The 70,024-nt window shown below is 42.4% G+C and overlaps 5 protein-coding genes across 7 annotated transcripts in view; 2 read left to right on the top strand and 3 right to left on the bottom strand.

Annotated features, from left to right (window-relative positions):
• pms2 (PMS1 homolog 2, mismatch repair system component) overlaps positions 1 to 5,931 on the bottom strand; it is a 7,779-nt gene extending 1,848 nt beyond the window's left edge. The window contains exons 1-11 of the mRNA XM_071546187.1: positions 5,678 to 5,931; positions 4,863 to 5,002; positions 4,570 to 4,656; positions 4,347 to 4,449; positions 3,666 to 3,849; positions 2,950 to 3,117; positions 2,702 to 2,799; positions 2,122 to 2,221; positions 1,949 to 2,033; positions 1,706 to 1,858; positions 263 to 1,148 (exon numbers count right to left, since the gene is read on the bottom strand). Coding sequence (XP_071402288.1) covers positions 263 to 1,148; positions 1,706 to 1,858; positions 1,949 to 2,033; positions 2,122 to 2,221; positions 2,702 to 2,799; positions 2,950 to 3,117; positions 3,666 to 3,849; positions 4,347 to 4,449; positions 4,570 to 4,656; positions 4,863 to 5,002; positions 5,678 to 5,691 — 2,018 coding nt within the window. The 5' untranslated portion in view covers positions 5,692 to 5,931. The remainder of the gene's footprint in view (positions 1 to 262; positions 1,149 to 1,705; positions 1,859 to 1,948; positions 2,034 to 2,121; positions 2,222 to 2,701; positions 2,800 to 2,949; positions 3,118 to 3,665; positions 3,850 to 4,346; positions 4,450 to 4,569; positions 4,657 to 4,862; positions 5,003 to 5,677) is intronic.
• A 671-nt stretch (positions 5,932 to 6,602) lies between these two features.
• eif2ak1 (eukaryotic translation initiation factor 2-alpha kinase 1) lies at positions 6,603 to 19,129 on the top strand. Of its 2 annotated transcripts, none has more exons than XM_071546188.1 (15): positions 6,603 to 6,954; positions 8,757 to 8,924; positions 10,020 to 10,156; positions 10,487 to 10,530; positions 10,634 to 10,733; positions 10,844 to 10,924; positions 11,020 to 11,113; positions 11,217 to 11,265; positions 11,740 to 12,124; positions 12,826 to 12,934; positions 13,025 to 13,131; positions 17,226 to 17,340; positions 17,450 to 17,529; positions 17,708 to 17,941; positions 18,824 to 19,129. In XM_071546188.1, exons 1-15 carry the CDS (start codon positions 6,786 to 6,788, stop codon positions 18,947 to 18,949), a joined length of 1,998 nt encoding a protein of 665 aa, XP_071402289.1. In that variant the 5' UTR covers positions 6,603 to 6,785; the 3' UTR covers positions 18,950 to 19,129. The 2 variants fall into 2 exon arrangements, with proteins under 2 accessions (XP_071402289.1, XP_071402290.1); XM_071546189.1 differs by lacking the exon at positions 6,603 to 6,954 and adding an exon at positions 8,412 to 8,512.
• On the bottom strand, positions 13,158 to 17,198 carry LOC139666853 (ankyrin repeat domain-containing protein 61-like). The gene is made up of 5 exons (XM_071546190.1): positions 16,238 to 17,198; positions 15,805 to 15,899; positions 15,183 to 15,354; positions 14,423 to 14,623; positions 13,158 to 13,951 (listed from the first exon to the last, which is right to left on the bottom strand). Exons 1-5 carry the CDS (start codon positions 16,418 to 16,420, stop codon positions 13,298 to 13,300), a joined length of 1,305 nt encoding a protein of 434 aa, XP_071402291.1. The 5' UTR covers positions 16,421 to 17,198; the 3' UTR covers positions 13,158 to 13,297.
• A 701-nt stretch (positions 19,130 to 19,830) lies between the features above and the next one.
• Positions 19,831 to 31,377, top strand: usp42 (ubiquitin specific peptidase 42). The gene is made up of 18 exons (XM_071546182.1): positions 19,831 to 19,909; positions 21,629 to 21,875; positions 23,115 to 23,324; positions 23,552 to 23,662; positions 23,941 to 24,040; positions 24,678 to 24,745; positions 24,861 to 24,931; positions 25,080 to 25,162; positions 25,293 to 25,404; positions 25,917 to 26,057; positions 26,604 to 26,704; positions 27,107 to 27,272; positions 27,393 to 28,088; positions 28,195 to 28,277; positions 28,528 to 29,658; positions 29,904 to 30,274; positions 30,985 to 31,083; positions 31,238 to 31,377. Exons 2-17 carry the CDS (start codon positions 21,638 to 21,640, stop codon positions 31,059 to 31,061), a joined length of 3,759 nt encoding a protein of 1,252 aa, XP_071402283.1. The 5' UTR covers positions 19,831 to 19,909; positions 21,629 to 21,637; the 3' UTR covers positions 31,062 to 31,083; positions 31,238 to 31,377.
• A 3,054-nt stretch (positions 31,378 to 34,431) lies between these two features.
• On the bottom strand, positions 34,432 to 67,922 carry cyth3a (cytohesin 3a). Of its 2 annotated transcripts, XM_071546184.1 has the most exons (14): positions 67,865 to 67,922; positions 53,010 to 53,092; positions 52,470 to 52,534; positions 50,989 to 51,055; positions 50,677 to 50,795; positions 48,426 to 48,506; positions 48,184 to 48,296; positions 45,456 to 45,604; positions 45,183 to 45,294; positions 43,808 to 43,810; positions 39,298 to 39,374; positions 37,477 to 37,548; positions 36,779 to 36,933; positions 34,432 to 34,548 (listed from the first exon to the last, which is right to left on the bottom strand). In XM_071546184.1, exons 1-14 carry the CDS (start codon positions 67,881 to 67,883, stop codon positions 34,476 to 34,478), a joined length of 1,188 nt encoding a protein of 395 aa, XP_071402285.1. In that variant the 5' UTR covers positions 67,884 to 67,922; the 3' UTR covers positions 34,432 to 34,475. The 2 variants fall into 2 exon arrangements, with proteins under 2 accessions (XP_071402285.1, XP_071402284.1); XM_071546183.1 differs by lacking the exons at positions 43,808 to 43,810; positions 67,865 to 67,922 and adding an exon at positions 58,052 to 58,070.
• Between the last annotated feature and the right edge of the window lie 2,102 nt (positions 67,923 to 70,024).

Raw genomic sequence — 70,024 nt, 5'->3', positions numbered from 1 at the left:
AATATATGGCAATGCAAAAAAGTGTTGATACGTATCGTGGGGCAGAAAAATGGATCGTGATATCAGCTCCATTTTATTCTGCTAATAAAAGTATAATAGTAATCACAAATGAGACGGCTTGTCCATTACAATTTCACAAGCTCTCCATAGAAATTATATTATTTTCACTTTGTAATGACATTTTTTCAATTGTTGTTTACATTCTAGCAAGTCAATGCCAGTGCTAGAAAGATTTGTGGCTCAGAAATAAGCTTAATCCTACCTGATCTCCTTCCTCAGCTCATCCTCTGCACTTTGGTTTTCTCCTGGGTTGATCTTGGCCCTGAAGCGTCTGTATTGAAGCTCATCGCTGGCCTTCTGCTTCCGCTGGTCCTGCAGCCTCCTCACCCTGCCTGCCAGCTCTCCTAATGAGAACTGGAGAGGAACCGTCCTCCTCCGTACGCGGCCTGGAGCGTCCACCTTAGAGATGGAGGATCCCTCAGAACAGGGTGCATGAGAGGTGGATTTGTGATCCTCTTTCCTGGCTCTCTTGGCCTCTGGACTCAGGTTTGAGTCCTCATTTGATGCACATGGTTCAGTCTGCGGCTCCAGGTGTTCAGGAACAGCTTGAGTCTCATCTGAAAGTTCTTCAACTGTCTCGTTTTTGATACTTGGTTTGTCAATCACCAGTTCAGGAGAGTTGAACTCTAACCCACAACACAAACTGTCAGGTGTTGCTGTAGTGGATTCACAGTCGGACAAGGCGCTGTCTTTTCCAGAGTCTACGTCACTGCCTGCCGTCTTTCCATACCTGAACCCATCCAGCACCGACCTTCCCACTGGGGAGCGTTTACTTGCATCTCTTGTGGGTTTCAAAGGAGATTGTGAACTTGGTCTGTGGGTGGAAGTGGTTTCCGAGCCCTTAAAGAAAGACTGCAGTGTTTTCTGCGCCGGGCCGCTGTTGGCAGCTTTTGAGGAACTCGACTTGGTCTCGTTACCGGAGCTGTGGTGGTTTGAGAAAGCAGCTTTTAGCCCAGCCAGGTTTAGAGACGACCTGGGGCTTCGAAACACTGGTTCGGCGTCCCCTCCCGCCTCTGAGACGTTCTCGTTAGACGGGACGACCTGACACCGTTCAGATTCAGGCCTTGGCTCCACGGGTTTGTGGGCAGCTGCAGAGAGACGAACACTCAAAATGAAATCTACAGAGTGAACTTTTATCAGTGCATTCACTTGAATTGAAGTCTACGTAGGGCAATAATTCAATAATAGTGTCTTTGAATAGGATCATATCATGATGAAATAATGATATTGTGTTATCCAATTCTGTTGTCTAAATTAATTATAAAGGCAAATACTAATTAAAATCTCTCACAAAGAAATCTAAAACAAATTTGGCAGTAATATTTGCAAATTAAAGAGTTATGCCATACTGTACTTTATATTACCATGCAGTTCAATGTGCTGAACATCAATTTGATAATTTAACATGTGATTTTATATGTAAGCACTTATTGTTATAAATTGATATCAAAATAATTTCTTATGATCTCTCTGATACTAATTTTGTCCATACCTATGTGTAGGTCTACACAAAATCATTCATAAACTAAAAAACTCCCTCTCAGTGCTTTTGCTATGCTATTGATATTACCATGCTATGATATTACTATACACATTAATACTATTAACCACTGATATGCAGGCTAATGTAATGCTGTGTTCTTACTGGTGCTGGGTAAGGCAGTGTGGTTGAGGCTGATCTTATTGACCCCCGCCTCATACATGGATATGAGCGACGTCTTTACGATAGCCAGCAGCAGCTTCTCCTCCTGGAGGAAAATCTGACGTTTGTCTGGCGTTACGTTCACGTCCACACACTCTGAAATAACACCACAAAAAAATTTAACACAGGAAGGTAATGGTGAGTTTCCAAATTAACCTCCGTTTTGATATGCGCCTATTTTCTTACCTGAGGCAACAGCTATGTTCAAGGCAACAAACGGATACTGATGTCTGTTGTACATGTGATATACTTCATTTACAAGTTTGGTCACCTACAAGATGAGAATAAGCAGAGGTTAGGCTCAAAATACGACTCCCTCACCTCTAATTTACCCTTTAAATCCCCTGAACAGTAATGACCTTAAGGGGATCACATGGCCGGTTGTTGATGAAAAAGAACTGTCTGTCTGTGGCGCTTCTCCCAACACCGTGGTCTCCCCGCGACACAAACCCAGTGATGCTGCAACACACAATTAATGGAAATACTCACTAGGCCTGAAAAGCAGGCCAATAGTCACTGGGCCTCTGCCGATATGAATATTTCACAGTATGATTATCTTGACCTAAATTATCTCTATATACAATATTATCCCCATAATTATTAAAAATACTAATATTTTATAAACAGTACTGTAATATGCTTCAATTACTTAATCAATAATACTTAAATCCAAATAACAGCATCTAATATAAAGTCAAGTGCGTCTCAAATAAGGGTGCTACTGGTCGGGATCCACTTTAACTCAGTCAGTAACATTTATTATAGTGATTTATTATAGCCCCTTTTATGGAATATAAAACATCAATGATGACAGATGAGAGCTGCAGTTATCGCGGTGGTCATGATAATAAAAATTAGTGGTGGTGTCATAACCGTTATTGGTTTTTACTGCAATATTTAGTAATACCGGTTTTTGTCCCATCCCTAGGTGTCACTCACGTAAAGAGATCTTTGGGTAGTTCTGCCTCCTTGAGTCCATAATCTTCCTTAACATTTTCTGTAGGAGACGTCTGCTGAAAAGGCAGCAGACTCTGTATCTGCAGAAAACAAAACAAAGCCTTAAAGTTATCACAAAGTTCTCTGTGCTACAAACCAAACGATACAACCACAACCTGCAGGTCATATAAACAGCATCTGTAGCAAATCAACAGTGTCTTCAAGAAAAAAAGTCATGCTGATGTTCCAACCTGTTTGGGTCCAAATATGGCTCCTATGTTGTCCCTCATACTCTGGCTGCCGCTGGTGTTGAGCACTGGGCTGCGTTTCCCCTGCCCAGTCTGGTTGGAGCAGGTGATGCGCACTCCAGTAGAGATGATACAGTAGGACTGCAGCACATGTATCATTTTGGTGTACTCCTGGAAGCACAACACAATGATGATGATTAAGAATGAATGAAACTGGCATTTTTATTGGCCACTGTAGTATAGCCTCAAGTAATAGTAAAGTAAAAGTTTATAGTAGTAATAGTAATAGTTTCAAGTAAAAGATAATTGAGTCATTGAGTGGGAAAACGGCAGATTAATGATAATGTCAACAGATTACTGTATAGACAACAATTTACCATAGCTAACTACAGATAACCATACATAACCAGAATTAATCATAGATAACTATATATAACCAAAGATAATCACAGATAACTATTGATTATGACTGTATAGATAACCATAACTAACCATAGATAACCATATATAGCCACATATAACCATAGATAACTTTATTTCAAGTCTCATGATGACTGGAAACCTCAGAGAAGAATTTTACTTGGGATGTTGTTAAACTGATGTATATTAGGTTAAAAACACTGACACCTGTCATTCTCACAATTTCAAATTCTATTACAGCAAATCCAATCCAAATCTAATCTACAGTAGATGCCCAAAACATCATGTTTATAACCGACCTTCTTTATATTGCGTTGGAACTCCTTGTGTCGGACAGGCAGGGTGTAGAAGAGCTGCTGCAGGCTGACTGTGGTTCCCTGCTGCCGGGGATGAGGCGAGCGCTGCACCAAGTGTCCGTTGTGGTCGAACACCAGCTTGGTCCCCACCTGGGCGGACTCATGGCACGTCACCACACTCAGGTCACTGGGGCAAGGAGGCAAGAGGGGGGAAGGGGTAGGGGCAATATGAGCTGATGATGTGGCAACAAAATTGAAGTCTGTGTTGAACTGTGTCCTAATTTGAAACCGTTCACTAACCCTAACCCTATAAAGTGCATTTCTCCAGACAGAATCATTTGTTTTAGTTTGTTTTTGTGACATCTATTGTCTGATAATGTAGGTAAAATCCATTATCAATGGTCGGTCAATTGTAATAAACAAGATCTTTCACTCTCATGGGAGGCTGGTATTCTCAATTCCAGAATATAATGTTTGGGAAGGTTTCAACAAGATGACATGTTAAGGAGCCCAATTTAAAGGAATATAAACGGTATATACCTGTACCAAAGAGTTTGCCTATTTAACGGGGTAGTTTTTAATAAAGCAATTGGAAGAAGTGTTCAAGCCTATGGTTCAAGCTCATTTGTATGTATGGCCAACTGTTCAATAATATCACTATATGTGAACGTAGAACTGTTTTACCTCAGAGCACATAAAGAGCTGAGGGCTTCACCTCTGAAGCCAAATGTCTCGACATGGATCAGATCAGAGAAATCCTTTAGCTTTGACGTGTGATGCTTCAGCGCTGTGGAAGAGAGGGAAGGGGATTCTTTTGAGCAAGATGAACAGGTGAATCTTGACCAGGATGTATTGACACAGTGCACAAAAACAGTGCTGACAGGAGAAAAAAAAAAGTGACACTTACTCAGTCCTTCAAAGTTGGCTTCATCCACTCCTTTCCCATTGTCCGACACTTCCACCAGTTCAGCTCCACTATCCTTCAGCTTGACATCTGGAACATGCAAAGATACAATACTGTTCGTAACACCACAATGACAAGCAAACTCATAATTTGCCACAGTAAAGTATATATCAGTTCTGTTAATTGACTAATGCAATCTCAAACTTGTTGATTGTATATCCTGTTATGCAGATGAATATTTTACACTATACACAGCACAGTAAGTGAGAACCCTGTTGAGACACATCTTTGCTTACCAACATTGGTGGCCCCTGCATCAATGCTGTTTTCCACCAGCTCTTTGACAGCAGTGGCCAGAGTCAGCACCACCTGTCCGGAGCAGATCTGATGCACCGAGTGCCTGTCAATGGCCTTGATGGCTCCAGCTGGTTCAGAGCTGCGGAGAGGAAAGAAAGAAAGCATTGGGTGCGACTGACAGCAGTGTGTAAAGGCTTCTACTTGCTGAATAAATGCTGTGCTGAATAAATGTTATAGGGATAGATTTACACATGTACAGCTCCCTAGCAAATAATGCAGATGGAATCGCCATTTAAAAAATCACACTTTTCTGTGACATTGCTTGTTGGCAAACACACATACCTTATGAAACTTGACTTAAGACCTTAAGCTAATCATTAGTGTCCACTGCTGTATTCGGCATACATATGCAGACCAAGCAGCACATTATTTTAATAGATTTTCAACTTTTAGAACTGGTTTACTACCGCCCTCCGCAGTGTATTTTGGTGTAAAGTGAGTATGGGAATAGCAGGTGACCCAACTGTAAAACTTGAAATTGTATTAAAATAAGTGCTGCTTGCTGTATTGGCTGCATGCCGAATTGAAGAGTGACTCCTTAGCATTGGTAAAAAGCCTTAAGATACGTTCCAGGAGGTATATATCTTTGGCGATAAGCAAGGCCACATGAAACTGCCAAGTTTTTGAGTGAAGTTTAGCATTGCATCTCTGTATACAAGACAACTATCGGGCCTAATAAGATGGAATAGAACTCTAACGTTATAGATGACCATGGTGTGAAAAAAAGTTATTCAAAAATAGTTTGTTAACTTACCAAGCATCACTCATCTTTAATCTGGAGTAGAAAAGCTTCAGGCAACTAGCACGGTGTTTTCAGCAGCGTGCAGCATGTAATGCGTCCTGCTTTTCATTTGTGACTTCCTCTAAACGGAAACCGAGCACGAGGGAAGAGATAATGCCTGCTAGTTGTCATTCATGGAACTTAATGTAGGCTACGTTGTTTTCATTAGTGCTCAAAACTCAACCGCTTTGCATATTCACTTTGTAAACACAACAGTAAAGCGTGAAGTGAAGCTGTTCCGCGCGCTGCAGGGATTTGCGCTTTGATTATTCGCGAGCGTCAACTGTGCACTGACCTGCGCAGTTCATCTTTATATATTGTAAATACAAAACAGAGCGCAAAACAACACGATTACAATTATGGCACGTTTTCTGAGATGAAAGCATGGCTACGGTGTAATTTGCTCTTAAGAAAATTAGTATTACAACTGTATTAATGCAAAATACGTATATTAATGTTTTCCCTAAAAATCAGCTGAGCATACCATGATATTAACCTCCTGCTGTTTGCACACAGGTTGTAATAACAAACCATACAAACAAGCAAACTCATCATTTTCTATGACGAGCGAGCCCAGTAGCTGTTTCTTGTTGTGTCCCCAAACTTTGTAACATTTCATCATCTCGCCAGGATTTGTGACCAAATACTGTGTTGAGATGTTTAGGGTGCATGTATAACTGCCACATACTGTATATAAACGAAGACATTTTGTTGCATTGCCGTTCGTGCTGGGGTTCAATATAGGACTTCTACTTCTTTGAGGACACACGTTACGAATAGGGCGTATGCTGTTATTTTGTGTAAAATGTTTTTTAATGAGTTTATTCCTTTTTGTATTGTCGCTCATATTGTCAGACGGTCCCTTCACATGTGTTAGTTGAATCATGGCCGCCAGTTGACCAACTGTGTGGGACTTTATGCTAGGATCATACGATGTAACGTTTAAACTGAACTTTAACAAGCCGTTTTAGACATGGGACTTATCCAAACGCAGATATGGGGTAGGTGTCGTTAATTGGTCAAGTTTTAAAAAAAAAATAATAATATTGATGGTCGTGAATGCTTCATTATTCACATAAAAATGTTCAACGGACCCCGGTCGGAGGAATGTTCCAGCAGCAGCGGCGGCGGCATGAGCAACGTCTTGATTCGCCGCAACATGTCAACTGTCAACTTTTCAACCAGGAGACACGAGAGAAGTCTGTTCAGTCTGACAAGCGAAGAGGACGACGAAGACGTGCAGTTTGATAGTAAGCAGCGTTACTACTGTACTTACTACTCAGGCATTCGGTGTACTGAACCTTTATGGCAGGTGAACTTTGGTGGGCGGAGCTGTTCAGCGGTGTCATGACACCTTGATAGAAAAACAAACCACCATCTTTTCGACTATGACAAGCATGTGCCTGTCCACCTAGGGCTCGGCGATATGGTTAAAATTAGTGTCACAATAATCACAAGGATTTCGTCGATATCGATAGCATATGTCAGGATATGGCTTACATATGCAAAATTATTATTCATTCTCATAATATCATCACAATTAGGGCTGGGCGATATGGTTGAAATCAATATCACGATAATCATAAGGATTTTTCTCGATATGAATATATATCACGATATGGTTCATGTATGCAAAATCCCGTCAAATTAATGTTCATCTCATTGAAACGAATGGTAATGTTAGGTGTGATGTCAAACAAAACAGAAATATTCAAATAATATTCCTACCATACCTTTTTTTATGAGAGTTTTTAAGTAAAATTTGCTTGTCATGATCAATTTAGACAGCAGAAATGTGTGTCACGATATTAAAATATCTTCATATCATCACGATATGATTCCACTGAAAGACGGCCCTAATCACAATATATTTCCACTGAAAACCTGGGTTTTGCACTCTGATGGCGCTAATCAGCTGTCTGTAACCAGCAGTCCCTGTTTAAAATCTTTCTGCACAAGAAAAAAATAGCCAAATTTCATTCCTGCTTGTCCCAGTCTGTCAGATAATACAGATAAAGCAATTGGTACATCACATTTTTTATAAAGTGTAAGCCTAAGATTTCAATCAAACCCTGTTTCAAAACCAGAGCAGTATGAAAATGTCTAAAATATTTATAATATACACTTGAGAACCACCTCATCACCCCAGTGTACACAGGCCACATTTGACTGTTTTTCAATAAATATGCAAATCTTTTAAGATTAAGTTAAGTCCTTACATGGGAATACCATGGTTTAGTAGTTTGTGAATAGTATTTGAAGTCATCAGGGTGTAAAATGTGGACCAGAGAATAAAAAGAGAATGAATTACAAAAGATAAATTAAGATGACTTTGAGTTGAATCCCTATTTAAAACTGCAGATTAAGTCAAATCCTAGTGAGGTATAGTGTCAGTTGGGCTGATCAGTTAGGCTCTACTTAATTTCTACTTTCAAACGGAGTCAGTAGACTTCCGCCCCACACATCTTGCGGTATGATGAAATGAGAGTAAAGGAGTGTTGGGGAACTTTGCCAGACAACATGGCCACTCCTTTTCTTTCTGGCACACACTCTGCACCCCCTCTCTGCTGGGTCATATGTTTTTTACATATACAGTAGGTGGAGGGGAGGGGGCCGCTGTGTGCTGGTCCAGGCAGATAAGCATTACCACTGAGCACACACCCCCTTATGTATAAACAAGATGGGCTCATTTGTTCCTTGGAGGTGAAGCTCTGGGTTCTTGATATTACACTGCAAGTATTTTATACAGAAAAATGGAACCAGGGGAAAAAGACATTGTTGAAATGATAGCGAGAGTTATTGCTGAAGGTAAGACAGCTGTGGTTCTTGTGTAGAGAAAAAAAAACTATCGTGGAAATATGAGTGTGAACTGTTTGTTGTGTGTTACAATCCCTGCATTAATGAAGCATTCAAGGGCAAGTTTCATTGTAAGAATTTTGCAAGAAAAGGAAGCATGAAAAAACGAAACTGGTTCTTTTATTGTCATCTTTCAATAACGTTCAACGCCACTGCTTCCTCTTCCTCATTTTTGCTTTTTTTTTTGCATTCTCAGCTACTGACTCAGACAATAACCGTGAAGTGCTGATGGCTGGGAAGCATTACCCGTCCATCCAAGAGTTTGCCTCAGCGATCCCCAACCACCTCCTCCTGGGCTCCTTGCTGGAGCACCTGTGCTTCGTCTACGAGAGTAATCCTGCACGCTCACGCATGCTGTTCAAAGGTAGCTGTTGACGTTTTCTCATGGAATTGACAGAGATTACTGAGTTTATTACCATTAAAAGCAGGGTTCCTCCTACACACGTCCGGAAAGTCTGGAGATGTCTGGAAAAAGAATTGGGTATTTTCCAGGTGTTTAAAAGTTTTGAAATCGCACAAAAAAGTTTAGAAAATTATGCAAAAATGTTGTTATAATGTCCCAATGTACATGCAACTACACATTGTCAGTTGTTTAGACCCCTGTCATTTCAAATATTCTGGTATTTGTCACTATGAAGAATAATCTTCATCATCGACTATCAGACGACTACATAAATTGTATCGAAGTCTCAAAATGTTCGACTCAAATCAAGAAAATAAGGTCTGGAAAAAATATAGAATTTTGAAATTGAAACTGTGTAAAAGGTGTTTTCCATTTTGCAGTCGTCCACCACTTAGGTACTTATTTGTAAAATGTTGTTAGGTTCCATACCTATCACATCCTAAAAGGTTTAAAGTTGTGCTTTTTGTGGGTATCTTCCTGCATAAGAACAATAACCACACTCATCTTCTTCTTGTGGCAGTTTCGTCATCAGAATTACTTTTTTCTCCAGGTACTATAAATATAAAAGACTCTGTCGCGGGTGGCATACCACCAACTCGCATAGGAGCAGAAGTGCATAATATCACAGGACAACCAGACTTTGTGTGTAGTACAAGTTGACAGTGTGGGACAATAGCAGAAATTGAATAAGGGTGAAAGATCACTCATTAGACGATATTAGTTTTTTCCCATTGCACAGGGATTCAGGTTTTTTGCTCCTTACACTAGGTTATGCTCCTTTCTACATTGGCCTTGGATACAAGCAGCTTCTGAAAGGCAGCCCTCCCATAAATATCTTAAATCTTAAATAAATAAATACATGAATGAATGAATGAATAAATGCCCATAAAAACCTGTAAAGTCCTGTTCTATGTGATGTTTCTGTAATTTTGTCCACCTCCTTTAGATTATACTCTAGATGCTACATATAGGCCGTGTGAGGCACAGTGAGACTATCATTTAACCGAGTCACAAATTCACTCTTTGCGCCCTCATCCTTTTCTTTCTCCGCCACAGTGATTGGCCAACGTTTAGCTGCCCTGAACCTCCTCTCCCCGCTGGCCATCAGTGACGAGTTCAGCACCGTCAGACTGCAGCACAACCGGGCCTTCACTGAGCTGCTGCACGCTGCCAGCTCCTCTCTGTTTCCACAGGTGACTGCACACATGGCCAGTGTGTGTCCCCTAGATTGTGATTGTCCTATATTTGTTTGTTTTGTGGATAAACTATAAGGTCATGTAAGTGAGGGAATTTTTCCAAATGTGTGTGTGTGTGTGTTTAGGTGGGATGCTACTGCCATGAATGCTGCATTTTGGTGTGTACAAATTAAAAGAAAATGCATGTATTGAGGGAAATGTGGACAGATGGATTTCTGCACATTCTGCCTATGTCATTCAAAATTATCTTTATTTCCCCTGGTTGTAATTACTGTCAGTGTTTATTGTTGTGGTAACTGTGCTTATCTTCATCATGTCATTTCACAGGGCCAACCCCTTCTTAACACAGACGCACAGAGCCTTGCTGTAAGGTAGGAGCACTCATTCTTTTATGTGGAGTGAGCTTGAATGCTGAGTTGCTTTCGAGGAATAATTGTGTATTATGTAAGAGACATTGCTTTCACCTTCCCACAGACCTAAAGAGGGACTGTTTCAAGCACAGACGTCACGATATCTCAGTGAGTTTGAAGAGATCTGCAGACTTGGAAAAGGATCCTATGGCAAGGTTTTTAAGGTACTTCACTCACACTGCTCCATTCTTTAACACATGCTTTTATCAAGGGCAAGGAGCTGTGTGGACCAATACCACCACCAAATCACCTTTTACTTCTTTTCATTTTGTAGGTTACAAACAAGCTGGATGGCCAGGATTATGCTGTGAAGAAAATTCTCATCAAAAACGTCTCAAGGGATGACTGCATGAAGGTGGGCTAATCCGGATGTCATGTTAATAGACCTGAGATTGCACACACACCTGCAGTAACTAATACATGTTTTTTTGGTCTTTGGCTTCTCTCCAGGTCCTCCGGGAGGCCAAGGTGTTGTCCAGCCTGCAGCATGTAAATATCGTGGGCTATCACACTGCTTGGATGGAGCATGTCCAACCTACAGTGTGTGAGTGTTCGCCTGCTGCCCTGGGACAATTTCTTGTGCTGAAATGAATTAAGTTTTCTCACATCATTGGACAAGCTTTAATTTTGAGCCTCCTCTATTGCAGACCCCCAATCTCCCCTGCCAGCACTGGATTCACCTGCACAGCAAGATAGGTAAGATCAGCGTCCAACATTAACACTCGCCAAGTGCTACTGCTGGTAAAATTTGTCTTTGGCACATAAAACAATAAGGGTAATTTGAATGTAAGATAACATTTGAATGCTGTTAGAAGTTATTTGCAGTCTTTGATCTTTGTTTGTTCTGAAACTTTGTCCCTGCTGACCACCGTACACTCTCTGTGACCGTCAACAAATCAAATTAGAGCATAACGGCTCTGCATCAAACAGCCTGTTGATTGGATGCTTGTTTCACTGCTCTACACAAAGCAGTAGTGTCTGAACCTCTGCAAACTTTTCCTCTGAACTAGCATGACCTTAGTTGAAACTTAGTTGAAAAAATATTCTTGGCAAGTAAATCTTTTTAGTTTACCAGCCTGTGGCAGGTGAACCAAAAAGTTAATTTCAGACACTGGGTAAGATATTTGTCCCAAATCATTTGCTACATCTATCTCGGTCCTTTCTTCTTAGTACTGATGAAAGCCTTGACTACAGCAGCACCGGCTCCTCAATCATCTTTCAAAGCAGCAGTCACACACAGCCAGATACCGCTTCAAGTGCCAAAGTACTTCCAAGGGAAACCCAGCCTATCCAGGCCTTAGTCCCTAACCAGGAGAAGGGCCAGGTGCTTTGTCCGAAGACGATGCGCCGCATCCCGGAGAACTACGTCCCCTGTGTGTTCCTGGGTCAGCGAAACCCCGTGAAGAACTCCAAATGTCCCGCCGTGAGTTGGGACGGCTCAGTGCTGCTGGAGGATGACTCCAGCAGGAGGAACGTGGAGCTGAACAACAACTCCTGCATCGACGTGGAGAGTCAGCAGTGGGCTGACAAACACACAGCCAAGTCTTCTAAAGAGGTAGGTGGTCTAAGGTGCTTCAGTGAGCGTGGAAAAGGGATCTCAAGGATGTAAACTACTAGAAAAGTAAAGAGAGGAGAACAAAGCTGCTAAGATGAAATGCCTGTTGCTCAGTGTAAAGCTGCCTGATTGAGAGTGGATCCACTTGAAACGTGTTACCTAAAGTGTGCATGTATTGTATCGCCATATTTACTGTTTCACAGCCTAAGTACGTGTTTTCATCTTTGGGACTGTTAGCTTGAATAAATACTGTTCTTTTTGCATTGTAAGTGGTTCCTCTTTTCTATTATTTTGGAGAACATAAAAGTTTCTGATATTGTTCAGCTCAAAAAGAGATGTGTCAGCTTCTGTTTTTGTTTTGTCTGTTTCTTTTCTTCAAAAAGCAATTGTACAGGCCTATTTGGAAAAATAGAATCAGTAAAACAGAGGTGGACATAGTACTGAATTTTGGGGTTCGACCACTGTGGGTTTTTAAAGGCCAATACATGTATTTATGGATTGAAGCTGTTGATAGCCAAAATTTTCAATGTCTTTCAATATCTTTAAATTTGAAACTGCGTTTAGTCCGTCATGTGACACAAAAACTCTGCAACCTTGTACAAGTACAGAAATGAGTGTTGCAGTGAAATGTACATTTTTCCTTCCATTCAAAAAGGATGCGTGGTTTTCTAGTAGTTATTGTTCTGTTTTTTTTTCTGTAGGTTCAGTTCCACCTGATGCTGTACATCCAGATGCAGCTGTGTGAACGCTCTCTGAAGGACTGGATCTCTGAGAGGAACGCCATGCCCAAAGAGGAACATGCCACCAGATGTAATTATTCTGTTATGACTTATTAACACATGCACTGACAGACCCACATAGACTTTGGATAATAAATACTTTGTACGTTTGTATTTTCAGGTCCTTATGGGAGCGTGGATGCAGAGTGCACACTCAACCTGCTGAGAAAAATACTTGAAGGCGTGGAATACATTCACTCCAGGGGAATCATGCACAGAGACTTGAAGGTAATGTGCTTTGCAAGTGCAGCAGATTTTACTTGATTGGATAAAGCAGATTTTGACAGGTTTTGTCTTTGGTGAGGTAGATCAGATTTGAGGCATTTGAGGGTTCATAGACTGAGCTCAGGTGTCTGTATTTAAATTATCCTCCCGCCTCCTCTCGCAGTCAGCGTCAGTTCGGCGTGACAGACAGATGCCAAGCAGCAGAAATGTCAGACAAGTTGCTAAAGGAATCCGTTTCACCATCTGCCACAAAGGAGATGCTGTGTGTATTCTGCCAGCAGTTGAAGACAAAGTCATATAACCTCTCAGGCAGGATCTTTCTCAACTCTTCTCTCTTGCCCCTGCCACGTTTTAGATAGATTTGAATCTTGCAAATGTCCTGAAGCCTCCTGGGCTGCTGAGTCAGGTTCAGCAGCTGGAGTCTCTGCTTGAAGAACCGTGTTAGCATCAAGGTGGAGGGCAGGAGGCCATCTTGGTTGTAGACAGTGAGTGGGGAAGTGAGGCTGAGGAGTTTCACCAGCAGAGAGCCGTGCCTCACATTGGGCATTTGGTTCAGGAACAGGAACAGACAGTTCTCTCCTGCTCTGGTCAGCTTGTTGATGTCGGCCCTGTACCGCAGCAGCAGGTCCACCAGCGCCTCGTTGCCCACGCTGCAGGCCTCCTGTAGAGGCGTCCTGCCGGCCTTGTTCAGCGCGTCGGGCTCTGCCCCCTGCTCCAGGAGCTCAGAGATGCAGTTCATGTCTTCCTCCAGGGTTTTAGTGTTCCTCATAGCTGTTGCCGAACCAGCCAGGTGCAGAGGATTGTTCCCAGACTGTTTCATCCCCTTTAAAACATACAACAGTGTACATTAATTTCATGAAATACAGACAGAGAGTTTCAAGCATATATTTTAACAAAACCTGAAGCTTAACATGGCACCAGGAATGGATGAACCACCTAATTCCACCACTGCTATTATTATCAATGCCAAAATCAATTAGATTTCCAAAACTTTATGCAACAAGCATGCTAAGACCAAAACTAATATTTGCTCTCAAGGCGTTCAACTGAGCATCAAACTGTTTACTGTAGAATTCCCTTAACAGTTGAAACATGGATATGGAGGGCTGAAATGTCTTTTATTTTTTTCCACTAGAGTATTCTCTTTGCTGTCCTGTTTTGGGATTTGAGTGTTCTCTGGTTTACTTAGGCCTTTACCTATGGTGTTTGTCTTTTGTGTTGTGAAAATTGAATAATTTATAAGGAAGTTCAACAACGGAAAAATAAATAATTAAATAGAGGGGGCAACACTAACCTTATTGACATCTGCTCCTTGCCTGATCAAGCTGGCTATAATGTCCTTGTGGAGGATCCCAGAGGCCATGTGCAGGGCCGTCATCCCGGTGCCGTCCACAGCGTTAACATCTGCGCCGTAGCCGGCCAGGATCTGGACTGCCGGCAGAGCCGCGTAGCGTACTGACAGGTGGAGAGACGTCTGGCGGCTCTCGCCCTCCACCTTGACAAGAACCGCAATAAACACAAGCCTTAGGCAAAATACTGCAAGAGGAATGATGAAGCGTTCGGCATTCTTGAGAATTACTACGAATCTTTAATAATGTTTTTTCATCGTTTACCTCTAATCTTTTCAGTACCGGACATTTTACATTTTAGACATTTAGCTGACGCCCTTAACCTGAGTCACTTATGAATGCAACAGTAAAGTAAGCTTCAATTACTACAACAACATCATTACAAGTAACAGCTTGTAAAAAGTGCACAGGTGTGAACTGCAGTGCCCTGACTACATTCTTGTGAGAGAAGTACTGGAGGAAGAAGTCAGAAATAGGAGCAAAAGGCAAACGGTTGAAGGCAACTTTTTGGATGAGCGCAGTTTAGAGCAGGTACAGAACAAGAGGGCATTCCTGTGTAGCATGGGGGCCCAGAGAGAACTGAGCCCCTAACCGTGGCATTGTTAGCCAGGCTCTACCTATTGAATCTCACAGATACAGGCTTAGAATAGAGCGAAAGGGGCTTTTTGAGAACCCTAAACAGAGACTACAAAACTGATTGGTCACCTCAGCGTTGACATCAGCCCCGTGGTCACAGAGGAGCCGCAGGCAGGCCTCGGCCCGCTGCTGCTTGCTGCTCATAGCAGTCTGGAGCTTGGAGCGTGGTTTGGGCCAGGTACTCAGGATGTACGGCCAAGAGCTAATCACCAGGTGCAGCGCGGTCCGGCCGTGCTGGTCCCTGTGAAAGGTGTGGAGAGGCATCAGTTAACGCTGAACAATTAATTGAGAAAAAAAAATCTAAATCGCAATATGAACTTCTGCAATTTCAAAATCGTAGAGGCTGCAATTAATTGCTTAAGAGAGAGAGTTGCGTCCAAAATGGATTTCTAAACAAGGTGTTTTAGAGCTGCAGGTAATCTTTGGTCCATGAATCAAGTACAGTATTGGTGAAAACCTTTCATCATACTCAAAATCAGTAAATCTTGCACACTGAAATTTAAAAAAATCGATTACAAGAAAAACTTGTGATGGTATGAATTGCAGTTAGGGCTGGAGTTACCATTTTTACTCCAAGAGGCTTACACCATGACACATCAACCCCATATTACATTAGTAGTGTCGGTGGTGGTGATATTTGTGTGTGTATCCGTGTTCTTGTCCGTGTGTGTGTGTGCGTATTTGTGCAAACCTCATTTCAGGGTCCGCCCCTGCTGACAGGAGGCTCTGCATGCTCTTCACTCTTCTGTAACAGGCAGCCAAATGAAGTGGGAAGATAGCAAGGCCCTGAGGCAAGACAAGACCAGACAGACTGGAAGGGTGGCCAAACATGCTACATATGTGCTGTTGTCTAACACTGCAAAAAGTTTTATTTTCATTAAAGGTCATTTCTTAACCTGAATGACCACATTAGAGCAGAAACACTTCACAAATATGAATAATCATTGAGCTTGCGATGGTTATCACTGTCTACCTGCATGGTCGTCTGTATATGATTTTGTGATATTACAGTATTTAAAACGCTGTAGGTATTTTTGTCCACATGACAATGTGGACAAAGATGTGTCTTTCAACTGTCATGAATAATTCCTAATTTACCCAAAACAAGGTTACGCTGCACTTACCTTGTGCATGACTTTTATGGGTCCTCCATCTTGTATCTTTATCAGAAAGTTGCTCCCATGCTTTCTTGACATGTCATCAATGCGTCCCAAATCTTCATCCATAATCGCAATGTAGAACTCATTGTCGTGAAACGTGGTAATGTTACGGTTTCTGTCCTCGCTCTCCTCGCTCTCCTCCATCATGGTTAGGCATCGCAGCTCCACTGCTTTCTGTTTCAACTTGCAGAAGTTGAGCTGGGGTTTTGAAAGCTGGTCATTCCTGTTTTTAAATGTGAGCGTAATTCTCTCACGAGAATGTCAGTTAGTTACACTCACTTTGCGGAAGGAAATAGGCAGAAACATGGTTGACAGCTGCTTCTCTTTTATAGGCTGGGTTCGTCTGATTTTGTCATTGAGGTTTGTGAGTCGTGTGTCAAAGTTTATGTGGCCTTTCTGTCACAACTGATAACTTCTGGCTGCGTTTGGGGCCAATTATGGGGACTGATAACACGCTCTGGAGTGGCGTATAGGCTGTTTGAAGTGGTTGAACTTACAGACAGTGGCAGTTAAATATTTAATTTTGAGAAAGGAAGAGGAAAAATTAGATTGTTCAAAAGAAAGATTTACTAACCTGTCTTTGGAAGTGCAAAAAATAAAGTACAGTACATACAAATTTGAATCAGATAGTTGATTGGATGCCTCAGCAGCTGGACACCCTCTCCTTCCACTGCGGCCTCATCCAGTTTGTATTGTCACATGATCAAACTCTAGGAATCTCATCACAGAAACCTCAACTTCTTGTTCACTTGTAGGTTTTTTTTGCATACAGTATGGCATTATAAGTTATTTCTGTTCCTGATTAGAGCTTTTATGGGGGAAAAGTATGTATGAGAAGGTCCTGTAACATGAGAAGGTCCTGAAACTGTTATTTTTTTCATTTGCATCTGAATCTACACTATTATACTTAATATTATATGGAACTAATTATATTTTCTCTCATTTTTCACAGCCTAGGAACATTTTCCTCCATGGGCAAGACTGCCATGTCAGGATTGGAGACTTCGGCCTGGCCTGCAGGAATATAATACTGGATGGCCATGAAAGCTCCACCTCCAACAGCAGCGGTAACACCTTTGTAGCTTTAAATATTTTCAGCACAATGGTACCTCTGAAAATCACCAGTAGATGGTGCTATGTGCATTCGAGTCACACACATCTGGTGCGTTTTTGCAGGTTCCACACACACTACAGGTGTTGGTACATTTGTGTATGCTGCACCAGAGCAACTGGAGGGCTCCCATTATGATTCAAAGGTAAACACAATAATAGTATAATAAAGACAGCTGAATTATCTTTAAAGGACCATACTGGTGTTTTAGTCCATTTACCATTTAGAATTATTTTTTATAACGGTGCCTAACTCAATCAGGATCTTCAAACTATGCTGAAATATGAGTCTAATCTTTATGTGTCTGGGTGTTTCTCTCCCAGTCGGACATGTACAGCGTAGGAGTGCTGGCTCTGGAGCTTTTCCAGCCGTTCGGGACAGAGATGGAGCGGGTGCGGACCCTTGGGGACCTGCGAGAAGGGAAGCTCCCAGACTCCTTCGGCCACAGGTGGCCCCTCCTGGCCAAGCACGTCATGAAGCTGACGAGTAAAGACCCCAGCGTCCGGCCCAACGCCACCCAGCTGCTGCAGAGCGAACTCTTCAGCAGTAAAGACATGGTATGGAGGGATGGATGGATGTACGGTGGCTAGAAAAACTATTCAACCCTCTATTACTTTTTGCATAGTTTATTGTGCTGCAATATGAGTTCAAAATACATTTATTTGGAGATTTGTGGTCTAAAATCTACATAGTAGATTACTTCCTGGCAACAAAGATAAAATTTAGAGCAATTTTAAAAAGAAAATTAATTATAAATATCCTAAAATATACCTCAAATGAGTGAGTGAATGAATGAATGAATATTTTATTTTTGTGTCATGGCAGTTTGTGGCTCATCCCATGTGGGATTATATAACACATCGATAATCAAACAAGAAACACAAACACGGGTAGTGCTCAGATGGATGAGAGGATGAAAGTGAATAATGGTGTAAAAGTATGAATAATAGATTGTGAAATGTTTTTGGCAAGCGAGTAAAGAGGAAATGCTTTTACAAACTAGATTTTTTTCTGTTTCTGATATTGGAATTTTATGCTTCGACATAAATTTCCTCTCCACTTTGATAGAAAAGAGTTCTTTGCATGGGCTTCAGACCAAAAATCCCAAACAGATGGACTTTGAACTCATATTGTAGCACATGGAAAAAGTGCCAGAAATTCAAGGGGGATTAATACTTCTTATAGCCACTGTGGGACCAATATGATTTAAAGTTCACAAGGGATTTTTAAATCAATGTGATCATCGTAAATTACGTTTATGATGACTTTAATGCATGCAGTTTTGGATTTATGTGTGCCTAGGACACAAATACGCAAACACATAACTGAAAACAATCAAAACAAAAAAACAGACTCTGTAATGTATTAGAAACCTTTTTAAAATTAGGATCCTAATAATAATTAACAATCAATTCTTTTTTTTTTTTTTTTCCCTTCAGGTTATCCATGGTTTGCAGAAGAAAGTTGAGGAACAGGCAGAGGAGATCGTTCAGCTCAGGAGACGGCTCAGTCAGTTCCAGAGCTCACACAACTCGACTCATTTCTCCGAGTCAGACAAGACCTAATCATCGCGACGACACTCAACAGACTGACAAAACTTGATTTAATCAACCAGTGCCACATGTGAATAACTTGGTGCAAATGGTAGAATGCGTGTTTGAGCATGTGAGTGTGTCCTCTACACCTGAATGTGACAGTGCAACTATTTAACTTCAATCAGCTGTACAATAAAACTTATTTATTCTATCTCCTCTGGAATTTCTAAGAGATGCAATATGCAATTGGTGGTAATTTCAGATGTCACTTTGAAAGGATTACATTTAGTACAACTTGAAAACTTATAAGGAAAGGGCTACTCAAAAAACTGAATTCACATTTTAGTATTCATATGATTTCTGACAGTTGGACAAATCACAGTGAGACTTCCCAGGAGGATTTTATTTTGATTAGGGCTTTTTTGTTTTTTTCAGCAGAGCTACAATGACGCTCATTTGGATTCTCAAACAAACTGTGTGGTTTCGTTTGATAACAGAATAGAGATAACAACCTATTTTTTCGGGTCAGTGTGTTTGATTGACAATGGTTTTACATTAATGTCTAATCATTGGCTATATATATTTTGTTTTGGGGTGACTTTTTGAGAGCAGAAATTGGGCTATGAGCCAAGTTGTTGAATGATTTCATAGTGAAAGGGCTTTTGAAGATCGATCTTGACATTATAGGTTAAAATCTTTATCTTTGTTATCCGTGCTGAAAAATCAGCCTGAATGTGTTTGGGTATAAAGAGCACATAACGGCGGTACATCATGTACACAAAGGTCAGAGGTGTGTACTTGCGACGGCTTTTCCCGAACACGTTCCACACAGAACAACGGCGAAATGAACCAATCAGGACTCTCCTTTCATCCCAGGTACCCGGATGTACCCGTGGGGCAATTAGCTACGTCATTGTTCACCGCCGGACACCCGCTGGAAATAAGGAATGGATTTACAACGTCTATTAACGTATTTATAATAGATCACAGGTGAGTGTACAAATGCTTTTATGAACCAATGAGACTTTAATTGTGCAACCGTAATATTTCGGTAGGTTTAGCCCGTTGAGATTTGTTGTAGTTGCCGTACACCGGTTATCAGTCAGTAAGTGTCATGTCGGAGAGACCAGCGCAGTGAGCACAGCCACCGGTGTCGAGCCCCTCCTTTCACAGCCTAGCCGGAGCTAGCTAGTTGTCCCGTTACTTAGGCACGTACATTTCACCAAACTTCGGTATTTGTTTTAAAGTGGGAATGGGAAGGTGGTCCTTGGTGTCCTAGTTGTTGTTTCACGATCTGTAATGGCAGCTAGCTTGCATCGTGGCTGGCTAGTAGCACCAATATTGTTGCACGATGCTTACCGCCGTAACGTTAGCCGTCTCCCATGTTTCGGTAGCTTTGTTACGTTCGCCGTTACCATGGTGTTTGTGGCTACGCGAGCCGCGCACCTCAGTTATTCTGTTCCTGTCCTCGACGAGAAAGGTAAGGTTAACCGACTCTCCGCCCTGAACAAGGACCAAAGAAGGTTTAATTTATTTTTTATGAAGCTTTAACTGCGCTGCGCGTTAGAGGCCTAGCCATCAGTTGCTAGCTTAAGCCCTAGCCAGTGTGAGCCAGTGTGCCAGAGCAGGTGGGAGGGAACAGTTGTCGTAAACGTGCTTCAGACCAAGAAATGTTCTCAGGCGGGTTGCTTACTACTAGCGTTAGCCTGTTAGCTCAGCTAAATACATTTCGTGTTCGCTTACATGATCATGTTGAACACCCAAGCTAACACGTTGTCAGTGTCTCCTAACGCTTGTCTTTGAGGAAATCTTGTAAAGTGCCGTTAAATGCTATATAACCAAGCACCAGCTTAACATCTAGCTCTAAACGTAGTCTGAATGACAAATGTGCCCACTTTAATGTAGTTGCAGTTTTTATGTGATTGGTTTTCAAACGTTAACCGTTAATTTCCAGGTTTAATGAAGACAGCTTGTCTCTAAATGTAAAATTAGCTTTCATGTTAAAGTGCCAGTTTAGCCCAGGCTTCTCCCGCAACACCAACTCTCCTTGGAAGAGTAAACTCTTTGTTACGTCGTAGTATGTAAATTCGATGCAAAGTTGCAGTTTCCCTTGAACCGCTGCATAGGTGGATAACTCAACTACAGATTCACTGCATTTACATCTAACTTGCATTATAGGAATGAAAACTCAGAGTGCTAGGCTTATATAAGCTAGTGATTTCTTGAGTCAAATGGTCGAACATTCAGTTGAACCACTTGCTGGCACGTTTGTGCATTTGTAAATGATGTCCATGAGACAGTAAGTACTTGTTGATTTTCCAAATATAGTCATAAGGTGTATTATGTTTCTTTTTCTGAAAAATATCTGATCTAATGTTGCTTTTTTTGACAAATGTATCACTTTTTGCCAAAAGTGATAAATGTTTTGGGTAGGAAACTATTGTTAACTTTTATCACCTGCCTTAGTGGTTAGTGCATTGCAAATTTCATCAGTCCCTTTCAACATTTTATCAGCCAACACGTTTCTTATAAGATGGATACCTCCAAATGTTAGTGAAACTTACCAGCATGTGGCAGGCTTTAATTTCCACAAAATTAATGCCACACACGGATGTAATTACATGCTATGTAAGTAACAAAACCCTTGTATTAACCTGTCTAACGCAGCTTGTTAAACTGTATAACCCTGTATTCTTGTCCCACCTACAGCAATGAACAATGACCATAGTTGACAGATCTTCGGAGAAGTCTGACCACGAGTCAGTCGGGTGCAAGCGCTCCCCCTTCACCAGTGGAGACGGGATGGATGGCAGCTGCTCCAGCAGCTGGGGAATGGGCCCCGCCATGCCCAGTGACTCCCCCAGGCTGAAGGCTCCAGGAGGCTGCCTGGGCCCGACGCCTGGCGCCACCGTCTACAACAGCACGCCCAGCTCTGTGGACCGACCCAAGGAGCAAGGTAGGAGCAGTGTGGTTTATCAGCTGTGCATTACCATGTGTGTGTTTTTGTTTTGAAACCTAGCAGGACTGGAGACTGTGTAGAAAGTAGGCTGTATTGAGGATACCCAATTTCCTCTGGAGCTGGGCTTGGCCAGCTGATGCTCCCTACCTTCTATTTATCCCTCAAGCCCTATTGCTGGACTGTTGGTCTGCAGTAGATGCATGTCGAGTTCCCTGGCCTCATCCCCTCCTCCACTAGTCTGTAGAGGCCATATTGGTGCTGAGAGTGGTCTGGCTGGAAGGATATTATCAAGGGATACTGTGACAATTTGAATTTTAGTCTGTTGCTTATCTTAACCAAGCACATTAGGGCATAAGTGTTTGTAGTGGCACTTCAATTAACTGAAAAACAACATGTTTGCATTTGTCATTCAAACCAAATGCTACCACAAGCTGGCTTGTTTGTTTGCAGCCAGAGCTACCAGTTGGTTTCAATACTAAAAATTGATGGTTGTTATTGCTAGCATTTCTTGTTCAAATATACTGCACCATTAGTCTCAAGCTAGCTTTTTAGTGTGGGTTATAAAAATGTGGCACTCTAAGGTGCATTTTATATAAGGATCCACCAAGTTGCACATATGTTTAATGTTAAGTAATTATAAGTGTTATTAACGATAAATGTACAGACCAGACCTGTCTGCCATAATGTAATGTATCAAAGAAAACTAAAAAACTAAAATTGAAAGTATTTCAGAGTGACAAAACCAGTTTTGTAGGTGTTGTATTGCTGCTTTCACTTTCAGACTCACCCTCTTATGTAAGCGAGCTGGTGTTGGAAGCGAGAGCATAATCAATCGCTTGAGCTTGTTTGGGCTTTTGATTTAAAGAGTAGCAGGCTGACTCTCTCTGTTTGTGCAGCAGAAATAAAAGAAGAGAGAGGAAACCCCTTTTCCCCACCCTCTCAAAAATTCACCTGGCCTATCTTGTGATCTCAGATTGTTTGAATTGTTTTACAGTCTGACACTCCATCAGAATCGCATTAAGTGTATATCTAGAGCGATATCTATCATCTGTATTTCCTGCACTGTTGCCTTACAATGACGTCCTATTGCCCCTTTATCATGTGCCAATATGTATTTATGTAAGCTGTCTAGGTTTCAGCACACAAAGACAAGTTCTTGTAGATATACTGAACATGGAAAATAAATTCAATGTAATTTTGATAATGATATTGGTTCTGTTTTGTCTGTGTATCCAGTGGTAATGACCAGTGGCGACGGCATCGCCCTGCCCCAGAAGGTCCTCTTCCCTCCAGAGCGGCTCAGCCTGAAGTGGACCCAGGTCCACCGCATCGGTGCAGGCCTGCAGAACATGGGGAACACGTGCTTCCTCAACTCGGCCCTGCAGTGTCTCTCCTACACCCCTCCGCTTACCAACTACATGCTGACGAGGGAGCATTCCAAAACATGTAAGTTATTGTTGTCTCCAGCCAAAGGATCAGCGTTTAAACTTTTAAATCGGCTGTCATTTTGTGAGTTTCATGTGGATGCTTTGCACCAAGGTGGTTCTTGTATAATTATACAGTCATTTGATAATTAATACATCAATCTTAGTAGTGTTGGTGTATCTAAGAATTGTTTTCCTCTCAGGCCTTTCCTTACTCATGAATGTCGTGCCTGTCTGTCCCTGTTGCAGGTCACGAGCCGGGCTTCTGTATGATGTGCACCATGCAAAACCACATCATTCAGGTTTTTGCCAACTCTGGGAATGTCATCAAACCCATTGGCGTCCTCAATGAGCTCAAAAGTGAGTGGTTTTATTCAGAATTAGAGGACTGATGTTGTGCAAGGCAAAAATGTTTTCCCTCAAACGCACAATAGGAGGCGCTGTAAGGCTGTTTACCTTTTATTTTTGGAGGGAAATTTTGTGAGAAAGTTTCAGGTAGATAATTGTTATTGATCAAGCACACCATGCAAAAATGACTCCTTTCCTTTTAAAAATAATGATAATAGAGACTTGTAAGCTAAGTGAAGCATCTGTCACTTGCATATCTTCCTAAGTTTTGTTGTGTTTCTCCTACATAGGGATTGCAAAGCACTTCCGCTATGGAAGCCAGGAGGATGCCCACGAGTTCCTGCGGTACACAGTGGATGCTATGCAAAAGTCCTGCCTACCTGGAACAAAGTAATTTTTTTTTTTTTGCAAAGTTGTCCTGTATTGTGTTTAGAAATAGACAAGACATGACCACATGTTTGCTTACAAGGGTTCACCATATTTGGGCTTTATTAGATCGTTTTATAGTGGAGAGTACAGGAAAGATAAGAGAGGATGGCCTGTAATGTAGGTCATGGGCGGAATTCAAACTCATGACACTGGGAGGAAATGATCCACACAATATTCTGCTCAGGCCTTCCAGTAGACAGTAGTTAAACCCTGCATAAAAGCTATATATTGATGCATTTGTGTCATTTCACTGAAATATTAGAAATCAGTATAGAGCCACTGCCAAGAATTAGGCTATGTACACATAGCTAACCCACATGAATTTTTAACTAAAGCTACAGCAAGGCATGTTTAATAGATATACTGTCCTGACCATATTGGTACTAAAGGGACTCTTAAAAAGTGACTTTAGGAACCTCAAGTATCAGCTCAAATCCTATTCTGTACTAACAGGTGGCCTCTCAACTAATTACTCTTGCTCTAATTCCTCTGCTGTCTCTTACCTCCCTTGTCTTCCTCCCTCCCTCTTTCAAGGCTGTGTAATATTTTGTAACTTGCTGCTTGTTCTTTGTTCTCATGAAATGTATCTTTGTAACAGACTGGACAGGCAAACGCAGGCAACGAGTTTCATCCATCAAGTCTTTGGCGGGTACCTAAGGTCCAGAGGTAACTTAGTTTTGATTTGTTTTTGTTATTTAATGTATCAGTTTGCTCTCACATTTGTATGGCTCACAGCTTTGCTAGACTAACACCTTGTCACTGATTGTTCTTTCCTCTACAGTGAAATGTTTAAACTGCAAAGCAGTCTCTGATACATTTGACCCTTTCTTGGATGTTACTCTGGAAATTAAGGTAATAAAGCAAAATTTGCCAGCCTTAGCAGATCTAATATTTCAGTGTTTTTTTTTACTACAAACCTGTAACAAACCAAGGAATTTATCATTTGTGAGTGATTTTTAGAATAAGGCCAAACTCAGGATTGTTTTGTCTCTCCATGCAGACGGCTCCCAGTGTCACCAAGGCTCTGGAGCAGTTTGTCAAGCCTGAACAACTGGATGGAGAAAACGCCTACAAATGCACCAAGTGAGTGGTTGTACTCACCTTTTGTCCAAACAAAAGCTAATCTCCTGCAAATAGAACAAGCAATAGCCTAGGTGTGATTTTTGCTTGGCGATCTGCCAGCTAAAACAATATGAACATGTGTTTCCCTCAGGTGCAAAAAAATGGTCACAGCCTCAAAGAGATTCACCATCCACCGCAGCTCCAACGTGCTCACCATCTCACTGAAGCGCTTCGCAAACTTCAGCGGAGGCAAAATCACTAAGGTAACAAAACAAACTAGAATATCCAGTAACATGAATGCCGTAGGACTGCACCCTTCCACCATGAAAGGAGTGCCAGTGTTAGTCACACTGAAATTAAAAATGACTCAATTATAATTTTGAATTTGACAATTTATGACTACATTTTTTGGGGGATTTTTATATCAAAATGTCATTATTTTTACATCTTGGGAAACCGAAAATCGTTAGTGGTCATTGTGTACCTGGAGGTGTACATAAGAAATTCCAGCCAATAAAAGCACCACAGATGTTTGAACAAACCCGCCCCTTCCGTTTAATAAAACTGTGTTTCTCTCACTAACTGATCTCCCATTGGTTTACACTTTTGAATGGTCCCTCCCTACGTTATGTTCCACCCCAATATCCTGTTTTATCAGGAAAAACATAAAATTAAGGAAGTAAGATGCTCTCAAAATGCGGTTTCATTGTAACTTTAAAGGGTGAATATTTGATTGTGGCCTGATATCAGTTGACCACTGCTCTCTGGTCCTCAGGATGTGAGATACCCAGAGTACCTGGACCTGCGGCCGTTCATGTCTCAGTCCCAGGGAGAGCCCCAGGTCTACGGGCTGTACGCTGTGCTGGTCCACTCTGGATTCAGCTGTCACGCTGGACACTACTTCTGCTACATTAAGGTATGAGCACTGCTACAGACCACTGGTCTAGTCTATCACGTACTCCCATCAGGGCGCTACTGCTGCAATACACATGCACACATTTTTCCCTTAAACACTCCGTCAACAGCTGTTCTCAATTTAAGGTAGCAGAAAGAGTAAATTCAGGGTTCCTACGTAGGTCTGGAAAGTCTGAAAAACTATGGAAAGATCTTAAAGTTTGATTGCGTACAGAAATTTGGAAAAGTATGGAAACATTATTGTTCCGTTGTAATATGCATATGACAACACAGTTTAACGACCTACTGTCATTTTACATGTTGTGATATTTGTTGTTGTTAATTATAGCATTCATGTATAGAGTAATGTGGCTTAGTTGACAGTCATTCCCCAGCCATTATCCTCATAAATCATATTGAACACCGGTCAAAGTCTTCAAATCCAATTTAGAAATTAACGTCTGGGAAAAGTGACTAATTTTGAAGTGGACAATGTGTGGGAAGCCTGAAATCTGTGTAGAAAATCTGCCAACCTGCCAACCTGCCAACTCTTCTGTTGTGTCTGCAGGCCAGTAACGGACAGTGGTATCAGATGAACGACTCCTCTGTGTCTGTCACTGACATCAGGTCCGTTCTCAACCAGCAGGCCTACGTCCTTTTCTACATCAAGTGAGTAAACCCCAATTCAACTAAAGCCATGACCGTTCTGTCACTACTGGTAAATTGGTAAATTAAATTAAAAACTCATGTCTTGAACTTACGAGAAAAAGAAAAGGAAAAAGTCTGTGTGAAAGTGTTTGAGACATTTAAATTCAAGGCATTAAATACAATTAAATATAGTGTTTAATGTTGTTTTCTCAGTGTTACTTTTCCAGTGAGATCTCAACCCTGGTCACACTGACATCATATTCCGAAAGATGTACTGTTTTTTGTTTGTTTTTTCCCCATTTCTTATTTTAAATGGCATTTAAAGGCTCTTAGACAGTCTTTAAACCCTGGTCTTTTAACCCTCTTAACTTCAGTTATTTAAATCTTCCTCCTTGCTAATGTCCCTTCCTCTCGGGTCACCAGGTCCAGTGACGTGAAGAACGGAGGGGACTACAGCCACATGAGCCATAACCCTGGCAACCCTGGTCAGTCGTCCCCCCGGCCGGTGGTCATACCTCGCATCAACACCACGCCCCGACACACCACTACAGGCTTCATCGGTCCCCAACTGCCCCCACACATGACCAAGGTACTGCACACTCTTTCGGTGCTTGAACCTAAACATATTCGGAATTTAAGATATGTGGCCTGTGTCTGACCAAGACCCTTATAAAATATTCTCCTGTTTCCTTTGTTGTTCCTCCTTCAGAGCGCCCTCCACGTCAATGGGAATGGATCGCTAAGGGATTATCCCTCCAGCTCCAAGCCTAGCACCAGCAGCAGTGGTCTGGGAAAGCCTAGCCACGGACTTGCCTCTTCCTCCTCCATTTCCCACACACTCAGCCGGCCCACAGTCATCCCAGATCATGACAAACGCCAGAAGCTTTCCTTCTTCATTGGCCAGGGCAAACAGAATCGCCCTTCCTCCTCCTCCTCCTCCTCCTCTTCGTCCTCTTACAGCCAGCCGTCCTCCTCCTCTTCCTCCAGCGCCGCCTCCTCCTCCTCCTCCTCCTCCTCACAGTCTACCTCAGACGTCCGCTCAGACCTTCACTTCGTCCCGCGCCAGCTCCATCACGTTAATGGCACGTCTTACGGTAACGGGGATCACCACAGTGGAGGGAACGGAGCGTCATTCCTGGTGCCGTACGGCCACGAGTCGTCCGAGGAATCAGACCAGGAGAACTGTGGCTCTCTGGATAACGGCCGCTTGGCCAAGAGTCACGTTAATGGAAAGAATGGAGCAGGAGAGGTGTATGGACCGGCTCCACGACCCACCAATGGGGAGGCAGGAGTGCATCATAACGGTAACGGACTAAACGGACCAACTAATGGCGTCTCTAAACCCAGTCAAAACGGGCACCACAACGGACACCACAAAGTCAACGGACTCAACACCCCAACTAAGGTAAATATTAGTTCATTGTTGCTTGCATTTTGCTCTGTGATGATAGGCTTATAAAACAGCAATTTTCATGCACAAACTAATTAATGTCTTGTTTTGTGCTCTTCAGATTTCTGGCAACAATCATGGCGGTTTGTCCAGTGTGGCTACTCCTGCTGCTAATGGACTAGAATGTGACCACAGCCAACCAAGGTGAGATTAGCATTCTGACATTGAGTTGATTTAAAAAAAAAAAAGATACTGCTGTATCATGTGAACTGAAAGGCGCATCCCTTCATGTCTGAGGTTAAAATGACAACTTTATTCAGTTACTTAAAAACATACTCAATTGCATTGATGTTTGGGCTGTGCATGTCTCCCATTCTGACATTGTGTCCAAAAGATGTCATAAAACACCTTTTTATGTGCTTGAATGTTTTTGTTTGGTTTTTTCTTTCTCCAGCAAAGAGGCATATAATGCCGCCCCTACCCAGGCCAGTTCCTCTCAGAACCTCCATCTTGCTGCCAGTGAAAGCCAGCATCTCTCCACTCATGACACAAGGGCTAAACCTCCTCCTGACCCCCTGCCCCAGCACACAGCATCCTCTGCTGCTAGCTCTCCATCTTCAGCCACTGCCACCAAGAGCTGCTCTCTCTCATCTGGAGAATCTGCTTCCTCTTCTGCACATCACGGCAAACCTGCGGCCTTATCCATCCTGCCAGACCATCCTGCCACCACTGCGGGGACCGCTGTAGCTCCTCAAAGGGCGAGCGCAGGTGCTGATGAGGCCGGGGAACTCTACAAACCGCAGACCAATGGTCCAGTAACAGGGCCTGAGGGACAGACTGACGTTCGGGAGACTCACCTGACCAAGCCGAGTTCCCGAGGCAACGAAAGACGATCCTCCCGCGACAGAGAGAGAGAGAGACTGCACTCCTCTGACCGGAGCAAAGATCGGGACAAGGAGAGATGCTACCGGGACAGGAGTCGTGAGCGAGACTCCGACACCGATCGGTCCCGCTACAGGCGAGACTACCGGGATCACCATCGCTCATACAGGGACCGTTCACCCGCTCACGACCGTCACTACAGGGACTGGGACTCTGAGCGCCGCCGGGAGCGGACCGCCTACCACCCCAGGGAGCGCGACCGCGACAGGTGCTCTAACCACTACCACCACTATCACCACTACCGCCACCGATCCAGAGAGGAGCGGGACCGCGAGCGGAGGGGGCACGGCTATCCCCAACGCGAGGAGCCTCAAGGCCGCTGGAGATCGCGGCAGGAGGGTCGAGAGTCCTGGGAGAAAAAGGACAAGAGCAACGGCAGGGACAGGGACTATCACCCTTCAAAAGAGGACACTTCCTCGCCTGTCCCGGTACCGGAGACCTCTACCAAGGCCAGGCGCTCTCCCGCTCGCGCTCCTCTGTCTGCCTTTGAATCTGCTCCTAGGAAGGAGGATCAGGACAGGAGGACGGCTGCTCCTCTGAGCAGGGAGAGGGAGGACAGCTCAGAGGCCCGTCGGGCTAAAAAACACAAAAAGAGCAAGAAAAAGAAGAAGTCAAAGGATAAAGACAGACACAGAGAGAGCGGGTGAGTAATGCTGTCTGCACCTCTATGCTACATTGGGCTTTTTTTATGTTTTCGGTGTAATATTTTCTCTTTTGCACGACTATTAACAAGAAGAAGACACTCTACACTATTCTCTGTATTGTAAACTGAAGTGCATGATTTTACATGTCATTTTCCTTGGCTGATTACCAGGTCTAATACCACAGTCGGTTGTTGATTTGAGTCCTGAGGCTGAGCCTAGTCTGTGTTGTTCTGTCTTCCTCTAGAAGCTCTGATGTGGATTCTTCAGACAGAGCCGTCGAGGGCAAGACCTCCAAACACAAGAAGAAGAAAAAGAAAAGGCGGAGGCACGACAGCGACAGCGAGGCCGGTCAAAGCTTCGAAGGCCGTCGCTCTGCGCAGCGCAGCCCGCTCGCCGCCCGCAGCCACAGAGCCGACAGCAGCGAGGAACGGGAGAGCCACAAGCGCTGTTACTATGACAACAAGGACGCTAAACACGACAGCGGCTGCTCTCCAGAGAAACGCCGGCGCACATGCAGTGCTGATGACAGCGGTGACCATCAACTCGCTTCCCGCCACACATCATCCATGGCAGCCACAAACGGCGCAACACACCGCCATCTCAACGGACACACAGGTATTACTGCTCAGAGAGGAAGAGTGTTGATGATGGCGGCAACTGCAGCTTCAAATTCTAGGCAAAATCATCCTCATTCTATTAAAAACTGGGTGACGGTTGATTTAAAATAGTCTCACTAGTGCTGAAACGATTAGTCGATACACAGAAAAATAATCGGTTACTCGTTTTAGTCATTTATCAAGTAAAAATACCAAACATTTGCTGGTTACAGCTTCACAAATGCTGAGATTTGCTGCTTTTCTCCATTTCATATCACTATAAAATGAATACTTGGGGTTTTTTTTGGCTGCTGGTCAGACTAAGTAAGCAATTTTAAGACATAACTTTGCACTCTGGTAACTTGTGATTGGCATTTGTCATTATTTTTTACATTAAACTACATGATTAATTGAAAAAATGATAGATTAATCGATAATGAAAATAATCATCGGTCACAGCCTTACCTACAACTAATTTAACATTAGCAGCAGCAACATTTTTTGATGTTTTTGTGATAATAGTGAACCAAACCATTACCAGTTTCATTTGGGGTTGAAGACGACCTACACCAAGGCCAAAGAATCATCTAAATATCACATCGAAAAAAACAGAAATAAGCCTTTGTGACCAGAGTAGGATAGTAAATGTCTGTGTGTCAATACTGTATATGCTGCTCTGTAATTGCTGCTGTCACGTCTGTCAGTTGAAAGTGTCGATCTACTTTGTAGGAAATGGCTACAGCCGAGCCAACGGAGACTCCCACGGATTCTCCTCCAACGGCCTGTGCAGCGCCATGAAACACTGACTTCACCCACAAAAAGAACAATGTGAGTGGGCTTCCTTTTTATGTTTTATCACCAAAATGCTCAACTGTAATCACAGCTGATGTGAAATGACTAGGAAAAGTTATTATGAGCACTAATATTGTAGCTTGTTTTCACAGATTATATAACCTAACAAGCCTCTTTGCTGTTGTTTCAGACCTGGAGATACTGTACAAATCAACACCTTTTTAACAACAGCAGAAGAATGACATCAAGAATTTTTTGACGCGGTGCTTCTTCGTTGGGATTATATTGTATTTTTACCACATTAAGAGTGTTTTAAATGTTCTAAAGAGTCTTTTTTTTTAAGGCATTGATTTCTTTGCCCTAATTCTCCCAACTATGGTTAAAAAAATAAAAAATACTGTCACTCAATGAACATTTATGATAAAAACAAAAAAAGATTAATATATACTTGTATAAACACAAATTTAATAAAAACCAACAAAAAAAAGGAAAGTAAAAAAAAAAAAAAGAAGCCTGGAGCTTAAACATCTCAACTGCTGCTCAGTGGAAGACTCAGGACTTTAAAAACTTGTGAACATCCACCTGGTTCAACCGAATACGAAGAATGAAACAAAGGGAAAACAAATTGTTGCCTAAGAGATGAACTGTAAGACATCATGACGGCTGCAAGTTTAAGATGTCACCGTATCTACAGACCTGTAATGGAGCCCTAAGCAAAATGTTTTTTGTTTTGTTTTTGTTTTTGTTGTTATTTTAAAAAAAAATAAATCCCTCTGCGGATTGGACAAACAAACAAAACGGAGGGAGGTGTTTGTGGACGAGACGGAGGAGTGCGGCAGTGGGAACAAGGCTTCTGTGACTGATACCTCCACGTTACCCTGGACAGACTTGAGGACATTTCCCAGCTCTCTTTATGTTTCCATTTTGCTCCGAAGCATAAGATTCAGTCTCTGTATTTTTACAACTTTTCACAGATGTGGAGGTTTTTCTCTGCATCCTCCCCTCTCCTCTCTCCTCTTCTCTCTCTCTCTCCTCTCTCACATCCTTCTATTTCTTTTTACACTTTATTCAAGCATTCAAAAAAAAAAAAAAGCATCAAAAGTTGTTTATCATGGCTGTGGACCTTTTTGTGTTTGCTTTTTAAAGAAAAATACAGTTTGTGTCTTCTAGCGTCATAAGGAATACTGTGAATTTAATTTTGAACTGTACTATCAGTTATTTTTTTTATACATAAAAATCCTGTATCAGGATTATCAGTAGATGTTTTTTTTTTTTGTTGTTACTTTGTTTTTAGAAAAAGTCCCACACCATAATTTAGACCATATTCTATGGACATAAGTCAGTAATAGGTATGGTTTTGCTTCTTTTTTTTTTAAACTACCTTTAAAAGACAAAAAAGTTGAAAAACGGCTATGTTATACCTTTAGTTCAACAATAGCATGTCAAGATTTATACATTGTATAAGGTATATAAAAAGCCTTAAAATACATTTGTTAATGTCAGAAATTGTAACTGGTTCTCTGTCTCTGACTTTGTTTACAAGCTGCATTTTAAATGATTAGAAAATGCTGATGGTTTGAGATGAAGACTGAAGACTTTCCAGGGTTTTGAAAAAGCTCCTGTCTGCCTTTGTACAATATATATAGAATCGATTGATCGTATTAGAGACTCCTTCCCACTGGAGTTAAATGATAATAAGGGAGTATTTAAGGAAGGAGGCTGATGGCACTCTTTTGTATTCAGGGTTTGTTAAATACACACACGTTTTCTAGCTATCCAGTAATAATACGGGTCGGCATGACGGCTCGCCTCGCCCTCATTTTGTATTCACAAACAGTATTGCCACATTTGAAATAATAACCAAAGACCTGGTTAGTTTGGTGAGTCAGGCTTCGTTGTCTTGTCAGTTAATTCACATGCAAACACACGTGTTTTCTGATCAGCATTGTATTTTTTATTCAAAGTCTTCATCAAAAGTGTTTAGGAGCGGTTTCCCCAAACCAGGATCAAGCTTAAAACCCTAAAAGCTCGATCTCTGTCTTGGGATTAACGGTCCTTAGATTCCAGTTAGCCTTCACACAACTTGAGTTTTGATAGAAAAAAAATCCAGTATCTTGTTTATTTCACCTTTTCAGGGTATTTTAAACCCCTCTCTGTTTATGTCCTGCACTCCCTTTGTCAAACTCAGCGCAGTGAGCTTTACTATCATAACCGTGTATCATCAGATTTTCAATAGTGACACAGTATGAGGAGCCTTCATCCACTCACCACTTCCACTATTGTAAACGTTTTATGCTGTCAAAACAAAACTAAAGAGGTGAACGGGTATAGGCTACGGCCGTGACGATTTACATGCTACATTTAAAAAAAAAGAAAAACACGACAAAGGAAAAAATAAACCGTATGTACATTATATACATGCATAATGTAAATGGGGAGGAAACTGTCTTTTTTTTTTTTTTTTGTTAGAGCAAATTAAGAGGAAAATAAATATGAAAGAAATGGACTTGATCGCAGACGTGGATCTTCAATACATAAAGCACTTTTTAAATGAGTGTTTGCAGAATTAAAATAGAATGTACTGTAGCTTTAAAGGGTCAGTTCACACAAATCTTATCAACATTATTCCCCAAACTCGCTTCAGTCGATAAGAAGAAGATGTGCTGTAAGTGAACTGTGTGAGCTCAGCTTTCTTGGCTGCCATTCCTTCAGTAACTGTCATTTATCTTTTAGAATAAATCTTCCATACAGTCATTTTGGGGGCTAACAATCAGACCAGCTGATTCATAAGCTTGAGGCTTTGCAGTAACATGATGCTACACTACTACAACAGCATATTGTTGGCATTTTGGGCAGGGAAACGGCACATGGGGCAGATTGAAAGCGTGGATGTGGTCTCCCATTTGATACCCCCGGATGGATATGGAGTTTCTCAAGTCCCAACATTTGCAGATGAAACACGTAGATTCAATTCTGTATGTGTCCAGCAGAGGGCGATGCAGTCACAGCTACAATAATGCAAAGATTTACCATGAATCCAGCCATGGATTTGCCTCCCAAGTTGGGTTGAAGTCCATTTAAAGGAAAATTGCAGTCCTCTTCCTTCAGTCTACTTGTTATAATCCAGCTTGGTGAAGATTTTGCAGCTGTTTTTTTCTCATTCTGACTTAACCCAGATGGCACAGCATTGGCACCCAAAGTCTGTGCCAAATCAAAAAATATCTTCAATACGTTCAAGCAGACAAACTCCTGGTAGGTATGATGAGGAACCCGCTGCAGTCTTATCTGAAACGCTCCCACCCGTGTCTCGGCGTCCTCCGGCCCTGGATGGACACACACACACACAACCACACACACACACAAGGCCGTTTGCTGGTGACGACAGCGGCGGCGATGGCGGATGGGGCTGGTGGAAGGAGGGGCGGTCATCATTTCTTATTGGCTATCCTCCGCTTCCTGGTGGCCAGCATGTCGTAGAAAGGATCCCTGCTGATGCTCGCTCTGAGGAAGGAAGGAAAGGAAAGGAGGAAGGATAAATGATCGACCACTGACTTTATCTTTACAGCTGTTGATGCAGTTTGCAAGACTGTTTTGTACATGATGTATTTTTCTACTGCCTTATTTTGCATATTTTATTCCACTATCTAATAAACATTGTTCGAAACTACTGCTATAGAGTTTTACTTATGAAAAATCCACAGTTAGATATCATCAATCTATAATGCTCAATGCATTCCTGGACTTATTTTGTGATAATACATTTTATTTTTTAGCATCTTTGTACCCAAGGACACTGTACAGTCATGCACAAAATTAAACACGTCAAAAGGTGATGAAGTGTTCGATTTACTTTTTTGTTTTTTTTTACCCAATTTCCCTCAACCTGCCTCATCTACTTCTGTCAGTGATTTCCTACATTTCCCACTGTGACTTTCACCCCTTAACTCAAACTGCACTCAAACATGTCTTGTAGCTGCATTGCATTCTGGTCTATTTTCTGCTCCTGAAGGGTGGAGATATTGGTCTCTCTTCCTCTTCTACGATGGATTTCTCCCTGTATGATTGTTGAACGTCTCTGGGTGCAAAATGGCGGCTCTAGAAAGAAGCCCTCGCTCTTTGATTCTCTCTTTGAGTTTTAGATCGCTGAAACATTTTCTGACATCAAACTCCATTGTAGCTGCCCTGGAAATATCTTGGCGTGACGTCACATCGTCTACGTCTGGCCAGTTATCCACAGGAATAAGAAAAATTCACCACCAAACAACAAAATGCGCCCAGAAATGCAACGTACATCACCAAAAGCTGTTTCTTTAACAGTGTTCAAGTGTTTTTGGGTGGATTTTTCAATGCTCTGTTTTGTTGGCTTCAGTGTGGTGCGTTGTCGCCGTCACACACTGGGATGGGAATAAGGCTGAGTAATCCACTGACTTCCCAGCAGCCCGGGCAGCGGACGTGCTGAGATGGCCAGTCCTGTGTGTGTGTGTGTGTGTGTGTGTGTGTGTGTGTGTGTATATGCGTGTGTGTGTGTGTGTATATGCCTGTGTGTGCATAGGAAAGTAGCCACAGGAGCGGTTGCCACCCCAGCCAGATGAGTCAGGTGGTACAGCGTGGATGTGTGTTTGTTTGCGTGTCTTTGTGTGTGTGTGTGTGTGTGTTTGTGTGTGTGTGTGAATCTGCTGACCACAGGACAGTCTGCCATCCCAGCAGCTGAGTCAAGACAGAGTGTGGGCGAGGCAGCACAGAGTCCGGTCTATTATCATTATTTTTCCAACAGCTACTGGAAGAGGCTTTACTCTGCGAACCAGATCCATAGCTTTGGTACTAATAGCACTGCAACAGGATATATGATACGATGTGGTGGGAGTGTGAAATATATAATAGAGCCAATAGACTCTTGAATCTTCCCATCCCGGACAAATGAGCAGCTCTCCCCACTTTCCAATCTCCTTAACTGTACATAAAGCAGCCGCGCTCTGACAAGACTCCCACTAACTCGCTGGAACTCGGCCGAAAATCCATCGCTCTCGTTTAATGGAAACACAAATGTCAATGCTAACGGGGTTTTTATATCGTTAAGAGCATGGAAGGATCATATAATATGATTTTCTGCCCTGGTATCGATCGGCGGATCGGCCCTGACGAAGCTTAGGCTGAGAGTAATGATGAGGAGGAAGAGGGTGATCAATTACCCGCTGGGTCCAATTTACTGAGGCTCTCTGCAGGTTAACAAGGCAGAGTTTGGATATGACAAACAAGGCTGCACAGGCTGCCAGAACAGGAATAGGAGCACAGCGAGGCGTAGTGCAACTGTGTGTGTGTGTGTGTGTGTGTGTGTGTGTGGTGTGTGTGTGTGTGGTGTGTGTGTGTGTGTGTTTTCCTTTAGCCCTAATCAAAGGGAAGCCTGGTTATCCAGTAGAGAGCAGATATCACCTCAGAGTCAAAGTCTTATCTGTGTCCCAGTGTGAGAAATTCAGTCACGAGTCTGTGTGTGTGTGTGTGTGTGTGTGTGTGTGTGTGTGTGTGTGTGTGTGTGCACGTGCCTCTGTGCATGTGTGCCAGTTTGCACATTTATGCTTGAGCTCACATCTGAGTATGTGTGTGTTTGTGTGTGTGTTTGTGTGTGTTTGTGTGTGTGTGTGTGTGTGTGTGTGTTAGTTTCTCACAGCCAAGGTCAGACATGAGAAGCTCCCACATGGGACCGGCCCCTCTCAGTGTAAATGGATTCTCTTACTTGATGGATTTGATCCACTCCTCCTTCTCCTCCGGCGTGGGCGCTGATATCCTGTACACCACGTGGTTGCCCTCGACGACCCGCCCGTCCGCCTCCGTCTTGCAGGCCTTGATCACCTGACCCTTGTGGCTGGGGTTGTAGAGCTCGAAGCAGTTCTGGGAGGAGGACAGGATGCAAGCGTGCCAAGGTCATTAGAGAAGTGGAAACTGGAAACATCGGAAACTGAAACTGACATCTTGGTTACTTGTAAAAATAAAATGAAAAAAAACTATATGTGAAATATTTTTAGTTTTAGTCTTTTTGCTTATGTGCAGGGTGAAAAAGGGTGAAAAACATTAAATTAGTTGAGGATGTATTGAAAAATGTATGGAAATAAATTTGAAAAAGAATTTAGGATTTGTTTGTCTTACACACAATACCTGAACACTAACAAAACTAAACTGAAATTGAAATAAAAATTGAAAACTATGTAAACATAAAAACTAATGAAAAATCCAAAACAACAACCCTAAACCACATCACAATTACAAATCATGATTCAGTCTGCAAATCTTCAAAAAAATTGATATCTCTGAGAGAATAGCAGTCAGCTGTCTGGTATTTTTTTAATCATTTTTTCCAAAGTGAAATGTGTTTGAAGTTATAAGGGAGACAGAGAGAGACAGACAGACAGAAGAGATGCTGGAAATGTTTCTTACTGGTTTCCTGGGCTCGTCCACCTCTCTGATACTGAGGTTCTCCAGAGGAATAATCCCACGAGGCTCCTTATCCTGGAGACACACACACACACACACACACACACACACACACACACACACACAGACAGCATCATCAACACATGACACATTCAATATGTGCTACAGCTGTCAGAGATGGGATTGGGACTGAGACTGGACACAATTAGGTTACGATCAATGAGGATGACAAGCTGCATTATGAAGAAAAGATCCATCTGAAATAATTTCACCCTTGAAGTTGTTGTGATTCATCATTTCCTTAAAGGTGCGACATGTAGAATTTCAATATCAACTAAATATCAATATATCATTGTCAAATTAATTATGATACTTTGGTTTATTAACCTTAAAAAATGAGACCATGTTTGAGACGACTGGTAGCCTCTATCTCACATCAGCGGTATTGTTAGTGTTTCTCAAAATTAAGACTACATTTCCCATAAAACCCTCCTGTCGCAAAGAGAGGACCTTTGCTTCTTCGGTCAAACGTTTTCTCTTTGTCTTTATTGAAGAGGATAAACATATTGGAAGTGATTTTTCCATCAGCCTTTCACTCCTTTCACTCCACTCCACAATCTGCCGTTGTGAGAAACTCTGAACGCTTTAGCTCAGTTTGCTCTGGAAAAACAGCGTTTTGTGCCATAAAGCAATCTCTCTTTGTGCTGTAAAGCACCTAGCCGATTTCTCGCCAAATTCAATGTCGCACAATGTAAAACGTAGAGTAGAGGCGATTGAGGATGCCAATCTTCTCAGCGATGGTCTCATTTGTTTACGGTAACTATACTAATGTCTCAAAATTAATGCGGTAATGATTTCTGATGCTACAGGTAGCACCTTTAATATCCACTGCGACAGCTTGTGATTATTTTAAATGATCTTATTGAAGGAGGAAATAGATAAGTCAAAGCCTGACAGGACCATGGGACATATCGAGGTTGCGATTACAGCAAACTACAGGTTATTGTTCATCCTGGTCATGCAGAGGGGGGCACCCGGGGGAGACGTAACCCCACACCCTGCATCCTCCATCCTCCAGCGACCGCTATTGTGTCTGCATTGGCCTGAGGTTGGTGTGTGCGTGTGTGTGTGTGTTTGTGTGTGTGTGTGTGTGTGTGTGTGTGTGGGGGGGGGGGGGGGGGGGGGGGGGATCTTGAGGAACAGCCCCTTGTCCCATCCTGTCATCTTTCCACTAATGAGGGAGCACAGCAGGGAGGACATGCCTGGGGACAGGGGCTCACAGCTGGATGGATGGGTGGGGGTGGGGTTAATGGAGAGGGTCTGAGTGTGTGTGTGTGTCTGTGTGTGTGTGTGTGTGTGTGTGTTGGCATTTATACATGCACGCGTGTCTTTGAGCATGCCTCTGTGGCCCCTGCCCACACATATGTCTGCGACGTGATTATGTACATTTGTGTGTGTTGGGGGATGGGATGTATGTGTGTGTGTGTGTGTGTGTGTGTGTGTGTGTTGAGCATGGGGTGACAGGGGTTGGGGGAAGCACTTGGCTTAGCTGGGCCAGATGTGCTGCACACTTCCCAGATGTTTCCCATGATGCCTCATGTTAATTGCTGGTGTGTGTGTGTGTGTGTGAAAGAGACAGAGACTGAGTGTTGACATGTGTGTCTCCTCTATTTCCTCTGTCTCACCATTTCCCTTCAAATCAGATCACACTTTATATAGTGTTTTTCATGGTCACAATGTGATGTTAAGGCGCCGTTCAAATGAGCATATGTAATACGTCAAAACATTTATTTCAATGAGACTTCACACACACTGACTACTTACTGTTGTGTATTCAAAGTAGTAGAGGCAGTTGTCGGTCAGAATAAACCACCTTCTCTTCCACGTCTTTACCCTGCCGCCTGTGGAGAGAAACAGAACAGAGTTTTGACTTAAAACTGGGTCCATTATAAACCAAGTCAACTTTGCTCGAGGCCCAAGTCTCAAGTCAAGTCTCAAGTCAAAATGTCAAAGTCAAAAACAGTCAAGTCAGAACAAATCAAGAGTCCAGTATCAATTTAATATCTTAAAGAAAACTAAATATCTAGGACTTTTCAATGCAATATGGTTTTAGTAGGATAAAAACTTGGAAAGAGCATCATGAGTTTGATTTCTATAATCAGTTTCAACTTCAGTAAATTCAATCATTCCATACAAATTCAGAAAACAGAATTTAAATTCAGTCATCTGCTGGAACAAATCTCATCACTTTCAATCTGAGTCATTTACACAAACACAAGATCTTTTGTCGAGAAGTTAGAAACCTTTTCAAATCAAAGTCTAATCACGTCCCAAGTATTCTCTTCATGCATCAAGTCTCAAGCGATTGAAATTGGGATTCGAGTCGTGTTAGTATTAGCGCTCGACATGCTAGCCTGCAGGAAACCTCAGCTCCACGTGCCACATCTGGTTCTGATCATCTGCTCTCTGCGTTATTAGACTCAATCAGAGGGTGAACACTCCCTCCAACACTCCTCAGTCCCCAGAGAGAGAGAGAGAGAGAGAGAGAGGCCCGAGGCTCGGCCAGTGGAGGAGAGAGGGAGGGAGGGGCGGCTTGTGAAAACAGGAGAGCCAGGGTTCATTCTGGGGAGAAATCCCAGACCTGCTGCCCTGTACATGTGACAACATGGGTTCGCTCGAGGGGGAAGGTACTCAACTGGTCTGCAGTGATTGTGATGCATGTTACGAGCTTGACCCGAGAAAAGCCTTTCATATTTCCGAGGAAGAAAAATGTCGAGACTCTGATTGTTGCACAGAGCGTTCCTCTTTGGGCCAAGAAAATCCAAGCAGTTCGAGTAATAAACAGTGAATCGAAGACGTGGTTGTTCCCCCAAGCATCTATCAACGTCTGAGCCGACGCCTTTTTACAAGGAAAGGTCTAATTCTAGCATCTGACTCATGCTCAGTAATACATTATCTTCACCGCAGAATATGAGGAAGCAAATGAGCAGCCAGCATTTCTTTTCTTTTCAGAGGAAATCCAAAATGAAATCTCCCAGTGAGAGACACAGCCATCTCTCCCTCTGCCTCCGTCAGCAGATAAATGTAGATTACGAACGGCCATAGTTGTCCAGATTATCGGGATTATTGGATTTTCTGTTAATTAAGCCTCCAATGACGCAATGAGCAATTAACCTATGTAATCAAAGCTATACTGTGGCTATTATTAATGTGCAGTCTGTCCAGTGCTGCGATGTGCATAACATATAATAACATGCTTGCTGACTTTCCAGAATGTGCGCATACAACGCCTCACCAATTACTGATGTAATCAATACGTAATACACACTAGGGCACAGATGTCACCCTATAATACTGGCTACAGTTCAACACAACATGTATTTAATTATTTCTCACACAATATTTACTTTCACAGGCAATATGCCAAGAGGAAACCACTTTATTTAATTTTGGTCACTTGCCAAATAGAAATACGTAGTGTATCATTACAGAATACAATCTTAAATCCGTCAATATGAGCGAATGTGAATGTTTTCTTCTGCTATACTCAACCATATGGCAGCCCAGAAATCTGTTTACCATAGCACCACATCCCCCTGGTGACATGATTAGCCATGTGTTTCATTTCATCCCAAAACCTGACGTTTATCTATGTGTTCATGCTCGCTGCACGGCTTTCTGTGTTTGCATGTTTCCAGTGTGTTTCATGTGTTCTGCTTAAGGACACTTAAAGAGTGCAAACAAATGTGTGTAGGTTTCAAAATGGTGTGTACATTAAAGATAATTTGTATTATTCAGTTTTCATGATACTATGGCTCAGGATGCAAAAAATGCTCTTTATGATGTTTTATAAATAAATGTAGTTTAGTTAAAATGAATTTGAAGACTACATCCTCACAGGCAGAACCGTCACAATACTGGACCCTGATTGGCCGACAACACCAGCTCCTTTAATTCAAATGAGGTAAATCTGCTGATTGGAGGCATAGATGATTTGTCAGTTTAACTGCTGGAACATTTCCTGATTGAAAGGATTTTACCAGTTATTTAGTAATGGGAGCCAATCAACACAATCAACAGTAGTCTGAAACTGCCTGTAAAAAAGAACAGATTTTTTAAAATGCAACTAAATAACTTAAAATGTAACCAATCAAACAAAATCACCTTTTAACATCTTCATTAAATACCTTCGAATATATAGGTAGTTAAATAGAAGAAAATTGTAATTCCGCTAAAAAGGCCCCTTTAATTTGGGGCTGAAATATTCTCTAAGAACGTTTTAAAAATATTTGAATACTATGACATGCTGTACAGACTGGATGATGATGGATTCAGGCACAGCGCAGGCTCAGTCCCGGGGAACAGCAGGCACCTCAGTGTAATGAGAGCTTATGGAGCTTCACAGCCTCACAGCAGAGCAGCAGGCTGTGATCTCAAACTACCTGACAGGCCAGAACAATGACTCATTCAACTGCACTGTAAACACACAAAAAAAATCCCCATTCTTCCCCTAGTAAAGCAGGGCTAAAATTAGCGTGGAATTCACTAATGGGGAAAACTGGAGCTAAAATGGTTTGGCAAGCGCAGCCGGTGGGACAGAGAGAGAGGGAGAGAGATGGATGGAGAGAGAGAGAGGGAGAGGGAGAGAGAGGGATCCCTAGAGGAGGAAGAGGAGAAGCAGCGGGAGGTTTTGAGGCCTGGAGGGCAGGAACAGAGGGAGGAAAATGGCGGGGGGGGGGTCTCCGTTAGTTCGCATCCATACAGCGGTTTACGCATTCTCACAGCGCAGACTCAAGCAGCCCATTCACTAAAGCTGGAGCACACGGCTAGCTAAACAGGAGCTGTATGAGGCGAAGGGCAAGTCTCTAATGGTCCGTAGGGAGGTGAACTGAACTTTCCTTACACACTGCTGAAGGAGACGTAGCCAGACTGACCTGTGGGAGCTTAGTGTCAAGGAATCTGGAAAGATGGGAAAGTCAGATACGTCAGAGCATTAAGTGGAGACAAACTGTAAAGCCTGAAGCACAATTTGTATTGCAGCAGATACCTTTCCAAGCCTTTGAAACACGGACCAACAGGAATTTGTTATTTGGTTCACTAGCTAATGTTTTAGAGTACATTTTGAATGCTAAATGTGTCAACTCTTAAACATATATACAGTACTGTGCAAAAGTCCCAGGCACATGAAAAGAAAAAAAGTAAAGTGAAGATGCTTTCAAAAATAATACAATGAAAAGTTTCTAAATATCAAAAAATGTACTATAAAGAGCAGTCTACTGACACACTAATGCAGAAAAAAAATGAATAAACGTCTAAGAAACAATTTATATAAAAACTCTTGGGTGCCTAAGACTTTTGCACAGTACTGTATATATATATATTTTTTTTGGTATTTTCTTCAACCACTGCTGTGAAGGAAAGCAAATAACTTTAACTTCGCAAGAGGTTATTCTGTCGGATATCAGCATGCCCACTCATCTTTATGCTACTAGCTACCGCTAGCTGCTGTTGGTGCAATTTCAGAGCATTGCAAACAGTAGGCAAACTATGTGATCAATGTTATAGGTTTTCTTTATTTTATTTATTTAACGTTACCCAACAGAAAAAGCTCAGGTGGTTATTTGCTTATACCTAATAGTCTGGTCACATCCCATTATTACCAGTCACTCTGAAAACACTCAAAACACTACTACATAGGCTACTAAACCAAATAACAAATTGCTGTTGGTGTCATTGCCAAGGCATTTGAAACTCAGGCTTCAAAAACTTAAGGTACTTTCCATCTGCTACAATACAAATTCTGCTGCAAGCTTTAGAGTTAGTCTCCAATTTAACGCTCTGACGTATCTGACTTTTCCTTCTCTAGAGATTCCTTGCTTGTATCAGCCCCTAACTGTTGTAGGAAGGGACAGGATAAAAAAGGGGAATGTCAGTGGTGAGTGGTGGGGTAAAAAGGTGTCGTCTGTGCTAAGGCCTCTCGGGATCAAAAGCAGCGTTCTGCGGGGCACCAACTGAGACGAGCCCTCGGTGTCATCCAGCTTCCTCCAGAGCCGCGAGAGGAATGCCAAAAGAGGAATGCAGCCAATCCCCATGCAGCATGAGAGAGAGATCAGAAACCTCCCTGTGGCCCTGCTTTTGAACGAGATAACCCGTCACCTCAGGGTGCTATAACTCACTAACCAGCCACTAACAGCTCTGCTGCAACCAGGCAATTAGATGAGGCGGCTAGCATGTTCAGGAGCCCGGGTTGGTAGGGAGAAAAAGGCAGCCGATGCCAGTATGAGGACGCTCCAGGATGAGCAGGGAGGGTGGAGGAGGAAGCAGGGGTACCTACCTCCTAATGCAGAGATTTAAGAAGCAACAGCAGTCACAGAAGGGTGAAAGGGTGAAAGGTCAGAGGGAGGGCGAGAGGGAAAAAACACACACAGAAGGGCAGAACTTTTGAAAGACACATCGAGCACACAAATCACCGTGACAGAGACAGAGAGAGAGAGAAGGTGAAAGCGTAATCACACAGACGAGAATGCTTTAAGTGGATGGAAAGGGGAGGAGAGGAGAGGAAAAGACGAGACGAGACAAGAAGACAGAACGAGATGACAGGCGAGGAGAGAATAGAGGCTTTAGAGGTGCGTCACAAATCTCCTAGCAACCACATCTGACGCCATCATGGAGGCAATTAGCTTTGTGCAAAGAAAAAATAGCTAAATATAGCTACAACATAACTAAAAACGTTTGTTGTGTTGTGGGTGTAGATCCATTCAGTAATGTTATGAGTAAACGTGGTTAGGATTAGGGTTAGAGTTAGAGTTAGGTCTGATAATGTAGATCTGTTTCCAAATGTAGCTTACTGTGACACAGTTAACTGTCTTGTCTTTAGTCTAGTCTCTACCAAAACACTCTTTTATCTTGAGAAGAGTCAGCTGAACAAATAGTTTGTTTGTTGGCTTTGTTAGGTAGCTAACTAGCCAGCAGGCTAATTTATCAAAGAAACCAATATCAATGTAGTAACACTTTACAATAAGGTACATTAATTAAGGGTTAGTTAATGCTTAATAAGCATTAACTAACCCTTAATTAACAGTTAACTAATGTGTTTGGTAATCATTTACTAATTTTGTTCATGTTAACTAAGGTATTAATTTATACATTATTTAATATAAACTATTAAATAATGTATAAATTAATACCTTAGTTAACATGAACACCATTAGTAAATTACACATTAGCTAACTGTTAATTAAGGGTTAGTTAATGCTTATTAAGCATTAACTAACCCTTATTAAGCATTAACTAACCCTTAACTTAGTGTACCCTTATTGTTAAGTGTTACCATTAATGTTAACATGAAACTACTAGCCACTACTACTAGCTTCTATGTTAGCTAGTGTGCAAATTAGATGTGTTTTATCAGTGGCGAAAACAGCACAGAAATTAACCATGACTATTGAATTCTGTTGAGACGGACAAATTGTACATTTAGAAATGCAATCAGTTGCTGCCCAAGAGCTGAGGACCTCCAATATGGCCGACAGAGAGTGCATTACATCAGCTGAAAGCCTTTTATAGACAAGTCACACACAGACAACACAAATAACAAACACTTTATGGGAGGAATAAAGACTACAGATGATACTCATATGTTGAGGCTCCAGTGACATGAATTAACACATCAAGGCATGAGCTGCTTTTGATTTGATGAACGCACGTACCTAGCTTTAACAGCCAGCCTTCTCTGTCCGGGTTGAAGAACGTGTGCGTCAGATCATTCCCATCATCCTCTGGGATTTTGAAGGGCTCGTTTTTGATGCTGTCGTACAGATTCTGCAGAAAACAGGAGGGAAACGATTTATCAAACTGGGGAAACCGCGGTGAAATTTGCTCATTCGTATAGAGGAGGCGTGGGAGAGCGGTCGGGGAGATCAAGGACACACACACACGCACACACACACACACACACACACTCATTACAGACAAATTCTCACCCGGAGAAGCTCCTCTGGCAGGTCTCCTCCCTCATTGATGCCTCTATTCATGGAGATGAAGCGCTCGACGGGGGGCTTGTCTCTGACGTTGGGGTTGTGCAGGCTGGTGTTCAGCATGATGATGGCAAACGACAGCACATAGCACGTATCTGTGGACAGCAGAGAGGCAATCGGGTTATGAAAGTGTATCCTGCCACAGAGGGGATGCAAAAATTTGAGAAATTTAGCATTTAGGAAGCACAGGTAATGAATCAGTGGGCGTACAATAGCATGGAAGCCGCATGTTAATGAGCATCGCTGGGTTCGATCAAATAATCAGCACAGATGATGCTGACAAGATCAGAAATATGATAATTACAGTCAGAATGAATAATCATATTGGACAGTGAACCTTAGTTCTTTTTAATTTTTTGTTTTAAGATTAATTCAAAGGTATTTCTACCCAGAGACTGTGGTTTAGTCTCTCTCTTTGACTTGTATATCAGTTTATTCGTTTTTTAAGATAGCTTTGTTGACACTTCTGATTTATTTATCAATGAAAGGTGGGATATAGATGTAGATATAGATATAATAATTTGTTCTTAATTGGCCTGCCTGGTTAAATAAAGGTTAAATAAAATCTAAATAAAGTAAAAGATATAGAAACAAAGAGAGAGACAGAAAGAGTCTGCTTTAGCCTCTCTTCTGTGTGTTCAGACTAACACAAGACAGTTTTTTAAGATTGTTTTGATGGCTGGCTGGCTTTGACTATTTGAGAGGTGTGTGTGCGTGTGTGTGTGTGTGTGTGTGTGAGAGAGAGAGAGAGGGAGAGAGAGTGCTATAGTCTCTCTGCTGTGTGTTAATGTCAGACTGACACAGGCCAGTGACTGTCTGTAAATGAATCATTCATTCCCCTCTGTCTGTCTCCTCTCTCCCTGACACACTTTGCCCTCGCTGTGTAGCCTATTGTCTGCCTGCTACACAGATTCACTATGCTGCTCTGCACACTGACACACACACACACACACACACACACACACACACAGATGCATGCATACACACAGATTGTGCGTCAGACTCTGTGAATCTACTGACGAAAATGGGGAGAGATGGCAGAACACACACACACACGCACGCACGTACACACACACATTTTATTTTTTGTCAAACTTCCTGAATCTATTGTTCAGAGAGACAATCTTGTCTGAGAATAACTTCTGTGCAAACACGCAACACAAAAGCTGCACCATGTGGGTAAAGTATTTGGACGGGGACAAAGTCAAAGTCAACGCCTGAAACGTACAATGAGGCGACATCTGAAACATTCACAACATGTCATGTGCCATTTTGGAGGCTTTTATCTTGCATATTGATGCTGCTGGGTGAAAACCTTGCCTCTCCAAAACGTCAAAGAAAAACAGCCATGTTTGTTTGTAGCTTCACCACCATGCATTACTGATCATTGTCATTATTAAACAGGTTTTGAAAGACTTTCATAAGACCAAGTAGTTGGAGAATTTGCTGAATCCATAGAGGGTCAGGTAATCCTTCAACTGAAGTTAAAACATGAAAATCACCGAAATTGGAGTTACAAGTTTTTCCCATGAGCAGCGATATATTTTTTGTCATCGGTGACTCCACTCGACTCGAGTCAAACCTCTAACCCTAACAGTGTTTACGCTTCTCTATCCCTTGCATCCTCTTTTGCCAGGAGTAACAAAAGGTTGCTCCATGATCCATCAATTATGTATTGACTGTTGTGGTTGTAGGCTTTCTATATTACAGCACCATGTATCACTCTTGGCCCGGGTTGAGTCTCCTTGAATAATGGATGTCGCATGTTTGTTGCTGGCTGTTTACTCAGTGAGATAATTTGCTGCCGCGAACTGGACTCTGTAGTTACTGTAATCTGGTTAATCCTCACTGAGCCTCAGTCACAGTGCCTCTAATAGCATAATGATTACACTCGGAGGCATTAGAAAAAACAGGCCACCGCTCTGCACTCTGTAATAGACCCTCAGGCAGCACTTCTATTGGCAGATGTGGCATGAATGTTGGCACATCGGTTTTTCATGCTTCGCTCATATGGAGGACGGACAAGCACGCTATTTCGTTGTCCAAAAAAATAAAAACAAAATCCATTGGACTTAAAATTGAGGAGTTGAAGACGTTTCCGAGAGGCTTCATCAGTTCTAATTAGGGCTGCAACTAACGATTCTTTTCATTGTCGATCAATCTGTCGATTATTTTTTTGATTAATCAATTAGTTGTTTGGTCTATAAAATGTCAGAAAATGGTGAAAAATGTCGATCAGTGTTTCCCAAAGCCCAAGGTGACGTCCTCAAATGTCTTGTTTTGTCCACAACCCAAAGATATTCACTTTACTGTCATAGAGGAGTAAAGAAACCAGAAAATATTCACATTTAAGAAGCTGGAATCAGAGAATTTTGACTTATTTTTCTTAAAAAATTACTCAAACCGATTAATCGATTATCAAAATAGTTGGCGATTAATTTAATAGTTGACAACTAATCGATTAATCGTTGCAGCTCTAGTTCTAATCAGTTCTCATCAGTTTGTAAAAGTGATGAAGCCTCTTGGATGAGTGGTGAAAAACAGCTTCACCTCTTCATTTTTAAGTCCAGTGGATTTTGTTTTTATTCTATTGGGACATTTTACCACCTGGATGACTGAAATGAACCTGCACAGACACACTATTTCATTGCTCCCATTACAGCAGCCTACTGACCTGTGGACTGGAAGACCCCGGGGTTACACTGGCAGTACCGCGAGGCAAAAGCCTCCATCATACGGTCGATCTTCTGGGCTTCGCCTGGCAAGCGGAAACTCCACAGGAACTGCCTGCAACACAGAGGGAGAGGAGAGGGAATTCATTTATTGATACAAGACATAGGCTGTCGTGAATATTGAATTGAATTATGAGTTTAATCAAAAAGTTCTGCTCTCTGTGTGGTTTAACCATCTGCTGACCGTAGAGCTTGGACGAGGTTGAGGTCTGCAAACTCGTGCAGCTCCACAAAAGCCTGCAGCACCTTGATGTTGAAGTCGTCCCTGTTGAGAAAAAACAAAGAAGAACCAGAAAATAGAGATTTCATATTAGAAAACGTTTTTTCTTCCTCCGAGCCATTTTGTTTCAAAGAAACAGGAAGACCATGTGGGGGATATCCACACATCTGGGAGAAGATGTGAGATAGCCAGGAGCGCAGTGTGAACCCAGGAGGAGGGCGGGGGAAGAGCAGATTTCCTCCGCGAAGGCATTTCCCGAACCTGGATTCCTTCTTCTTCTCAGCATTCCTGTCATATTTCTTCCCTTATTCACGCGCGAGGCAGAGCAGTGGGAGCCTGGAAGCAATTTAAACAGCTGGCCCCGGCGCTTGAGTCCCCCCCCCCCCCCCCCCCCCCCCCCCTCGCCCAGAGGCACCTATAGGGCCGCTCGGCTCTGCGGACTTGGCGAGGGTGAACGGTGAGTTTGACTGATGGAAAAACAGCTAAACCGAATCCACACAGGGTCCCTTTTGTCAGAGGTTTGTTTGACCGTCGGAGGGGTTTTAGAGGAAAAGTCAACAGCTGCTCTCAGGCTGCGGCTACAGCTCCTCTGATCTTGTTTGCTTTACATCGAGGTCCATGTTCCTCCATCCTGGACGCTCTTTGTGTTTTGTATCGCTCAGATAACGAGGAAACGGAGGAATTTTCAGAGCGAGCGTTTTGCGTTTTTGTGTGGAAAGATGCTGCGGAGAGGTTTGTGCTTTTGAAGTTGCTGCTTTACAAGAAAGAAACAAGCAAAGTTGCATATTACAATAACATTCTTTGATTTTTTTTTGGGGGGAGGTTGGGGATTGTTCTGCTTGCTTGTTTGTATTTCTGAGCCCGCTGATTGTTTTTGCTCAGACTGTATTGCACCGCACATTGTAGTCTGCAATCAAACCAAATAAAATCCTGTCCTGAGAGGTTTGTGCATGTTGGTAGAAGGGGAACGGGGCCAGGGTTATTGCTATATAGTTGAATTTATTACAGAGGTACTCGGATATGGGCTGTTGCTTGTAACACAGAAATAAAACACACACACACATAGAAAAACTAACACACACGTCTCAGAGTTCTTGTGATAACAGTGAGTGGATTGTATGTGACAAACAAAGCTAAATTGTAAGTACAGGAACAATAAAAAAGGGCTGAGGAACAAAGACAGGAACCCCAACACTCTGTCTGGAGCCGTAATTTAAGACTCCGTCGCCCATAATGCCTCCATCCCTCCTTCTCTCTCTCTCTCTCTCTCTCTCTCTCTCCTCCTTCTAGCCATTTTTCTCTTCTATTAGCCCTCCTTTCCATCTGTTCCCCTCTCTCTCTGTTTCCCTCCTCCTCTTTCTAACTCTCTCTCTCTCTCTCTCCCTCTCTCTATGGGAGCTACTCAGCATGTAATGATGGGTTCCAGCTCCTAGCATAAACTCAATTAGTGATAATTACTGAGCGTAACCCTTCAACCTATATTTACCGGTATTTCCACTGAGTAGGTGGGCTCTTTGATGATCCTCCATGAATAAAGCCTGTTCCCTTCCTAACAAGGGAGTCCCCAGAGCCCCCCCCACCCCCCTCCATCAGTGGGCTGGGGGGGGGGGGTCTTTCACTGGTTCATCTTCTGTCTGAATACAATTGCTCATCTGTCTACTCATGCACAATCAGCAACTTTTAGACAGAGTAACACAATGCAGACACACATGTCCACAGCTGATGTTTCCCTGCATGGATAAAGAGCTTAACTTGTAAAAGAAATGTAAATTTTGTGCAGCCATCATTTTGTCAGAGAATGTGTCGCAGATATCTAAACCTGGAACGAAATGCTTCAATTTTAGATTGCTTTTTCAAATGTGTTTTTTTTTTTCAAATTAAACAGAAATCACACTGCACATTTAACCATCTCACCTCATCATCCTCCCCAGCTCAGCTATCTGAGACAGTCTGGCGTGAGATGTGAGGAATCAGACGGCCGTTTTATTACCAGTTACATGCGGGTGGAGTATGACAAGACACCCACGCTACCTTCAAGATTCATGTTTGGGGAGGGGGGGGGGACCAGTCATGTTCTCCCACTTTCAATCAATAAATCCAGCCCATAATTTCCTGCTCTAATCACAGCAGGGGCATAAATCTGCCACCAGAAGGGCCGAAAGGAACGGCAGGGAAAAACAATTTCTCCAGCGGCTTGATAGACGGTCCGGCTTACCGCTCCCCTAAGTAGTCTCCGATGACGGTCTTGTTGAGGCCCTCGCCTTTGTACAGGAACTGGGAAATGTCTTCGGGAGTGTGCTGCAGCAGGTCGTTCTCCAGCAGGAACTGGATCCCCTGGAGAGGAAGAGGAAGAGACAAGACGAGGCCGGCCGGTTCAGCTCAATCAAGGACGGATGATTTGAAAATGACAGGGATTCACTGCTGAGAATGGATCGCTCTGCACACCGGTTTCAAGGCTAGCGAGAGACTGGAGGCTGTGGTGGTTTACGGTGAAGATGGGAGGACAGTATAGGAAAAGAAACACTACCTTTTTGGGATCCATGTTGAATTTCTTCCTGCCCATGGCGATCTGTTTGTTTCGCTGTGATGTTTTGCTGGAACACAAAAACAGAAAAAGTGGATATTTAATTAGGAGATTCTTCTAATTTACCCTCAATAAATGTACACATTGAAAATAACATATTTTCCTAAAAGTGCCTAAGGTGCACTTTCTTCAGAGTTGAAAATGAGAGATTATTTCCTGCCAAACCCATTCAAATCATTAGTCTTCTATGTATGTCTGTTCATGCCAAAATCTAATCTAAAACACACACACACACACACACACAAACTAAAACAAAAACATCCAGACCTTTAATGTGGATATATACCAGTTGGCTGATAAGTGACAGATGAGAACATAAAGCAGCCGTGGCCTCAGCTACAAACAGCACACACACACACACACACACACACGCACACACAGTGATTTATCTATGGGAAGCACGTACGGTACGTTCACCCTGATTGATTTATACAGGGAAGCTCTGCTGCACTTTGACTTTGATTGATTTATAGACCATGAAACTGTCGGGTGGAGGACGTCTACCGTCTGGCCAAGTCACCACAGACTGCTATTTATATCATATAGATTATGGAATGATTCTGTTAGCATTGAGCCGAACAATAGGTATAGGATAAGTCAATATTTACATATATAAAAACATAAAACACACAGGTAGGCCTGGGCGACATGTGGAAGATTCACTGATACCGACATTATGACTCCCGCTGACCTAATTTTGCTCATGTTGGTATGAAAAAGCTTTCGCCACTGCTTGCTCTTGAGAAAAACTACAATATCAAGTCATATTTGGTCCATGCATATCCGCCTCATTCAGCCTGTAAGCTTCATTCAAAACAAAAACAGCCTCACTATTCTGACATGAGTGCAAATGCAAAACCCAGCTAAGGCAATCAACTGAAGTCAGCTGAAGATAGAGACGACACGGTGAAGAAAAAGGATTCTAGGTCGGACGTTTGGACAAACTTTGGCTTCAGCAAACATGATGCAGAGTAAAGCAAAGTATAACAGCAGCAACTACAACAGGGAACACAAGCAGTTTGTTTCATCGCTTCAAATATAACCACCTCATCGAATATGGTGAGTGTCTGGCAAAGCAAAAAGCTGATAAAGACTTATTTACCTTATTTAAGAGATGTCAGACACATTCATTGTTAGTTTCTACTAGAGCCATGATGCTAGTGGTAAATGCGGGTATTTTATGAACCAGGGTCAAAAAAAACAAACCAAAACAATCAATTGCTGTTTCATTCATCGTTATCGAGGTAAATGTGACAATATAATTGGATCTTATCGGATTGGAGATCTTATCGCCCAGGCCATCATACCACACAGGGTTAATTCATTGATAAAAGGTATTGCAGATATATTAGAGAGCCGAGCATCACATGCACACCCAGACAAACTGTATGGACGCAGCAGACAGTACGACAGAGCTGACTTACCTCTCTCCAACACACGTTAGCTGCTCGATCTCCGTCATGACCTCAGCTATCTCAAACTTCAACCTCTGACAGAGACAAAGAGACAGAGAGAAAAGACACAGTTGTTTTTTTTTCCAGGAGCTGGCTTTCTTTCATTAAGTTAAACGGAAAGCTCTCCGGCACGAAACGGGACCAAGAACGCACAGCAAGTGGTGGAAAATTCATCGAGTTTTATGAGCGAACTGAGTGTGATAACGGGAATGTTTCTTAATTTGTGTTACTTACAGCATGCAAATAGACCTACAAACATAAACAGCAGTAACTACTTATGTGTCTTAAAGGTCAAAGGTAATAACTAGAGTTTAGATTTTATACCAGCAAGAAATTATACTCTATATATAAATGCTTTTAAATGATATACAGTCCACTGCTGCACCTACAAGGCTAACAAAAATTCTTAACATAAAACAAGCATATCAGCACAGAGGCTTTCCCAGCTACTGAGAAACACACACACACACACACACACACACACACACACAAACACACACAGACACACACCTCAATATCGTCGAGCAGCTCTCTCTTCCTGCGTCGGATGTTGGACAGTTCATCCCTCTCCTCCAGGGACAGATCCTCAGGAACTGAAACACACAGAAACAGAGAAATACATCAAAACTTAACAATCATCTGCAGACACACACACACACACACACACACACACACACACAGCTCACTTCACCCTGCACAGAAGAGAAGAAGATCACAGGCAAATGAGAGGATTTCTGTTGATGAGGGAAGAGGGAAGGGATCTTTAAACCCGATCTAACACCTATACGCACTTAAAGATTTCGCATCAGAGAGGAAAAAGCAGCTTGAAGATTCATCCTCCTCTTGCTCTGTAAAGTGATGAGTCCTGCTGCTGCTGCTGCTGCTGTGAAGACTGTTTCACCTAGTTCAGCTGGAGCAACACATATCAAGAGCCTTAATTAAGCAGAGAAAGAGAGAAGGCGAAGGGTCTTAATTATTCCACTTGAAAGTGTTTCACCCCTCTCTCTCTCTCTCTCTCTCCCTCTCCTCGCTCTCCGCTTGGCCCGGGGGGAATATTCTATTAATAAAACCAATCCAGATTAAGTTTCCTTTCATTAAAAGTGAATTTGGTAATTTAACACAGCCTACGACCCCGATTCCCCCGCCGTGAGGGTTTCTTTTTTTTTACAGCTGCAGGGTGAAATGAACGAGGAGGGCTTTTCAGTGTTTCTTCCCCCCTCTCTCTCACGCTCTCTCTTTCTCTTTCAATCCTGCTTCTCCATCTTTTCCCTCTCTTCCTCTCTCTCCTCATTTCACTTCTCTCCCTCCCACTTCATTCCTCAATTTCCTCCGTCTCTCTGAAGCCACCAGCGAGCAAAAAAAAAAAAAAAAAAAAAGAGCCTCTTGTGATCTTGCTTCATTAAGCCAGCTTAGAGGCAGAAACACACGCCAAATCTCTCCACAGGAAAATGACACATCTAATATCACAGCCACAGCTTCATGCCTACAAGTTGCTATAGGAAAAAAAAAAAAAACGACTTGTTATTTTCCTTGCAGGCGAGAAGCTGTGCCAATTAAAGTGAAACAAGGTCAGCGGGCTCAAGAGAAAGCATTCAGCCCACTTTTAATTTGACAGCTTGTGAAAGAGTTGCGTTCAAGTATTGTAATCGATGGCGTTCGCATTAAGAGTGAGACAACAGACTGTTTCTAACCCGGTTATGCAACGCTGTGCGGTACAGTAGAGCAGTGATGGGGGTCAGGTAAACAGAGGGAGAGACGGCCGAGGGATTTCCTCTGAGTCGGCCGTGTTTTTGATCAACAATGGAGGCGGATATGAACGCAAAATGACTGTGAGACGAATCCAGCATGGAAATAAAGATGTTAATTAGCCCCGGATAACCTCAGGCTACCTCGCTGTACTTATGCAACATGAATCATGAGCGCTGCTACTGTCGCTTTAAAGCCAATTAGGCCTCTTAAAAAGTTTCTCGACAGAGCACTTTAATATTCTACTTGAGCTGTTTTCTGCTGGATTTTTGTCCCCCCACGCAATGAGATGTGATGTCTCAGGTGATATCTCAGACTCCACTGGTCTGATTTTGATGAAACGTGGAGAGGTGATGCATCTTCGCACTGTGTTTCAGTGTTTAAAAAATGACACTGATTGGCTGAATGATGCCACTATTATTAAAAGTCAATTTTTCAAACTTTGAAAGGCCCTAACTGCTAGACCACTTTTTGATTTTGATGAAACTTGGAGGGAGAATGCATCTTGATACCGATTGGACCAGTGTGTAGTCTTTGTATTCTGTATTATGAACACTTGCTCATAGTGTGCAAACAGAGAGCTCAATGTTCTTCAGGTGCCTCAGGCTGTGTATTAGCTAATGGAAACATCCACCGGCTGCAATAACGCACATGATTACAATCTTGATTCATTGCAAATCTAAGGAGAAGTAGAGGATGCTCACTTTAATAAAAGCCTGCCTGCCGTTAACAGCAAAGCCTTCCCATTATCCTCCAAAACCAGGCCTCTTTTACTGGATCTACTGTAATATATGGCTTGGAAACCGGCCATCTGATGATCCAGAGGACTGCAGAATTAGAGCTAATGTCTCTGGTCCGGTGATAATCTCGTTTAGTGGTGCCGGGCATTTCAACGGAGGCGGTCCACCAATTACATTACTCGCCAATTAAATTATTAACACACTTCCCCCAGTGGCCGTCCGTGACTCATCCAGGAAATGAGTTTAGTGTCTTCACTCAGCAGGGGGGGACAAGGCCGGTCACTGACACTATATTGGCTCAAACCAAACCAAACCACGCCTGGATGATAATCTATTAAAATCAATTACAGTGTGAGTCACTGCTTCTCAGTGAATCGCAGACTCTGGGTGGAGCACCAATGTCAGGTCTGATGTGGTTTGTGAGGCGCTGACTTAAATTTCTGCATAGTCTCCTTTTAATATAATTTAATGTATGGGACTTAGTAACAGTGAGAGGAATGTTTTATGACCGTAGCTAACTATGATCCATTTCAAGAAAGTCCTTTGATGATAAAACAACCATGGTATATGTGCAGAAAACTAGATTTGAAGCCCATTTCCGTCTCCTCTGTGACTTCTATAACAGAGAGACACTATATGAGAGCTTGAACATTCAGTGTATGAAGCGGCGGGTTGAGAGAGTGCAAAGCTGGTGCCAGAGGGTTTATTTAAACTCCAACATGTGCACCACAGAACAAGACGCTCCAGTAATTTCCGTCCCCCCCCCCCACCCCCAAAAAACAAATCCCTCAAAATCTACTCTTAGGAGTAAATCCCTGAACACTCGTCACACCCAAAACTAACAACTGTCCAGCCCACCCACTGAAACCAGAGGCTTTATGGGCATTTAAACCAATGCAGGAATGCGTGGGCACACACACACACACACACGCACACACACACACACACCGATCTACATCATACTTCAGTTTCACAAAGTTTTTGTTGTCCATTTTGGTCACATAATGCTCACATTCCAGGCACTTTTTGCAGTGGGCAGAGAGAAACAAATCCTATTTCCAGGCCTAAAAAATGACTAAATGACTTCAAAAACAGACTCAAAAATGATTTAAAATAGGGCTGAAAGATAGTGACAAAAAAATCCAATTGCGATTATTTGACAGAATATTGCAGTTGCGATTTAAACTGTGATTTTTCAGGTTTTTCTTGTCATAGATTTTTAGAACTTTAAAATTGTCTCAAGAAAAGTGAGTCTGTCAGTGTGCAGGATTTACTGAGTTTGAGTATGATGAAAGGTTTTCACCAATATTGTACTTGATTCATGGACCAAAGATTACCCGCAGCACTAAAACACCTTGTTTAGAAGTTTAGAAATCTATTTTGGATGCCCCTCTCTTTCTTAAGCAATTAACTGCAACCTCTGCGATTTGGAAATTGCAGAAGGTCATATTGCGATTTTGATTTTTTTTTTTCGATTCATTGTTCAGCTCTAGTTTAAAGCCACCACTCCACCACTCATACCAGTTGGGCAGATAAAGCAGCGAGGTACTTAGAGCGCTGGAGCTCAGAGACAAAATCCCACGCTCACTTAACACGGGCCGTGTTCCCAGTTTTCACCGAGGCGGATTGAGCCAGATCCTTTGGTCTAATACCGGCGACTCTAACTGTTGTAGTGTCTTTTAAACTGCTGGAGCTTGAAAAGAGATGACCCTGTTCCCCCGGTCGGCCCTGAAATACACAGGGAGGAGGGAAGGGAGGAAGGAAGGCAGCGAACTTCCTCTGGATCCAGACCCTAATCTGGAGCCCGCTGCCCCCAATCCCTCTAACCGTAGACGAGCACACGCTCTGCATTACAGCCTGGGTCATACAGCCGCACGTGAGCACACACACACACACACACACACACACACACACACTGCAAGGCCAGCTGGCACTAATCCCACACACTCCCCCTCCCCGCAGCTCTTTAAGCCCAATGTGACAACGGTTCTTTTACAGAGGAAGTGTGATGTGTAACAGTGAACGCACAGATGTTGCCGCCGTCCAGCCGCCGCCTGCCTTTAACCCACTTTGGTAACAGTGACTGTAACAGCAGATGGAGCGTGTTGCGGCTACCTGGAGAAGCATTTTGGTCTTTTGGCACTTTTCGGGGGAGACAGAGAAACAAAATCTATTTCCAGGCCTTGAGAAATGACTCAGTTTCTCACTCATTTTGGCTCTGAGCCACAAGGCGGGAATGTTGGGAGTTTAGCACAGGGGCCGAGCTGAGGACAAGGAGGTTAGAGGGAGACAGAGGGTGAAGGGTCAAGCACACATGCATGTCTAATGAGCATACTGCTAAATGCCCGTAAGCAGGCGGTTTGTTAATGAGGGAATGAGTTAAACCTTTTGTTTCCTCCCTGCCTCCCAGGTATTTTAAGTGGCAATCTGCGAGATTCATGTTTTTTTTGGATTGTGGAGACATCTTTGGTGCTAATCGCTTATCGCTCTGGTGTTTCTGCACTGCACTGCCCAGAGATCACCTGTCAATCAAACAGTGACTATGTTTACATGTGCACACAGCATCCCACGTACTAATGCATAAGTCGTTGAAAGTCTTATTCGGGATCCGCTGTTTACATGCACATTTACTATCCGGCTTTCTAATCTCTCTGTGTCCGTACACATCTGCAAATATTCTTAATTCTCCCAGGTGTTTCCCCCTACTTCTGTCTTTCAGCTTCTGACTTCCAACTTCAGACTTCACATCTTGCGAAAGCGCGCCTATGCAACTTGTGATAAATGTCAGGAGTAGTCAGGATACGGGGTTTATATGGCCCAGTATCCCGGCTAATATCTGCATATCCCACCAGTCATATTCGGGTTTCTTAAAACCGGAATCAGGGTTTATCCAGCTATTTGCAAACGGAATATCATATGTGCACACACCAATAACCCCGATATTAACAGGATATTGATGTGCATGTAAGTGCAGTCAATGTCTCCAGTAATGTGACGTCTTTTTCCTTGGATTTTCTGTTGATGAAGTTTGAGTTTCTCTTCAGTTTTCTTTGTCTGTTCAGTCACGGTGGCTATCACTGCTCATGCTAACTACAGTTCTTCTTCTGTTTATTCCAAACAAACCGCTGTTGCTGTTGCCAGAAACATAAAACATGAATGTAAAGCCTTACATGAACTGGATATAGGTTGAATCAATATTGCGTTATATCAATCAGCAATAGAGAGTAGCAAAAATTGTCTATTACTTTCACACTTTCCCTTCCCATTCCCTCTCAAATTATACAAATTCCTGGTAATGAGTGTATAGCTCATCTTGGTGTGCATGTGGTATCTCTGCCTATGAACCCGTGCATCATTAGGGAACATGATGCTGCCCCCTGCATCATTCAGTAATAGCAGCTTGCCCTTTGCGTGAGAAGAGAGATTTGGGGAGCTAATATGTGAGTGTTTAACTACCTCTGGGGTCTGGGGGGGGAAATCTGGGGCTCGGGGGCTGAACTGCCCATACACTGATTACACTGGTTAATCTGCAGTTTTGGGTAGAGCCCCCCTACTGTGTGTGCATGTGTGTGTGTGTGTGTGTGTGTGTGTTTGCATAGGAGGTGGTCTGCACACGATGTCCTCCTTATATCACACATCTGCTCAGAATCAGCACTATGTCAACATTTGATTTGATGAACACCGCCGGTAGGATCTTTCGGGCTTCCACTGCCATATGCTAGCAGCCAAAATAACCATGATCTGATGACTTGATAGGCCTGAGAGTGAAGGAGGCGGATGCTGTTTCTTCTGGCATCCAGGCAGGATCGGGGGGGGGCTTTTATGAGACTGGGTCTGGTCCAAGTAGCTTCCTCCGCGGTGTCCTTGTTCAGAACCTGCAGAGAAGCTGCAATAACCTCCATGTTTATACTCTCCACTTTCCATATTCTCATATATCTAAAATTTAGCAAAAAAGGGCCCAATTTAAAGGAGAATAGAGAGTTACAGCCCATTTAGTTGCATCTGCATCTAGTTTACATTTCCCCCAATCATTTTGGAATGCATGCCGATGTAATTCGATTTCGATAATGCAGCACTAATATGAAAACATTCAACTCGCCACAATGAAATACAGATAAAACAAAAGCTCTGACAAAACCAAATGAAGGCTTCATGTTTACTGTGATGGATTCTCTCACTCTGTGGAAGTTGCTTTTCATACCGGACAAGAATGAACAGCAGCAAATGGCTTCTTCTAAAGGAGGAAAACAAGCTCTGATATCTCCACGCTGACTGTGCTCCAGCAAAAATAAATTAAAGGAATAAGAGCAACCTAGACGATTGGCACAAACTTAAAAAAAAACCCACTGGTATTATCCTTTGAGCGTGCCGCTCTGTTGGATGGGTCGCAGTTCCAGTGAGAAGGTGCAGTCGGCCCCCCCAGCCCACCTGGAGGTTCAGGATGTTCCTGTGATGGTTGTCCGTCTGCCCGCAATAACACAGGGTTTGGCGGACCACCCTGATGCCTTTCAAGACGAGACTAAAACGACCTTTGATCAAAACAACAGGCTGCGGTGTTTTGGCAACTGACGTCTCTTGGTATTGCCTCAAAGTGCCGCACACTTCCTCATATAGAGCATGTTAAACATCAACCTGTCCCATGGCTACCTGTTCTCTGTCTGAACGCCTGAACAAAGACTTTCTACTAAAGCCAGCTGCTCACACAAGCCCATTCAAAACAAGAGCAGAACAGAGGAGAAAATATACACTTGGACATGGAAAAATAACGGTGGGGGGGGGAAAAAGAGTGAAGCGATGAACAAAAAGATTGCCAGGACGATTCAGTAAGGTGAGAACGAGGCGGGACGTTTGTGTGGTTCTCCGTTTCTATCAGACCAGAAGCCCCAGAAGCTCCAGAGGCCAAGAAACACAAGTCCTTCAGCCTCTCTGGATGTTAGCCAGGCTCTGTTTTCACTTAGCTCGCCTTCCACTGAAATTAGGTGTGGATTACTCAAGCGTAGCACTCCTCTGCCCACACTGTCTTCACCTTTCACTCCCCAGCGCTTTCACTCCTGCTTATTTCACCTGCCGTCCCTTTTAGAGCGCATCTCCGTTCACAACAGCACAAATATGTTGTGTACTGCCGGGCGGACAAACAGCAACAGTGTCTCACCCCCCACCCACACACACACACACACACACACACACACACACACACACACACTACCATGGTGATGGGAACATGTCGGGAAGCCTCTCCAGTCTCTCTCCTAATCAGGTCCATATGTAGTCTTCCTCGCTCCCTCTCTTAACGCTTCAGTACGGCCGTCCTTTACTAGTTCCCTCTCAATCCCTCCACATCACGCACCAACACTGCCATTAATGCATAACCCCCTCCGACAATGTGTGTGTGTGTGTGTGCATTTGTCTGCTTTTTTGCATGTGGTGTAATGTGTGTCTAATCTCCTAATATTGCGCCACAAAACCCATAATCTAGACAGTCAAAATTAATCCTGTTCTTTTCCAAATCTCCCTTTAAGCCCTTGAATAACGCAGCCTGGTAGGGGGCCGGAATGAAAACTACATGTTGGCACATCTTGTGGCATCTGCATCAACACACACACATAAGAATATGTTTTTTTTTAGGAACCTTGAGCCTCACAGACAGACTGAATGCTTGAAAGAACGGTGGATCAGACTGATAGAGTAAAGATTAAACCCGAGGAGAGAGTGACAGTGGAACGAGTATAAGAGCTTTTTGTGATTGTGATTGGGTGGGAGTTTGGTGAGGCTGAAATATTCACAATCACTGATGATAGCAATCACATAATGGAGCCTTGCTTCACCAAAGTAAAAGATAATAAGCCGATTTGATACAGATCGGCTGTAATCAACAAGAGAATGACATTGGACAGGTGGATAACACGGGGAAAAACCACTTGTTGAACTACGGTACTGCGTGACTGGCCAGCTCTCGTCAGATAAAAACAATACACAATTCTTGTGACTTGGGACTTGACTTTGACTTTTTAGGTTTCTAAAGTCTTGACAGAAGGTCTTGTGTTTGTGTAAATGACTTAGATTGAAAGTGACGAGATTTGTTCCAGCAGACGACTGAATTTCAATTCTGTTTTCTGAATTTGTATGGAATGATTGAATTTATTGAAGCTGAGACTGATTATAGAAATCAAACTCATGATGCTCTTACCATGTTTTTATCCTACTAAAACCATATTGCATTGAAAAACCCGAGATATTTAGTTTTCTTTAAGATATTAAATTGATACTGGACTCTTGATTTGTTCTGACTTGACTTGCTGTTCAACATTTAGACTTGAGACTTGACATTAATGACATGGACTTGACTTGGACTACATTTAGACTTGGGACTCGAGCAAAGTTGACTTGGTCACACCTCTGCAAGATACTGTTGAACTATTGAATAGCTAACTAATGCATTTTACCATGCACACACATACTGTCTATTAGGGCTGGGCAGTATATCGATATTATATCGATATCGTGATATGAGACTAGATATCGTCTTAGATTTTGGATATTGTAATATCGTGATATGGCATAAGTGTTGTCTTTTCCTGGTTTTAAAGGCTGCATTACAGTAAAGTGATGTCATTTTCTGAACTTACCAGATTGTTCTAGCTGTTCTATTATTTGCCTTTACCCACTTAGTCATTATATCCACATTACTGATGATTATTTATCAAAAATCTCATTGTGTAAATATTTTGTGAAAGCACCAATAGTTCAGTACAATATTGTCACAATATTGATATCGAGGTATTTGGTCAAAAATATTGTGATATCTGATTTTGTCCATACTTACAACTGAACATTTAGCCCACTTCGTAGAAAATACCAAGATATATATCGTGTATAGTCATTCAGCCTAAAAATACCGAGATATGATTTTTGGTCCATATCGCCCAGCCCTACTGTCCATCTACAGGTTGACATTAGACAGATGAAAGCTACAGATACAGAGCGGGAAACAGATGTTTGGGCTCAGATGTCTGTTTTGCTGCTGCCTGGCCGTTCAGCACCAACCGCCTGCTTTAAGCCCCCCAGGGTGAAATATATGTATACCCACACAGCACCCACAGCTGGCACCCAGTGACTGTCTGATGTCCTCCCACGCACCCACCCTACAGCCACAACAGAGATGGTGCCCGTCTCAGACCGACCTCCCCCACCTAAACCCACTCTCCGCGCAACCACTAATACGTTCTCCGAAAACCACCTTGGGTTTGGTTCCATGCCTGTGGGGGAAGAACTCTATACGGAATAACTGCGTCCCGGAAGATGTCCATTAGGCTTGAGAACGAAGATAATTGCAAAAAAAAATGCTGAGAAGAAAGGCACAATTTCATTTTTTTTTCCAGCGCAGAAGAAGAACAATCGCAAAGGCAAGGTGCACATTCATGATTAGGAATGTCTATTAACAGAATCTGCACACACACCATCATTTATTCATGTGTGCAGCACTAAAAGGCTCATACAGACAAAAGCAGAAGTAATGCAGTTAGATATTTGTTATTTTAGCACACACACACACACACACACACACGCTCAGAGTCCAAAGAGAATAGAAGAATTGGAGGAAAGGGCTTTCCCATTCAGCTTTTCCCACAGTCAGACAGAGAGAAGAGTGTTGATTGACAGAAAGAGTCAGTGGGGTTATCAGCACAGGAAATATGGTCAAGTGAACCTCACAGGAACCCAAAACGACCATTTAATCAGCACAATTTCATTCTCTCCCTTAACTACAGCGATGCAGTGCTGAGTGTTAAAAATCCGTGGCCAGCGTCCAGCAGCGACCTGACTGACTTCACCCTGCCGCTGTCAGCCAATTTCTGCTTCTGTGTTCTTTCCACTTCTCCGTCCAGCTATACGACGACGGCGGGCTAAAAATAGACTCATGAGTAATAAAAACACTTAGGATTTCAAGCCTGTCTGTCGCTGATTTATATTCATTCGGAGGCCAGGCCCGTGTCTGCTCTGCGGCGTGTAAACCGAGGCGTAGGAGCGCCAACTCTGATTAGGGAACGCAGTAAACATGCGAGTAATGAATCCCGTGCCATAGCCTCGTCCCGCAAATACTGCACAGTGGCATAGTTTATGGTTTCAGTCAGGGGCGTAGCTAGGAATTATGGGTCCTTTGTACAGGACGGGGGACTCTGAGCCCCCCCCCCTACAGTTTCCCCACACCACCATTATTCCAGCTATGACAAACATCTACCCATCCACAACTCAAACACACAACTCCACAGATTCACTTACTGATCAATTATCAGACACATCCCTAATTTAAATTATGCAGTTTGGGCTGATAGTGTTAATCAGCTGCTATAGTCATACTTTCACCAGTATTCCTCTATTCAAAATCTGTCTAAAGAGCACAAATTTTATGTTAGTCTGCACAAGAAATGTAAAATCTGAGCCAAATTTCATTCCTGCTTGTTCCAGTTTTTCTCAGATAACAGTTGCTGTATCATATTTTTTGAGAAAGCCTGATTTGTCTGAATTTTTCATCCAAATCCTGTTTCGAAACCACAGCAGTGTGAAATAGACCAGTGGTTCTCAACGTGGGGTCTGGGGACCACCAGTGGTCCTTGAGGGGGTTCCAGGGGGTCCCCAGCAAATTGATGAATTGTTAAACTTCACCATCATTTCATTTACAAGAAGTTAACACAACTAGAGAATGTAGAAGAATGACTATTTTGATCATAGTTTCACTGTTATCTCTCTACCTACAACACAGATAGTCATGGAATTCTGGACAAAATCATATCTGACAATACAAATATTCTCAGATTTGGGTCCGAGAGATAAAATCTCAACAAATGGGGGTCCGTGGCCTTAATTTGTACTAAATTAGGGGTCCTTGATATGAAAAAGGTTGAGAATCACTGAAATAGACAATATACTTAAGGACCACAAAAGGCCTTTTCACCTTGGGGCCCCTCCCTCAGTTTGGGGCCCTGGGTAAAGTCCGTACCCCTGTCCCCCCCCCCTTGCTCCATCGCCCCAGGTTTCACTGCTTTTCTGTTTCATGAGAAGCAGCCAGTGAGAGCGTCGGCTGTTCATTTGTCCACCATCTAATCCTATAGAGTATCATGGCATCTGTTGGCTCCGTTCCCTGTTGTTTTAACACGGCCCAGCCCGCTGATGCAGAACAAATTACGGCCCCAACTTTGAGCATATGTTGTACAGTTTGCACGCACACACATAGCCTATACTGTACATGTGGCGTGTGGACAGCATAGCCCCTAATGTACACATTTGCATACACACACACACACACACACATGACTATGATATACTACACATTCGTGGGCACGCAACAACAATGCACAGCTTGTCTTTGGAAGCATTCACAGCCACTGAGATGAAGCACACACACATATTCTCTCTCTCACACACACACTCCTGACTCTATGATATATTTTATAGCTCTGGGTTGAAGAGCTTGTCCTGATGAAAGTGGAATTCTGTAACTAGCACTGCTGTAGGAAGCAAGTTTAGCATGTATAGTGTCTGTGTGTTGGTAAGTGTGTATGGAATCCATGCAAGCAAGATAATGTGATTGTGTGCAGGAGAGAGGGAGGAGGGAGGGGGGCACTCTCTCTCTTAATGTGTTTAACATTTATGGTGAGTTATTTTAATAATTCATGCCGCATGCTGCTGCACGTAATCTTTCCAGGCTCTTGTCTTTGTTATCTTTTTCCAGTTTTGATCACAGGACCACATGCCTCTCTGCTCTCTCTCTGGCTTCCTGTCACATGTTCCAGTGACCAGCGGCTCTCTGTGTGGCGGACCGGCTGCAGCTCAGGTGATCACACTTGCAGTACATTTGAATTAGGGTTGCAACTAATGATTATTTTCATTGTCGATTAATCTGTCGATTATTTTCTCGATTAATCGATTAGTTGTTTGGTCTATAAAATGTCAGAAAATGGTGAAAAATGTCGATCAGTGTTTTCCAAAGCCCAAGGTGACGTCCTCAAATGTCTTGTTTTGTCCACAACCCAAAGATATTCAGTTTACTGTCATAGAGGAGTAAAGAAACCAGAAAATATTCACATTTAAGAAGCTGGAATCAGAGAATTTTGACTTATTTTTCTTAAATCGATTAATCGTTGCAGCTCTAATTTGAATAACTGATGTTGAGGAGAAACTGCACGTACAAAACACTTTCCTGGTAATGGTGAAGCTCAGTTATGGGTCACAGCATATCCTCATGGTCTAGGCTGCATGTCAAAGCCTAAATTCTGCATGCTATTACCTTCAACAACAAACAACAAGCCGTGGAAATCATTTAAAAGCAGTGTAAAGGATCTCTAAAAGAAGCTCTTAAACTCCATGGATATATTACGGTAGTTTTACTGCTATGAAGCCTTCTTTCTGTCTGAGGCCTACAGTAAAGACCATGCAGCTGAAAAGCATGCTTGATGGGTTTGATTTCTAGTCTGGTTCACCAGAAGCCACAGCGGTTTCACACTTGTAACCTTAAGAGGCTAAATCCATAGTGAGTCGCCCAGCAGTTTGACATTTACAGTGGTGAACAGCGTGACAGACGACTGGGACACAACTTTCATCTAAAGAGATAAGGACTCCATTTATAGAGCCTGGAAAGGGTTGAAGCAGCGTGTTTGTTTCACTGAGCAGAACACAGTGCTTATGAAAAAGAACTGTAGGAATTATAGGTCCGACCGATACCGATATTTTGAGACTGAAGTTGCCGATATTTTGTGCCAACATTCAGTATCTTTAAAGCCAAAAAATTACAAGTAATCAGTATTTCCAACAGAATTGTCTTCTTTTCAGGGTGGAAAAGTGACTGAAGCATCATGGGACGCTAAAACTCCACTGAAACCCATAAAAATCAAATGTCTTTAGGGTGACCCACTAGACTATTCAATAGTAAGAGAAACTCTGGGATACATTACTGCCTTTAAATGAAGAATACATTTACAAAAACCATAACTGAACAATTAAATTAATAAATAAAACGTGCAAAGAAACAAAAATTTCATTGCAGGTTTTACAAACTGTTTTATATAGCTGTGGTCAGTAAGGAACCTCCATTATATCAGCAGTAGACAACATGGCCGATATCCTATCCGATATTTAAGAAAATATATCAGCAAACCGATGTATCATCTAACCCTGTAGAATTACTGTCTACTGTCAGTATATTCTATAATACATTTTAGACGGCTACTACTGTATACAAATATCTCAGCAAAACCTTAAAATATCATAAGTCAAAAAATTAAACCAATCCAATAGGAGATAAAAGAAAGAATACTATAAAATCCTATAAGGTCACTATAAACTCACTACTGAGTACCACAATCACACTATAAATCCATATATAGGAATAAAACAGCAATGTTAGGCTATAGTGATTTCTCCTTATAGGGACTATAATGATATTGGTCAAATGAGGTTCTTGACAGTTCCATTGAGATTCATGGCAAAGATTCTCAGTTTTGGGACTTTCAGCCTGGTGGGACATGAAGGTGTAGATGAGGAAACGGGTGGAGGACTGTGGTTCAGACAGACCGGGCTCCGGCTTCCCCAGCCAGCATCTGCTAATCTCCCACAGTTTAACTGACAAAATGTTATCGCGGTCCGGACTAAGACATTTGTTGACACTACATTAACAAGACCTTCACCCGCAAAACGGTTGGGATTATCTCCTCTGTCTGTTTAACCACCATAATACCGATATGGGAGGCCGAGTGCAGCAATGTGAGCAGTAATCTGTTCTAAAGAATACAGTTGCATAGGTTGAATAGATATCATTCCCTATACAAAAATCACTATAATAGTCATATGAAATCACTATAGGGACTCAGTGTTGACCTTATCATACTTTATGTTTTTTTTTAATCTCCTAAGGTATCACTATAGGAATTTATAGCGTGTCTATGGTGCTCAATAGAGTTTCTAGTGACCTTAAAGGTATTTATATCTCCTATGGTAGGCCTATTACTGTAATACTCCTGTTATATCACTATAGGGATTTACAGCGTGTCTATGGTACTCATCAGTGAGCTTATAGTAACCTTATCGATATTTTTACCACCTAGCTAGTATCACTATAATATTCCTACTATCACTATAGGGACTTACAGCGTGCCTGGAGTGCTTAATAGTGAGTTTATAGTGTTTTTTTTTTTTTTATCGTACTTTAAGGTATATTTTAACTCCTATGGATTCATTATAGGTTAATATTCCTATAACAGCCTACTGCTATAGGGACTTTTTTCTGTGATATTTGTAAAGTATCCTTCTGTAATTTGCTATAGGAAAATATAGCTCTTTTTCGTATAGGGGATCAATATCTTCCTTGGAGAATCCTCCATATGGATGATGGACAGTTATCTTATCAATTTAGTGGCTTCAAACGGCGCAACAAGATAGTGAGAATAAGAGCAAACAAACTTCAAAGCCTTGCAGCAAGACATCAAACAGATGGAAACTGGCAAACGGACATAGCCTACATGTACGACAGGCTAAGGTGTTTTTCTTTTTTTCATGAAGACTTCCAATATGTATTTAATACAAACGTTTTTATGTGAGGAGAAATATCCTGATATCCTCTCACCTGCGAGAATGGTGAGCATGAAAACCAACAGGAGCGTATTTTTCTCCTGGATGTGGCTTCTTCTTAATTCTCAATTTGTAAACAGTGACATAACCGACTGGGATCATTTCTTCTCAATTTCAATGTCTTTTGAATAAATGACAACAGCCTGGCTCTAAAATATCCACATCCAAGCACAGCTGTTACCATCTGAGCCCCTTGACTCGTACGGATCCATCTCCATCCATACGGACTACAGGCAGAGGAAGGGGAAAACAGAGGCTTACCGTGATTGTCTTCATCCATATTGACAGCGCTGACAAGGCAGAGCAACACAAGGTGTGTTCAGCTGAAATCTCACGGCAAAAAATGTGTTTTGTTGACTGGTTACACACAGGATACCAAAAAAAACCCCCAAAAAACCTAAATGTCTATTGACAGACTGACGAAGCCGGTGGTTGACAGATGGGTGAAGTGAACCAGCAGACACATGAACAAGAAGAAACCGCAGTGTGGCTCTGAATTACAGGGAAATCCTTAATTGTGGACGGGTATTTTATATGGGTGTCTGGGTCCGATGTGAGAGAGACGGGCTCATTCCTCCCTCTCAGCTCCATCCAAGTCGGATCCTCAGCTGGACGAGTCTGCGTTCACATTCGCTACACCGCAACCAGGGGCTACGTCATCACGCCCCGCCCCTGCCAATCCCCCCCCCCCCCCCCCCCCCCCCCATCCTCCCGCACACACACACACACACAAACAGCAAAAGCCACTGCAAGGCTCCAATGTTGTTTTTGTTGCAAGAATAAGCGGAGAAACTAACTGAAATAAAATCGTTTGACTCCTTACTGCTTTCTGCAGAATTGCACAAGGGATGTTACTGAGTTATATACTGACTCATCGCTTGTGGGTGTTTCACTGGGTGTTTTTCTGGGGTCAAGCATCTGAGCAAATTCTCAGTTTGCTTAACATTATTTGTTTATGTACACTTATTTTGCATTTGATCATTTTTCTCCATTTCGTTTTCTTAATCTTTTCTTCTTGAAATGATGTTACTCTAGTGCGTAAACAAAAAAGTTATGTTGAATGGGATGTCTTTAGGCAAGAAGGACTGTGATTGGTTCTCGTCCTGTGCATCATGCTGAACCTTTTCACATCAACATTGTGTGATGTGTTGGTTGGTTAGCCTACTCTCTTCCCACCTACAATTTATGCCAAAAAAAACGGACAAAAAAAATATTTTCTTGTATTCTTATTTCAACATGTCATTATTCTACTTTCTGGAAAACAGCAAATCTTTAGTGGTGACATCATTGTGTACCAGGAGGCAACATCACAAGTCAAACCAATAAAACCATGACAGAGTTTTGAACAGTCCCGCCCCTCCGCCACTCCCATCAAATAAAACTTCCTTTCTCTCCCTAACTGATCTCCCATTAGTTTACACTTCTGAATGATCCCCAACATCCTGTTTCAACAGGATGCCTGGAAGCCCACATCACAAGCTAGATGCTCTCAAAACGTGGTTTCCACATTTACTCAAGTACTGTACTTAAGTACAATTTTGAGATACTTGTACTTTACTTGAGTATTTCCATTTGATGCTACTTTATACTTCCACTCCACTACATTTCAGAGGGAAATATTGTGCTTTCTACTCCACTACATTTATTTGACAGCTTTAGTTACTTTTCAGATGGAGATTTGACACAATGGATAATATAACAAGCTTTTAAAATACAACACATTGTTAAAGATTAAACCAGTGGTTTCCAACCTTTTTGGCTTTTGACGTCTTACAAAAAGCAGTGTGTAGTCGGGTCACATTTCAGATGTCTATGAGTTGTTAACAGCTCCACCAAATAGTGATTTTTCCCTCTAAACCTCACATGGTTTCATTTCAATAAATGTTCAAATGATCCAATATTTCAGCAAAAATCAAAGATTAGAGAAAAAGTCCAAAAACTCTAAACAGATTGTGTATCAGAACTTTGTTTTTTCTTCTTTCCTCTCCCATTAATCATCTCACGACCCCTCAGATTTATCTGGTGACCCTTTGGAGGGGCCGACCCCTAGGTTGGGAACCACTGGACTAAACTAGCTAACTGTATATACTGTAAAGTAGTTCAACCTAGCTCCACCTCCAGCAGCTACAACAGTAACATGCTGCTTACACACTGATGCTTCAGTATTAATAATCTAATGATGTCATATATAATAAAATATCAGTCAGAGGGACCAAACCACTACTTTTACTTTAATACTTTAACTACATTTTGCTGCTAATACTTATGTACTTTTACTTAAGTAGGATTTTTCATGCAGGACTTGTAATGGAATATTTTTACATTGCTGTATTGGTACTTTTACTTAAGTAAAGGATCAGAGTACTTCTTCCACCACTGGTGGTTTCATTGGAACTTTAGGTATTTCCAAGTAGGCTATGA

Source organism: Centroberyx affinis, unplaced genomic scaffold, assembly GCF_046629955.1.
Source record: "Centroberyx affinis isolate AG114_WGS23_722 - 3 ecotype Tasmania unplaced genomic scaffold, CSIRO-AGI_Caff_v1 ptg005166l_1, whole genome shotgun sequence".
Classification (NCBI taxonomy): domain Eukaryota; kingdom Metazoa; phylum Chordata; class Actinopteri; order Beryciformes; family Berycidae; genus Centroberyx; species Centroberyx affinis.
The sequence above is the reverse complement of the archived record's forward strand: the minus strand, read 5'-3'. Positions and strand labels throughout refer to the sequence as shown.

What these genes read in the sequence shown, in the direction of transcription:
- eif2ak1 (XM_071546188.1), top strand. Translation starts at nt 6,786, where the DNA reads ATGTTCAACGGACCCCGGTCGGAGGAATGTTCCAGCAGCAGCGGCGGC. An exon ending in CTCACGCATGCTGTTCAAAG is followed by an intron (nt 8,925 to 10,019) that starts GTAGCTGTTGAC and finishes TCTCCGCCACAG; the next exon opens with TGATTGGCCAACGTTTAGCT. An exon ending in CAGCCAAGTCTTCTAAAGAG is followed by an intron (nt 12,125 to 12,825) that starts GTAGGTGGTCTA and finishes TTTTTTCTGTAG; the next exon opens with GTTCAGTTCCACCTGATGCT.
- LOC139666853 (XM_071546190.1), bottom strand. Translation starts at nt 16,420, where the DNA reads ATGATGGAGGAGAGCGAGGAGAGCGAGGACAGAAACCGTAACATTACC. An exon ending in CCATAAAAGTCATGCACAAG is followed by an intron (nt 15,900 to 16,237) that starts GTAAGTGCAGCG and finishes GTCTTGCCTCAG; the next exon opens with GGCCTTGCTATCTTCCCACT. An exon ending in GGGCTGATGTCAACGCTGAG is followed by an intron (nt 14,624 to 15,182) that starts GTGACCAATCAG and finishes GTTCTTGTCAAG; the next exon opens with GTGGAGGGCGAGAGCCGCCA.
- usp42 (XM_071546182.1), top strand. Translation starts at nt 21,638, where the DNA reads ATGACCATAGTTGACAGATCTTCGGAGAAGTCTGACCACGAGTCAGTC. An exon ending in GGACCGACCCAAGGAGCAAG is followed by an intron (nt 21,876 to 23,114) that starts GTAGGAGCAGTG and finishes CTGTGTATCCAG; the next exon opens with TGGTAATGACCAGTGGCGAC. An exon ending in AACGCCTACAAATGCACCAA is followed by an intron (nt 25,163 to 25,292) that starts GTGAGTGGTTGT and finishes TGTTTCCCTCAG; the next exon opens with GTGCAAAAAAATGGTCACAG.
- cyth3a (XM_071546184.1), bottom strand. An exon ending in CGGGGTCTTCCAGTCCACAG is followed by an intron (nt 45,605 to 48,183) that starts GTCAGTAGGCTG and finishes TGCTGTCCACAG; the next exon opens with ATACGTGCTATGTGCTGTCG. An exon ending in TGCCAGAGGAGCTTCTCCGG is followed by an intron (nt 45,295 to 45,455) that starts GTGAGAATTTGT and finishes TGTTTTCTGCAG; the next exon opens with AATCTGTACGACAGCATCAA.